Raw genomic sequence first — 72,089 nt, 5'->3', positions numbered from 1 at the left:
AAGAAGATTGCTCCATTGTCCTCTTTTTCATGACTGGCTTCAGACTTGCACAGGGGCCATCAAAATCTTAGCCCTGACTCTTTATGAACTCCATTCTCGAGGGTGCTGAGCTAACTATGGTCTTACCTTCCTTTTCATAGGCCAGCTTGTTGAAAGTGGAATCTATATTCCTCTTCATTTTCCTTATCATAATGTCAGGCTTCTATCTACTATAATTTGATTTATTGTTTTCACCAGTTAAGAAACTACTTTTTCAAGGTCATCACTGACTAATCACAATAAACACTTTTAAGTCTTTACCTTACAAGAACTCTCTTCAGTTTATGTCATTATTCATCAATTCCTCTGTGGCCAAGACTTCCAGCTGCTTCCCTGGATCCATTTCCCCCTTCTTCCTTAGCAAATCAAGTAGAACCCCATTTTAAGCTGGACTCATGGTTGCCCAGAATACGATGTGCATTGTCCAGTCTCCTTTAAAGTCAGATGTGGCCATGTGGCTAAATTCTGCCAATGCACTGGAAGTAGAAATTGTACAAAATGTAGAGTCACTATTTTAAAAGGGAGTGGTGCTCCCTTCTTCAATATGTCCTCCTTCACACTGGGCTGAATTTTGGACAACCCACTTGGCCTATCAAGATGCTGTAGACTAGAGAAAGAGCTGCATGATAATGGAGCCCCTGTACCAGCATCTGCTGCCTAACTCCACATCTAGTCGATGTCAGAAAGAATTGTCACCTGCAGCTAAATCTAATCCTAACCAACACATGCTCTTTCTCGAAACTCCCCTCCCTTCTCTCTGTTTATTTTCTGTGATTTCTGCTCCTTACTGGTCTTTCCTATTATTCTTGAATTTCAGCTCAGACTTTTCTTTGATCATCCCCCTTACTTGTCTCCAGGGTTCCATCCTTAGGCTTGTGCTTTTATTCTCAATATTCTATATGCAAAGCCTCATAAATATCCACACCTTGATAGCCAAATAGTATTTTTGACTCAGAAATACAAGTCTCCAGTCTTTCTATCTTCTCTTGGCTACTGACCTAGCGCTTGACCGCTGAACACTTGACCTTCTGAAGGTTCTCTTCATTAGTTGTGTGTCTCCATTAGTGAAGCCACTCTCTAGACTATTGCCTCAGAAAGAAGACTGAATTTCCCTGGACCTCCTTCTCCTGCTCTACTGTAGTGGTCTTTGACAGGGTATTCGTCTCTTAAACTCTCCTCCACCTTACTGCTGAACTACTTTTTCTGTTTTAAAGATTTTACTTATTTATTCATGAGAGACATGAGAGAGAGAGAGAGAGAGGCAGAGACATAGGCAGAGGGAGACACAGGCTCCCTGAGAGGAGCCTGATGTGGGATTCGATCCCAGGACTCCAGGATCAGGCCCTGGGCCAAAGGCAGATGCTCAACCACTGAGCCACCAGGCATCCCCTGAACTAGTTTTTCTAACCTGATTGTGTTACTTTACCAAATCATAAATCGTTTAGACTATCCATTATTTAAGGCATTTAGTTCATTCACCGTAATGTTTCATAAGAGAAACTTCAGGGACTTGCCTCTCACCTCAGACCTATTTTTGGCAACTTCTTCTTCAGGTTCTCCTCCAACAATACCAAACTATTCACAGCTCCCAAATGAGCCACGCTGTCCTTTTCTTCTATCCTTTGTAGGTGCTGCATGTTTCAAAAATGCACCTCTTCTATAGGGCATGCCTCTCTTCTCCTGTTATGTAACAAATTCCCATTTATCCTTTAAGACACGCCTCAAATAGTCTTTCCTCTAGGAAGCTTTCCCTGACATCTTCAGGAATATGTACATTGACACTTCCCTTCAAAGCTTCTAGTAACTCCCTAAATACACACAACCTGAATTGTATCTGATATGATTCAAATTACATTACTTACACATCTCTGTCTCTTTCTGGAATATGAGCTTATCTTTTTATGCTTGGCATTTTGTCTTCTCCCTGGTATACTATAGGTACGTACTGCAGTGTTGAAATGGCTTATTAATTTTCAAAAAAATATATAGGAAAATCAATGCTCTAACCACATGAATCTAAAGCCTGATTATAAGCTCACTGATAACGGAAGTTGCAAAGTGAGGTTGCTACTGGGTGCACAATGATTCTCCAAGTGGCCCTGACTGTACTGCTTTCCCTTTTATTCTTCTCCTTATTCTTGGCATTGGCTATGCTGTTAATCCAAGGCTAGAGAGATGCTAAATCTAGCTGGGTCCATAGAATAGTCCTTTCTTAGAAATTTGAAAATAAAGCGAGGTATGTAAAAACTGAAAGTTCTCAGAGCTGAGTCATCTAATGTGAGTGTCCTGGAGAGAGGGTTCATGAACAACCAATCCTGATGATTTCCCTGCATCTGCTCCAATGTCTGTCATCTTCAAGGTCGATGATTCCTGCCCTTCCTTTGATTTTGAGGGCGACACTTTTTAACACACCCTCTCCTGTTTCATTTGGATTAGGCGGTCAGTTTCTTTTGCTTGCGAATAAAAGAATCTTAACCAGAGCACCCATTAGAAAAGTACTGAAGGACTGCGAACTATTGGTAGATTCCCTGTTCTGTGGGTTAATGACTAGGTTCTCATAAACCCACACGGTGAAGCTCGTTGACTCTACAGATTCGATAGCCCTCTAAGGGATTAGATTGAGCAGAAGCAAAGGTAGGCAAACACACAACAGTCTTTCCTACAAACCCTAACAACTCAATTAAAATATTTTCTTCCCTCTTTTCCAGGTGTCCTATTTTGATGTTTTTTATAAAAAGAATATATTTTTCCCCTTCAAGAAACTGAATTTCCACTTCAAACTTAAAATGCCACATCAAGTTAGTGAAGGATTTTGGCTTAAATTGTTCCTAGAGATTAGGTCTACTTTCCCTCAATGCCAATTAAAATGACACGGTCTGACATAATGTAGTATCTGACGTTTCCATAGCAGCTTGGGCTAAGCAGCTTTACTTGTTAATTAGCCTGACAGTGCCCTGTGAAATACCTTCTACCCAAAGATGATATGGCCCCTTGGTAAACATAACCTCATATGACAGGAAACCAGAAAAGCAAAAGTCACCCAGATGAAACAGAAAGGGGAAATGTGCTCAGCCAAAGTGTTAAATCCAAGCTGAGAATTGGCTGTGCCCTGGGAAGAAAATATCCTCTCTTGTTTCGTTATCACACACTCAGTGGAATACTTAATAATCAGAAGGAATTAAAGGCTGATTTTGTCATGCAGTTTGGCAACTGGCATCTCCACTACCCGCTGTCTTTGTGAACCGACGCAGACATGATTTAATACTGAGTTAGAGGACATTTCAGTCTGCTGATTGGGTCCCACCACTTCCTGTCAACAAGAATGTTAATATAAAGACTCTTCATGTACCCAGCAGTTATTTAACAAAGTAATCTTAGCTCTCAGGAAATAGAAAATAATCCATCAAACCAAAGGGTTTACTGAGAATTCCAAGCTGCATCACAATGCCAAGTATTAAAGTTTACACTGAGCTCTATTTACTCTTCTTTTAGACCTAATTGGAACCGATATAAAGGTTTAGTTTTATTGCTCCCAGGTAGGTGAGCAGCAAATCAGATTCAAGGAAAGAAACCAGAGAAAAATGATAAAAAATAATTCTATTACACTGGCACGGAGAGGAGGGAAAAGGAAGTTCTAGGAAAGGTGATCCCCAAACTACAAAACATGTATTTGCTGGGAATCATTTCACAGAAAGGCAGGGGTGCCTGGGTGGCTCAGTTGGTAGAGCATGTGACTCTGGATCTCGGCCCAGGGTTCAAGCCTACGTTGGGTATGGAGCTCACTTAGAAAAACAGTAACAACAAAGGAGGCCAAATGAGTTTATTTATAGTTTAGCAGCCTCTGAGGCAACACTGTGTTATTTTGCTGTTTTATATTCTGAAATAATAATGAAAGATATTTACTAACAGATTTTTTTCTTAAGATTTTATTTATTTATTTATAAGAGACACACAGAGAGAGGCAGAGAGACAGGCAGAGGGAGAAGCAGGCTCCTGGGATCCTGGGATCACGACCTGAGCCAAAGGCAGATGATCAACTACTGGGCCACCCAGGTGTCCCTCTAACAGTAGTTTTTTAGAATGGAAGTATAAATTTAACTTTTAAAAAAATTTTAGCTATTTAATTACTTTTTAAATATAAATGTCATTCTTGAACACATGTTAATACTGTGCACTGAAAATAAGACACACCTATATACAGCCCCCAAAGGGAGGGCTGTGGAGAGGGTGCTGGGGTTTATGTGGGCTCCGGTAGGGGGACTTGCTTATAAGTGTCAGGCAGAGGGCTCAGGACACAGGGAGGTGACCTACGGCGTGGGGCACGTTCAGGGGGCTGACTGTCTGTGGGCATCTTCACCCCTCCTGGTGCAGGGAGGTACCCCCTGTCCCTAAGGACTAGGCAAGGGGGCAAGACTCCACGTGTCCAGGTTCCCCGGGATCTCTCTTTAACTCAGGCTTTGTGGGTCCACCGATGCTTTCTAAAAAGGCAGATTATCAAAATATAAGTTATGAAAACGAACAAAAAAATGGAGGTTGAGGTAGTAAAAGCAAGTAACTTGAACCATCTAGAAGAGTTTATATCCAGCGGGCAGACTTCTAGTTAAAAAGGTAGGGGCCTATTTGCCCAACTTTCCATTAGGATTGATTGTAGGACCGAGTTGAGGTTGTGGGGGGCAGAGGATATTAAAAAAAGAAAAGTGATATAAAAAAAAAAAAGAGAGAGAGAGAGAGAGATTGAAGTGATGAGCCCCGACACAAAGTAGGAGACATGAGGAGGGGCAGCAGGGTAGCAGCAGATGGGTCTGATGAATGGGAGGAATGGGAAAGCAAAGGAGCAGGAACTGGGAGGCAGGCCCATGAGCTGCTCTAGGAGTCTGGAGAGGGGATGCCTTGGGTTGGAAGCAGAAGAAGGTACTTACTGAACCAAAGGGACCATCCGGTGTTGTGCAAGTTGATATGGGAGGCAGGGGTCCTCTTTTATTTTAATTAATTAATATTTAGCCAACTGTAATCTGAGAATAAAGTAAAATGATTTTAGTCATATGTCTATATCTATCAACATCAAGCAAATGTTGACTTTATCTAAAAAGCATGTATGAGGGGGTGCCTGGGAGGCTCAGTGGGTTAAGCAGCTGCCCTTGGTTCATGTCATGATTCTAGGGTTCTGGGATCGAGCTCTGCATTGGGGTCCTGGCTCCATGGGGAGTCTGTTTCTTCCTCCGCCCCTCTCTCCACTCATGCTCTCTCTCTCTCTCTCTCTCAAATAAAGAAAGAAAGAAATAAACTCTTTAAAAATAATTAAAAGCACGTATAATTTATTTTAAGCAAACACTGTATTGTGAACTAATAGGAACACAAAGAGATGATCTTCACTTCCCAGGTGTTTTCAGTCCAGTGACTGGGATAGGCAAGTGCCCAAGTCAATCTAGTGCAAGTCTGTCTAAGGAAGTATGAGTAGAGCAATTATTGAGCTCCTGCTTTGTGCCTGGCTGTGTACTAAGCATTAAATAAATTATTTTATCTAAGTCTTATAGCAATCCTAAAAGAAGATATAATTATTTCACTTTCACAGATGGGGAAACTGAGTCTTAGAAGTTCAGTTAACTTGCCGACAGCCACAATGTTCTGGAAGTTAGGGAAGATAGATCCAAATTCCTCTGACTCATACACTCCTCAAGGCTTTTCTCTAATTGCTCTAAGCAATTAATTTTTTAGAGTCAAAGAGTGTTTGTTTGATGTCTGACAAGATTTGAAATATTAATTTTTGAGGCCTTCATCTCCTGAGTTCCGCCTAGCAGAGTAAAGGCAATCTGTTTTGAGGGGTGGATCATTATTCTGAAGGATGACTATGGAAAATGAAGCTCTCCTCTGAAACCATTTTACACTTTGATTTTTTTTTTAACTCCCCATTCCCCCATACTATCAAAGCAAATAATAGTGTTTGAGGTAGACTTGTCTCAAAATATTACTCCCCAACTGTGAAGTAAGTTCTGGAGAAAGGACTTATGACAGAAGGTTTGAAAAACAGCAAAGTCATGACCAGGATATCCAAATGTCTTTGATTGCTTTCCTGCACCGAGGTCTATGCTTCACATCTTCCTAAATTTAAGTAAATTAAAGTATTAAGACTATTGAACTGGTTAACTAGGGGAGTGGTACTTTGAAGCTTTTTTCTCTTGGAATGGATGCAATTGAGAAACATTCAGCAGATTAGACTTATTGTTTAAGTGCCTAGGAAGAGCAGATGTCATTGAAGAAATACAATGTTCGTCCAGAGTGAGTGCATTTTTAGCACTCTTCATCTCAAAAAAGAGTTGTAGAACTATAGAGGTTTCCTACGACTCCATGCATTTATATGGCTTTTAGTCTGTGTTTGGGCAATGGTATACTTCATCTTCACCTACACTCGAAGGAGTCTAGTGTGGAATAACTCTCCACTCCCTGTCAAGGGTTCCACATTTAAGTAAAGAAAATTGTTTGTTTCGAACAGATATCTAACTGCTGCCTGCTATCAAGAGACCATACTAAGAGTATGTAATGAATGTGAAACCTCCAAAACAATTATTTCAGAAAATCTCTGCTATCCCTCTTAGTTGAAAGTCGAGTGGCCTCTCTAAGTGCCTTTCTGGTCTTGGTACGATGAATGGGGTGTGGCTCGGTGCCTGCTAGACAGGCAGACACTGGTTTCAGCAACATTGGAGACTTTGCAATTAACCTTATGTGCCATTTGCAGTTGTTTGAAATAGTTTCTCTCTCCTTTTCTAAATACCATTTTACCTTTTACTTAATATACTGATTTTCATCACCAGCACGTAATATTCCGTACTTCTGCTTTTACCTACATGAACCCTTTGAAGGAGAGAGGTAACATAATTAGTTGAATAGACAAACAGTGCCATGCAGAGTAAATCCCACTTGATAATTCAGTTGAATTTTTTTTTCTTTTGATACGCTTCAGAACAGGGGACCTAACCAATTCTTTATACATTCTCAGAGTCCTATAAATTTCGGGGTAGATGTTAAGTGTTTGAGCAGGGAGGCAGATTGGATTGGGAATCATTACCCGAGTTTATCCTGGTGTTCAGAGAACACCATGAAACCATTTTAGTGAATTTCCCTGTCCTTTGGGTTTGTCCTTTGTAAACACCTGTGTTTGTAGACCACGGGAAGTAGGCTCCATTTAGTTAAGGAGTTCTTGGCCAAAGTATGTTCCTGTGATCAAATTGGCTTGGCTTCTGACTGTGAGCGCTCCTGCCAGATGTGAGCGCAGGCAGGAGTGGCAATTTGGCTGCTCCACTGTCTCAGCAAATGCTGTGCTTGATGCAGATCCCACGTCACGGTTTCCCTTTTGCTGCAAGGGTCAGATGTGGGTACTGATTCAATACTTGCCTCACATATGGGTTTACTCATTCATTCATTCATTGCAGATCCGTGGGGTGCGCCTCGTGTGGGCTGAGTATTGCAGTATGCTCCAGATGCATGTGCAGGGGCCCCAGGGTCTCTACCTTTCAGCGTGTTTCTGTATCTCCACGGAGTGAGACTGTGGCAATCTCTCAGTCTAGTTGTTTTGCTTTTCCTGTCTTCCTGGGTACTGGAAATATCTGTGCCCAAAGGCAATTTATGGGTCCCCTAGCCTAGTTATGTTTTGGTCTTTCCCTCTGTTAGATTTATTAAACAAGGAGGCCGTTAGACTGAGGTGGTTCCAGGATCTAAGTAAGCAAAGCAAAACCTAGGCCCGTAAGTGACTCAAGGTTAAGAAATCAAAACCTAAGGACAAGTCACAAATGGATAAAGAAGATGTGGTCTATGTATACAATGGAATATTCCTCAGCCATTAGGAACGACAAATACCCACCATTTGCTTCGAGGTGGATGGACCTGGAGGGTATTATGCTGAGTGAAATAAGTCAATAGGAGAAGGACAAACATTATATGGTCTCATTCATTTGGGGAATATAAAAATTATTGAGACGGAATAAAGGGGAAAGGAGAAAAAATGAGTGGGAAATCTCAGAAAGGGAGACAGAACATGAGAGACTCCTAACTCTGGGAAACGAACTAGGGGTGGTGGAAGGGGAGGTGGGCGGGGGGTGGGGGTGACTGGGTGACGGGCACTGAGGGGGGCACTTGACGGGATGAGCACTGGGTGTTATTCTATATGTTGGCAAATTGAACACCAATAAAAAATAAATTTATTTTTAAAAAAACCAAATAGCCGATAGACTTTTCCAAATAAGGCAAATGCTTAAGCTATAGTCAACGAGTGATTTCCTCACCTTGCCTCAGCATTGCCTCTGTAAGCCTTTCTCCTCATTCCCTTCGCTGGAGCCCTTCTACCTACTTCCCGTGCGGAACTGCCCAATTGGATAGATTTTTGATCAAATAAAGTCTTAAAATTTGTAATATGGTTCTTTTAATAGTTCTGTGATTTGACTTATAGAATTTTACAGGTAGAGGAATTTGCTCATTCATTTATTAAACAAATATATATTAAATGCTGCCCTATGCCAGTCTCTATGCCAAATACTAAGTATACAGCAGTGATTAAAAAGATAAATTTCCTAGTCTCATAGAACATAGTTGGATGAGGAAGACCGACATTACAAGACAAACATATAAATACATTTATGGGCACGCCTGGGTGGCTCAGTGGTTGAGCGTCTGCCTTTGGCTCCGGTTGTGATCCCAGGGTCTCAGGATTGAGTCCTGCTTCTCCCTCTGCCTATGTCTGTCTCTTTCTCTGTGTCTCTCACGCATAAACAAAATATTTTAAAAAATAAATTTATGGTTACAAATTGTGAGGTGAAAAAAGGCGGGAGGGGAAGAATTATGAGGTGAAGAGACGAATGTGAGATATCTCCTTAAGACTGGAGGACCTCTTGTGCATTATTATTGCATTATTATGCATTATTATTGTACTCTGGTGGTTTGCACAATTCCGGAGTTATGAAAGGTGCCCATCAGAGTCGGGCAACATGGTGACATTAAAACCTGAAGGGGGGACCCCTGGGTGGCCCAGCGGTTTGGCACCTACCTTCGGCCCAGGGCGTGATCCTGGAGTCCCAGGATAAATGATGGATGAGGGAGATTGAGGTGTCATTATATAACTTAATTATTAACATTTTAAGTTTAAAACTTTAATAAATCAAAGCTTTGATAACTAGCATTCCAAATAATTTTATGCATTTGGTCCTCAGCATTGAACAATGGCAAAATTATTTCCAACTGGAAGTCTTAAATTACACTGAGTGTGTTAAGGCCTGGTACATATTAAAGGATTAAATAAAGCACAGTGGATCTTCAGGCACATATTAAATGATTAACTAAAGTAGATAGTGTTTCTCCTATTTTACTAATTTATAAAAGTGAATACTCAGGTACATATTAAACAATTAAAGTAGGTGGTGTTTCTACCATTCTAATAGTTTATAAAAGTAAAGTTTTTAATTAGCAATAATCGCACCTCAGATAAACCTCATTGGCTACGATTAATTGTGCAAATCTTAGTTTATAAAAGTAAATTAACAATAATTTTCATAATTCTTCCTGATTTCTCAAATACTGGTAGAATAATAAATATTACAATTGCAAAAGTTTACATGAAACGCTTTGACTGGTAAGAAATGAAAACGGGGATCCCTGGGTGGCGCAGCGGTTTGGCGCCTGCCTTTGGCCCAGGGCGCGATCCTGGAGACCCGGGATAGAATCCCACGTCAGGCTCCCGGTGCATGGAGCCTGCTTCTCCCTCTGCCTGTGTCTCTGCCTCTCTCTCTCTCTCTCTCTGTGTGACTATCATTAAAAAAATAATAATAAAAAAATAAAAATAAAAACGTATTTCTTAGATGGCTATATTGAATAAGGAAACAAAAGAATATTCAGCCTAATATACTAACTTGGACAGATCAAGAAATGACCATTAAAGTAGAGAAACTTACTGTAAAAAAATCAGTGGATCGTATGTACATATATGTCAATTCTATTTTTTTATATATTTATTTTTTATTGGTGTTCAATTTGCCAACATATAGAATAACACCCAGTGCTCATCTCATCAAGTGCCCCAAATATGTTAATTCTTTATGGTAGTTTGAATTTGTGTTGTAAGACAAAGACTCAGCCGCAGAGAACGTGGGGAATGCTAATCTCTCGGGAACACAGATATCAAATTTGCTGACCAGGGGTTCTCAGATCCATAAAGGGTATCATAAAAATATAAAAATGGACTCTGCTAGTCTTGCTTTTATCTTGTTGGGGGAACCATAGGATACTCATCTGTTACCTTACTTGGTTTCTTTCAACATCATTATGTACGCATAAAATGATAGCATTTGTTTGGCATCTGGCAGCAAGCAGGAAAGACTGCTGAGGGTCAGCGGAGACTGGAGACCATGGGTACCCCAAGGCTACCGGATCAGCATCTTTACCCCATCACCCATGCGAGACACAGCTGTGTGCTTTGACATACTGGTGGATGTATGGTCTAAAAAATATAGGTGACTTGTAAGTCCCTGTTGTTACTACTTCTCTTAGTGACTGTTCAAAAATCTCTTTTCTTAAATTCTTGCTTTGGGTTTACGTGGGGTATAGTATCAGAGGTCTCTAAAACAGTCTAACAGGGATGTTAGTCCTTCACAAGCCTGAAAAGAAAGACCCTCAGTTTGCATCAGCTTTATACAATAAGCAGCCTCTTTTATAATGTCTATTTAATAAAAAGGGAGCTTTTCCTTTTTACCTGCAACCGCATTCATAGGATGCCAGAGGCAGGGGGTCACTTCCTATTAACCACTTGCTGATTTTGAGATAAGCCTCCATAAGCTGTATGCAGAGCGCTTAAGTAGCTCTTAGGGTATGTCCTTTGGATTCTCAACAAAAGATGTCAAATTGCCTAACCTTGGTCTCCAAGAAGTAAAACCCTGTTGTTTCCATAGTACCTAGGAGTTATAATTTGAAATCAGCATGTATTTTCTTGTTCTGAGCCTATTCTTTCCTAATTAATTTAGTGCTTATAATGGTTATATCCTCCTGGGAAGATATGCAGGGAAAACCTAAAAGGACTAAGGGAGGAAAAAGGTGAAAGCACTAATTTGACTTAGAAAGAATACGCTCCTCATTCAACATTCATGACATTTACTTTTACTTATTTTTCTTCGGGTAAGTTATGTCTCAGAGGAGTCTATTCTCGTGGCTTCGACAGAGAGCTAATTTTGAAAGAAGTCATTTTCTCTGAATTAAGTGCTGACGTTTGCTTTATTTTTACAGGCATCCCTTTTCTCCTTGTTGCTGCCCTCCCATATTTTACAATTACTCCAGTCTTAAGTCAATTTATGCTTTCCATGTGGCTCAGGAGGGGGTTAGCCCATGCCCAGCTGTTTTTGATTTAAATACAACCCATCTCTCTCCGAAGTCTTGCCTGAAAATGGCCTCATCAGTGCAGGATAGCACAGGCTACTTCCTGAACATAAAGATATATATTTCCTTCCAGGAAATACACCGATTTAAATTTCCACCTGCACTTTCCGGATTTATAATATTTACCAAGGAGGTTATGCATCTGTCCTGCCCACTCGTTACTATTCCACTTGACTTACTTTTATTTGGCTTTAAGCAATAAAAGGTGACCAAGAAGATAGAAATGATTCATTTCTAGGTGCCATGAAGAAATGTGAGAGTACAGTTTTCTTCTATTTCACCAAAGATGAAGGCTTAAAAGTAATTTTTCCCATTTGATCATTCAATCCTGAAGATAAAACTTCAGGAAATATCAGCTGGTCAGAATTTATTTATTTATTTATTTATTTATTTATTTATTTATTTATTTATTTATTTTTAAAGATTTATTTATTCATGAGAGACACAGAGAGAGAGAGAGGCAGAGACACAGGCAGGAGATGCAGGCTCCATGCAGGGAGCCCGATGCGGGACTCGATCCTAGGACTCCAGGATCAGGCTCTGGGCTGAAAGCGGCGCTAAACCACTGAGCCACCCAGGCTGCCCAGAATTTATTTCTTTAAGATTTTTTTTTTTTTTAGAGCAGTTTTAGGTTTACAATAAAATTGAGAGGGAGGCACAGAGATTTCTAACTTACTCCCTGCTCCCACTCATGCATAGATGGCCTCCCCCATTACCAACATCACTCATCAGAGTGGTACATTTTTTTTTCCTTTTTAACCTAGTGTGAACCTATACTAACACATCATAATCCCCCAACATCCATAGTTTACCTTAAAATTCATTCTTGGTGTTGTATATGACCGGTGTGTAGACAAATGCATAATGGCATATATCTGTTACTATAACATATAGAGTATTTCCACTGCCCTGAAAATCCTGTTTTGCCTCTTCATCTCCTCCCTCTCTCCTCTCCACCCCTGGTAACCACTAATTTTTTCTTGTCTCCATATTTTTGTTTTTTTCAAAATGTAATATAGTTGAAATCAGACAATATGTAGACTTTCAGATGCATTAAGGGTTTCTTTGTGTCTTTTCTTTTTTTAAGCTTTTATTTATTTATTCGTGAAAGACACTGAGAGAGAGAGAGAGAGGCAGAGACATAGGCAGAGGGAGAAGCGGGCTCCCTGAGATGAGCCCAATGCAGGACTCGATTCCAGGACCTCGGGATCATGACCTGAGCCAAAGGCAGATGCTCAACCACTGAACCACCCAGGCATTCCCCTCTGTGTCTTTTCATGGCTTGATAGCTCATTTACTTTCAGAGCTAAATTATATTCCGTTGTTTGGGTCTACCACTGTTTATCCATTTATCTACTAAAGGGCATTCAGTTTCTTCCAAATTTTGGCAATTATGGATAAAGCTGACATAAGGATTTATGTGCAGGCTTTTGTGTGAACGTAAGTTTCAACTCCTTTTGAAACTTACAAACAGGTGTGATTGCCAGATTATATGGTAAGAGTATGTTTAGCTTTTTAGGAAATCACTAAACTGTCTTCCAAAGTAGCTGTACTATTTTACATTCCTACCAGCAATGAATGAGAGTTCCTGTTGCTTCACACCCTTGCCAGCTTTGGGAGTTGCCCATGTTCTGGACTTTGGCCCTTCTAATAGGTGTGTAATAGTATCTTATTGCTGTTTTAATTTTTATTTCCCTACGACATATGACATGGAACATTTTTTCATGTTTCTTTGCCACCTACATATCTTTATTGTTGAACTGGTCTGTAAAAAGTCTTTGGCTCATGCATTAATCAGGTTGTTTGCTTTCTTATTGTTGAGTTTTAAGAGTTTTTTCTAAATATATTTTGGATAGCAATATTTTACCAGATGTCTCTTTTGCAACTATTTTCTCCTAGTCTATAGCTTGTCTTGCAATTCTCTTGATATTGTCTTTTGCACAGCAGAGTATTTTATTTTATTTTATTTTAAAAAGATTTTATTTATTATTCATGAAAGACACACAGAGAGAGAGAGGAGAGACACAGGCAGAGGGAGAAGCAGGCTCCGTGCAGGGAGCCCGACGTGGGACTCGATCCCAGGTCTCCAGGATCACACCCTGGGCTAAAGGCAACACTAAACCGCTGGGCCACCGGGGCTGTCCCCAGCAGAATATTTCAATTTTAACAAAGTCTAGCTTATCAATTATTTCTTTCCTGGATTGTGTTTTTGGTGTTATATCAAAAAAGTCATCACCATACCCAAGGTCATAAAGGTTTTCTCCTCTCTTAGCTTCTAGAAGCTTTATAGTTTCATGTTTTATATTTAGGTTATTACATAGGTCATATATTTAAATCATAATCCATTTGGGTTATTTTTGTGAAAGGTATAAGGTCTATGTCTAGTGTCTTTTTTTTTTTTTTTTTTTGCATATGGATGCCTAGTTGTTCTAGCACCATTTGTTGAAGGAACCATCTTTGGTCTATTGTATTGCTTTTACTTCTTTGTCAAAGATTAGTTGACTGTATTTATGGATCAGAATTTATTTTTAACCAATCTGCAGAGTTTTCATCCACTCTTCTTGCAAAAAATAGTAACATTGGTTAATGCATCAGATGAATATGGACATCATTTCAAAAAGTAGAGTTGGATGCTTTGGAGCATAATTTCAATTTAGTATGACAGCAAACTGATTGTGACCTCTGTCCCTCTGTCATCTCCATGATTGACATGACTGACCTTGCTGGCCAGATGAGGAGCCCTTTCTACCAAAGCTCATGGGCCTCCATCCTGAAAATGCTTGCTCAGCCAAACAGGATGCCCTTTCAAGAGATGGAAGGGTATACAAGTACTTCTATTTTATTTTATTTTTTAATTTTTTAAAAAGATTTTTTTTATTTATTTATGGGAGACAGAGAGAGAGAGAGAGAGAGAGGCAGAGATGCAGGCAGAGGGAGAAGCAGGCTCCATGCAAGGAGCCTGACATGGGACTCGATTCCAGGTCTCCAAGAACACACCCTGGGATGAAGGTGGCGCTAAACCGCTGAGCCACCTGGGCTGCCCCCTTCTATTTTATTTCTTAAATCAAATCCTTTCTCATCCATGACTTTCTAACCTGTTGTATTCTTTTATTCCTTGGCCTGTGCAATGGAGTTTTTTAACCTGGAGTCTTTGGACTTCTAGGTTGCACATGAATGGACTTTAGAGGATCCATAGTCTTTTCAAAAACTATGTAAAATTTGGGATGAATATGCAGATGTCTATTATTCTCAGGGAAAGTATCCATAGTGCTCATCATATTCTTAAAGGGTTATGTGAACTCGAATGATTAAAGCCACTGTTAGCATCTCATGTTAAATTCTATGACTCAGATAATCCTGATATTTCACAGTTATATCTAGCACAAGGGACAATTAATCTGCAAAACAGTAATTCTCTAAAATATGATTTACGTCTATGTATTTGCATTGTGGATATTGCATAACTTTCCTCTGATCTTTCTACTGAAAAGCCTTTGAGGCTTTGAAAATTTTATTCGATATCAATCACTGTCACCACACCAACAAGATGAAGCTTGTGTACAACCACGTGGTCTAGACACTGATAGCTGAGAGTCATGATTATCTACTCTTCCATGTCTCCATAAATCTTAAGAAAAATATTATTGAATTAAAAAATCTAATCATAAAGATTATTAAAATCTTAGCTATACACTTCCTTTTAATTTTCACTTATGTGTGGAATCTAAAAAAAGTAAAAAATTTAACTCCTAGAAATAGTGAGTAGAAAAATGGTTGCCAGAGGCTGGGGGATGGGGAAATATGGAAGAGTTAGTAAAAGAGGACAAGCTTTCAGTTATAGATGAATAAGGTTTGAGGATCTAATGTATAACATGGTGACTATAGTTGATGACATTATAGTATAACTGAAATTTACCAAGACAGTAGAACTTAAATATTCTCACAGGGGGTGGGGGTGGGGGGCTGGAAGACTACTACCTGAAGTGATGGATGTATAACTAACTTGATGAGGGGAATTCTTTCACAATGTATATGTGTATCAAATCATCACACTGTATACTTTAAATTCTTTCAATTTTGGGGTGCCTGGGTGGCTCAGGTGTCTCGGGATTGAGCCTTATATTGGGCTCCACGCTCAGCTGGGAATTTGCTTGAAGATTCTCTCCCTCTGCCCCACCCCCTACTTGCGTGGGACCACACTCTCTCTCTTTCAAAAAAAAAAAAAAAAGAAATAAAATCAATCTTGAAAAATAAAAAAAAGAAAAAATACAGTATTTTCATCACATGTGATCGATGCTAGCCTCATACAATCCTGGGTTTTTGTGGACCTAGGTGAGGAAAAAATAAAGTAGACAATATTGGGCCTGTGGAGAAGCATGGGAAAGCAAAAGTAAAACATTTTAATTAGATCTGATTGTTAATACAACCAAACAAGAATAGGAAAAGTACCATACAGTTAGTTAGAATTAATGTCTAAAGTCTGGTAAAGAGGAAGACATAAATGTGGAAACAAAATTTAAGGCTACTGGAAAAAAAAAAAAACCACTTTGTTGGTTTACTATATTTCTGGTGGGTCTGCAGCTTGTGAAGGTGTAGTGTGAATTATTTTTGTGTAACCCAGATAATTGTAACACAATTCTTTTTATTTTCCTCAGAACCTCTTCTTCATATTGAAGATTTTCTACATTTGAGGCCCCACAATGAGTTATAAAATTGGAATGTAGCTGTTAATTTTAGTTCGATGTCTTTGTGAAATGCATTCTGCTATCCATACGATATTTCTCATTTCTTGTTCCTTCAGCTTTGTGTATGCGTAAAACACACCATAGTGGAATTGCCTGTTGAATGCCAGCACATTCATTTGTACCTGAGGAAGGAAAAGAAAAAAAAAAAAAAAAAAACTGACCGTCACTTATTGGGAACATACTACATTTTTGAAATAATATTAAATTGCAGACTGGCTTGCGCTTGTATAGTGATTATTTGTATTTAAATAGGCAATGTCCAAATTTGGTCAAATAAAAGAAAGCGGTGACAACTCATCAAGTTCTAAAGGGAACTTTAGAGTCATTCTACAGATAGACCATAGTAGTTTTAAAAGTAAGTTTATAAAAATATAAAGAAATAAAATAAAGGAGGTTTATAGAATCACAAGACAAACTCCAAATCTTCTCAGCACTGCTAGTGAAAAGATTCCTGGGAAAATCTTGGTGTTTGTATGTGAATGTAAGTGCGGAACTTTGTAGTAATACACAGAGTTGGTTTCTAGCTAGTGGGCACATCTCATTTAGGTAGACTATTCATTCTTGGCCACAACTTTGAAAATTCTAAAAAGTTTGTAGGCTGCCTAACTCTCCTCCAGGGCAATGCCACAGGCCTCTGGAATTTGGAATGAGTGACATTTTGAGCTTTCTTAGGATACTCTACAGCAACTTGACATATGGTTGATTTTTTTTTTTTTTTCTGCAGAAGGTATATCAGTAAAAGAAAATTAAAAAAAATCATTCAACTGGGGTAAAGTCTGAACAATGGAACAATTCTTTTATTCTTTTCCATTTTGAAAAAAGTATGAGAGGTACTGAGTCCCTCATGCAGCCCTGAAAACGTCAAGCTAAATATTCAGGAAGTGGAGGTCCTTGCTTTCAGGAACAGATACTTATTTTTCCTGCCAAGGGCAGCTTTCTTAACAGCCTTCTTTGAAGCAGTTGTGCAATAGTGTGGAATTTTAAAAACATCCCTAATATATGGGAATAACTTGCATTGTTTTTACTCTTTTTGTGACAGGCAGTAGAGAGCTGTTGGAAAATATTTAGAGTAGGACTTACAGGAAGGGGCCCAAACTGCTTTCCGGAGTCAGTCCTACCCTAAAATTTGGATAGATTTCAGGGTTCTCTGTCAATCAATTGAAGGGGAAGGGCCAGTGGTTTTAGAGAAATGAATAGAATATATTAGAAAAATTCTCTAGATTTGAGATACCTTATCTGGTATCCCCATCCACCTCAAAAAAAAAAGCCCTTTTGTTGAATACTTTGGTAGCCCAGGAATTCACTATAAATGGAATAAGTACTCTTCTGCTTTTTAAGGAAAGAGAATAGTCTAGATGCTCCAGATGGATTTCCATACAAATAATTCCTAAGTGTGATAATTGTATTCCTAAATTATAATTGTAGACAAAGGCTTCTTAAGGAAGGGATGGATTAGAGAGTGAGAGAGGCACCTAATAGAGCATACACCTTGAAGATAGTCAATATATGATCATGAGAATGTCCTAGTTCTGATTCTTCAGTTAACTATGGAATAGCTGCATTCTTTCCAGAGCTTCACTATATGTACTATGGGTTTCTGGGTAGGACAATTCAGCAGAAAGCCATCATATGTGAACCCTGGGCCTCCAAGGCAGAGATATTAATACCCATTTGTTTGTCAAATTCTGTGCTTAATCACTGGAACTGATCAACTGTAAAAAGAAGCCCCCCAAAAGAAACCCCAAAGTAAGAAAACATCTAAAACCTAGAGCAAGAGAAAAAAAACATATATAAGCTAATAACATTTCCATGTATATCATACCTCACGCTCATAAAACACATCCTCCAATGTCTTTCCTCCATTGCCATCACCCACAGCCTCAAACAAAGGCTTGTATACCTAAAAAACAGAGACTATTTTTAAACAAATTCTCATTTCTTATAAACATAAAGATATTTTCCTAGCAATACAGAAATGATGTGTCTGTTCTTTAAAAAAACCTGTCCAAAAAGACTGAATGTTTTTTGTAGGCTCTTGGTCTCCTAAAAAAAATACCCAAAAATCCAGATAAAAGAGTACAGATGGATTTCTAGTCTAGTAGCTTATTCAGGCTTACAGGGCAAGAGGCAAAAGCAATTCTACTCTCAATGTACATTGTATGAGCTAATTTCTACATTAGGTTCTTAGGGCTAGTTGGGCACCTTACTGAGGATAAATGGATGCTCATGGCTTAAGCAGCATGGGTTTATGGGCTCTTTGAAATGACAGTTGGTAAAATTCATATGGAATTTCAAGTATGGAAGAGGTGGAAATTGAGAAGCTCAAAATTTAATATTATGCTAAAAATAGCCTCTTGTGATGACATGAGCTACTGCAAAGGTTTATGCAGATTTCTGATTTCTCTTTCCCCGAAGACTTCAGAAACCCATAAGAAAAGGTAAGAGTGTCACTTCAGTTCTGAAAAAGTTACCTGGAAGGCATATGTTACCATAAATCAGGAGGAATGGAATCAGGGGATGAGCTGAGAAGCTGCAGGCTCTTCAGAGAGCATTTGGATGTGGAATAAGGGAAGGACACAGTAGCCCTCCTTCCATTCCTTATTTCTGGCCACTGATTAAAGGGAATGGTAGAAACCAATATGTTCATATTCTCTCTTGTATTTCAAGTAGACATTCTGTACCTAAGCCGGTTTACCCAATGCGCACTTGAAAAGACTGCTGGGCCAGGCTATTTTATATAACTTTGCCATGAGCTCACATATCCAGAACACTGCACCAGTTCCTTGGGGAACTTGCTTTATCAAGCACTTCAAAAGACGTGCTCAGATGACTGTCCCTTGGAGATTTAAACAAGTACTTGCTTGGCAGGAACCTCCAAAAAAAAAAAAAAAAAAGAAAGAGAGAGAGAGAGAGACAGTTCTAGAATGACATTGCTTTCTACCTTACAAACCTAACTGTTTTAGAGAAGACATGTAAATTTGATGTGTGAACTTCTAAAGTCCATGTGATGAAGTAACGTGAGATGTTCAGGGCCCCTGGTCTAGTCACGTACTCCATAATGGTCTGCTACTCTTCTCATCTGATCGAAGTCTTCTGCTTGAGCCAACAGGCGCAATCCTTCAGGATAGAGCTTGCCACAGGTCGGGTAGAGGGTCTCCCGGTCATCCTTGCTCAGTTCAGTGCCAAAGGAGTTGAGAGTGATGATAAAAGCCCGTCTGTCAGCCTCAAACTGAATTGGCAAGACATAAAATCAGTGAAATCTAACCATGTACTAAATGCTATGAACAGAACATTTATAAGTAGACGAATTCATTTCCAGAGCGATTTGCTTTCCTTTCCGGATTTATGTCTAATTATAATACAAACATGTGTTATTAATGTTCCCTTAGCCTCTTCTTATAATGGAGTAACTTTGTTTGCCAGAGAAGGATCACACAGTGATAATGGCCCATGACTCTTGAAACCCCACTAAACTTCAGTTCCCAGGCACTCTGGGAACTCATGTGACTCTGTCACGTAGGTCCCTAGAGTCTCAAATGTCTCTTCCATAAAAATGGGAATAATACCTACTTGTCGGGGTCTGTTCAGGGATAGGACGAGATAATGTAAGCGGAAGTGCCTGTCAGGGTGTTCAGAATACAGAGTGCATGTCATAGATGTTAAACATCTCTTTCTGGTTATTGATGTTGGTCTGATTTCTTCTACATAATGAGATTTCATACTACTTGCCATTTGTTTGTACTTTGATGGTTGGGGTTTTCTTCTTGAAAGTCCCAGATTGGATATCAATAAATCTAACCCTGTAGCTCAGGATTATATGGCTCAGGACAAATTATCTTGCTTTGAGGACTGTTTCCTCACTTGTAAGATCATAGAGCTTGATCTCATGATCTTTCAAGTGGGTCACATATACTCACGTCCTGTCTTTGTGCTGAGTACCACTAGGCACTGGAGCAAACAGCTCCACGCCAGACCTATTTCCTCTAACCACTCAGTTTTTCTGGAAATTTCTTACTATTCCTTTGGTCTCCATATATATTCTGTCTCTTGGTTCTTCTCCTATCTTTTCTGCTCATTCCTTCTCAGTCTGTCCTTCATGGGATCCTCTCTGCCTTTCGTAGGAGTTTGTCACAGTGTCCTTGAGCTGAGAAACTCTTCTCTATATACCTGATACACCCTGCACTTACATTATTTTCAAATCTGGAAATTTTTTTTTTCCTACACTGTAAAATCTGAGGGAAATCGTGCCATTCTTGTTTTTATTTTTTAATATCTAGTACCTGACATGTAGGAAGATACATAACTGTTTTCTGAATCCAACAGAATGGCCTGTGATTCTACTATTGGAGAATGTTTTTCAATATTCTCTAATATTCTCTACAACGTTGCTACTCAAGGTGTGTTTCAAAGGTCAGTAGCTTTGATGTAACCCAGAAGCTTATTAGAAATGCAGAGTCTCCCGGTGCCTGGGTGGTTCAGTTCATTAAGTGTCCTACTCTTGGTTTCGCCTCAGGTCATGAAAAAAAAAGAAATGCAGAGTTTCAGGCCATAGCCCCGCCCTACTAAACCAGGGCTTGCATTTTAACAGGATTCCAAGATTATTTGTACACACACAATAGCTAAAATAAACTGCTCTGCGATATCCTTTGAGCAGCTTACTTTTGACTAATTAACAAATCCAGACTTGCCACAGATTTTACTGGAACTCTTGTTAGAACAGGTGTTTCCTATCAGGAGGGTGAGAGTTAGTTCCTTCTGATCCTTTTGATTGATCTCATGGAAAGTATGGGTGACCCAGAAGTCCGGAGTGGCCTCATTTGGAAACAAAGGCAGCTGCCTCTGGCTACTGAACGTAACCAGTACTGTCAGGAATTTTAGACTTTCCAGGGACAGAAGAAATGCAAGAGGGAGATTTCCTGGTGATCAGAAACCTTGAAATGAAAATTAGAGTGGGGGAGCAATAATAGAGTTAATTGTCCCACATGCCCTTTTATGTGTTTTCTAGCTCTAAAATGTTTTATTTTTTTCACTGCCCCCACTCCGCCCAGTTTTATTGAGAAATAATTGACATACATTGCTCTATAAGATGTTAGGATTTTCAGGAGAGAAGCAGGGTGGAATCAGCAGCATCACAGATATACCGGGCAGCAGAGGCCGTTCTGGAGGAGGATGATGCATGAAGTTATAAAGCATGATATTTTGGAGGAATGGTCAAGGCTCAAGACTAGGAAAATATATGAAGAAGTAGGCTGGACAGGTAGCTGTGAAGAGCACAGGACAGGCTTCACAGGCCATGCCAGGAGAGGACTTTGATGCAATCAGGGATCTGAACATCCCCACACAACAGGTTATCTGAACACTCCAACTTCTTGTTCTTGTAAATACTTCTTCCTTTTGCCTACGTGTGTACTTCATTCCAGAACTCTCCATGTTGATATCTTACCTGCATTGGAGGCTCCATTAAATGCCTTTTTTTTTTTTTTTACAAGTAGCCCCTCTATTTCTTCCCTAGTTGAATATGATTTCCTTTGATTCCCTACTATACCTTAATTTCCCTTTTATTATAATCGTGTGTCTTAGTACTTTTTTCTAGTCTAGATGTTCTTTGTGTATGAGTATGTCTATTTATTTATTTATTTATTTATTTATTTATTTATGAAAGACACAATGAGAGAGAGAGAGAGAGAGAGGCAGAGACATAGGCTAAGGGAGAAGCAGGCTCCCTGCAAGGAGCCCAATGTGGGACTCGATCCCGGATCCAGGGATCACGTCCTGGGTCAAAGGCAGACGCTCGACTTCTGAGCCACCCAGGCATCCCGAGTATGTCTATTCTTAGTGAAAACAGTTATACGGGGAGCTTGGGTGGCTCAGTCTCAAGTGTCTGCCTTCGGCTCAGGTCATGATCCAGGGTCCTGGGATCAAGCCTGGAGTTCGGCTCCCTAGCCTGCTTCTCCCTCTCCCTCTGCCACTCCCCTGCTTGTGCTCATGGTCTTGCTCTCTCTCTCTGTCAAATAAATAAAATCTTAATTAAAAAAAAAAGAACTATAATCTTGAAATTGTGTAAAGGGCTATATTTTGTTTGACCCCCAGGCAGACAGTTTGACATAACAACTGATTATGGAAGATAGTGAATGGGGTGGTATTAGATTTCACTTAAGCTCCCTCTATCATTTATAGAGGGTTGGCATCCTGTGTGGCACAGATGATGCCAAATGTCCCATGTCCTTTCCCTCTTCCTTACACTCATTCATTTTAAAACCATAACTTATTTTTGGGTGTTGTTGCAAAAGGTAATAGTGTACTGTTGACTTACTCAAAATCATTATCAGTTGCACATGATAGAATTGGGCTGATTAGGTCACACATTCTTGCTGGTTCATTATTAGAGGAAAGGAATACCTTGTGGGGGCAGTGTGTGGAGGGGTCAATGGCAGTGCAAGAGAGTGGAGTGAACTGGAATAGAGTCCAGGCTTGCTAGTCAGGAAGATAAAACAACTGTATTCTGTGCTTGTTTTCACTGTTTTTTTTTTTTAAATTTTTATTTATTTATGATAGTCACAGAGAGAGAGAGACAGAGAGACAGAGACACAGGCAGAGGGAGAAGCAGGCTCCATGCACTGGGAGCCCGACGTGGGATTCGATCCCGGGTCTCCAGGATCGCGCCCTGGGCCAAAGGCAGGCGCCAAACCGCTGCGCCACCCAGGGATCCCTGTTTTCACTGTTTGATTAAACATATAGATTGTCAGAGGAGCAAAGACAAAACAAATAATACAAGGCATAAAAGCAAACAGTACGCTGCAGTGAACATAAGTCAATTTCTTTTTATTTCCTTATAAAGTCCCAATCTTGTAATTACGTCAAATTTTTGCATGCAAGGCCAGGTCAATGCTCTCTTTTACCATATTAAGTCTTTTGAAGTCAATTGAGATTAAATAAGAACATATATGGAAGAACTTTATGACTGCAAGTGCTCTGTTGCACAAATAAAATGGGGGGTAATTACATGGTCTGATATATTTACATAAACTTGACAAATCTCTTCTGATCATATCATTAGAATCATTATAATTGCATGCTATGTGTAACTAATACCTCTATATAATGTATAAAGATAATGAAATGGACTTTTATCTTTAACACAGCTTGAATAAAATCTAATCTAATGTGGTAATATCATGGGCATAGGAAAGGGATAATGGGAACACTGGATATATAGCAGTTTGAGCAAACCCTTAGAGTGATAAGGATTCTTTTAATACTATGCTGTCCTTTCTCATTACTGAAGATTACAGATATAATTCTTACCTATTTCTGATTTTTATAGCACACACAATATGATCTTGCTTATAAATTAGAATTTACTTTTTAAAAAAATCTTATTTTTTTGAGAGAGCACAAGCAGGAGCAGCAGCAGAAGGAAAGGGAGGAGAAGGCTCCCTGCTGAGCAAGGAGCCCAAGGCGGGGCTCCATCCCAGGACCCCGGGATCATAACCTGAGCACAAGGTAGACACTTACCCGATTGAGACACCCAGGTGCCCTGAATTAGAACTTGCTTTTGCGAACGGCGAATTTAATGTAGAAGTAATATTGTGGATAAACATTGAGGATCTGGAGCTAGGCTATGTGGGTTCAAATTCTGACATAACCCCTTCTTAGCTGTGTGTCATCAGGTAAGTTACTAGACTCCTTTGTGCCCCAGTTGCCTGTTCTGAAAAATAGATACTAATCTCCCATGTTGTTGTGCTGGTTTTTTATTTTCACTGTGCTGTTTTGAAGTCCAAGTGAATTTAAGTGTATAAGCACTTAGGATAGTATCTGGCACATAATAAATGTTAACTATTAATAGTGTCATTGTAGATCTTTTGTAAGGTTATGAGCTTTGCCATAGCTCTTATTTCACATATTTTGTGGGTATAAAGCACACAAGCCATTTCTAAACCACAGGAATTATGCCAGTAGAAATCACACTTTCGAGCCATAGATAATGTGGCTTCTCATAGTGTGGCTAGTAGTTAAAAATTTATGAGAAGGAAGGAGAGGGCTTCATAGGGCCAGCAGGTTACTTATGTTATGTGATCAGAATGAAAGAGACCAGCTCACTTTCTGACGTTTACTATACCATAAAAAATGTTATTTATTTATCAATGCCCACTTCCTGTGTAATAAAGCAAAAATGGTTTTTTTTAGAGTTTTCCAGTGATAAATTTTTACTTCAAGGACTGCTTTTGCTTGAAGAGTTAACAAAGGATAGCAAAGTATCTTTAATTGTACAATTTTAATGATCAGATGTTTTGAGGGGAACTAATTTTATCATATGCAGTTTCAGAACATTAAAATATGTGCATATAAAAAAAGGCTAGGAAAGAATGAAAATAAAATAAAATAAATAAAATAAAATAAAATATATGCATATGAAGTTATCCAGGTTTTTTGTTTTCCTTTTTGCCAAAAGGGCAGTTCTTTTCAGGCTTTTCTTGAAATCAGAAGTCATTGAATTATTTAATCTACCTACCAATGAAGTCACCGTGACAGTCTAATGTTTAAAGATATTCTTTAGACAAAACTTCGTATCACAGGACAAAGCAAAGGGCTTTTCTGTCTAGAATGGTATCTGCCCCTGCCCCCTTTTTAAATTCAAGTTGAAGCCAGCAAAAGAGATCTATATGAAACACAATACAAACTATGCCCAGGATGTCCCTAGGTTCTTCTGAACTCTGGCCTAATCTCTGAGATCGACATGTGCAAGCAAGAGGATCTCTGAGCACAGATGAAATCTGTGATGATAAAGAGGAATTAAAAAGATTACAGCATCATTTAGACAGGTAGAAAGCAGTAGTGGCATTTGATATATAACTAAGTAAGCATGCCAACTGTGAATCATCTCACCCAAAGTCTTCCTACCCAGAGATGGAATGCTCAAGGACTGTTTTGTTTTAGTGTCCTTTATTTTGGGATTATATTAGGAACAAGGCCCATAGTGGACTTTGGTTCCATGTTGTGAGAATTCCCAACTTGCCCCATGTTCCTTGTTGGATGGAAGTTGGGTTATTATTACAAGTACTCATAGTCTACCAATTGCTCATCGTATACCAAATTTTTAACTAATTATACTGTACTTTGTTCATATTATATCAAAATGAATCATGACCAAAATTTTATTTATTTATTTATACATTTATTTTTAAAGATTTTATTTATTTATTCACGAGAGACAGAGAGACAGAGAGACAGAGAAACAGAGAGAGTGGCAGAGACACAGGCAGAGGGAACCCAACATGGGACCCGATCCCTGGTCCCCAGGATCAGGCCCTGGGCTGAAGGCTGCGCTAAACCACTGAGCCACCCAGGCCACCCAGCATTGTTCTTTTCGAATTCCAAAATAACTCTTTTATGTAGGAAACTTGGAAAATATCACTCTTAACTGAAGGCATCAAATGATATGTATGATTAAATATGTTTTGGTTATTTTTAGATAAAGGAGCTTTTCTCCTGCTATCTTTCTCTCTCAAACAAATAAATATTTTATTTAGACAGGTAGAAAGCAGTAGTGGCATAAAATATAAATAATTATATTATTTATAATAAATATAAAAATATATATAAGTAATATAATATAATAATATAATATAAAATAAATTTTATTATAATAAATAATATAAAATAAATATTTTATTTATTTGTGTGAGAGAGACACAGAGCATGAGCAGGGAAGAAGGGGAGAAGGAAATGGAGAAGCAGGCTCCCTGCTAAGCAAGGAGCCTGACTCAGAGCTTGATTCCAGGACCGCAGGATCATGACCTGAGACAAAGGCAGACACTTAAACCACTGAACCACCCAGGCACCCAGCTCCTAGATAAAGGAGCTTCTAACTTAAAGAAATAAAAGTAAGATTATATAAATGAGAAGTATGTAAGCACGTTATTTGACATAAAGAAATCGAAAGACTTTCTTACCTCAAGAATGGGACACATGATTTCTGCAGTGACATCACCATGATTCTTACAAAATTTATAGAATGCCTCGAGGTAAGACTTAAAAAGAAGAAAGATCATAAAACAATAAAATGAAGATATTTTCCTTTGGAAATTTCTAGATCAGCTCTTCATGGCTTATTAAATACTTTAATGGTGGTTGAATTACTTGTCCCGTAGGGCAATATTTTATTAAAAATTTGATACAAACTTTTGCATTGAAGCATGTTGCACAGGTTTAAAAAAGAACAAAATTGTACTTATCATACCTTATGATTCCTTAACAAGCAAGTGCTTTTTGCAAGCACTCTTTGCATGGTTCTTGTGTTTATTTCACATGATTAATTTTTGATATTCTAATAAAAGTGCCAAACTCTTTCATGAACTCAACAAATAATTCTAGATTTGTTCCTGTGCTGACATTTAATTTCTCTTGGTGCCCCGGAGACATGTTTGGGATGGCTTTGAATGCAGAGGACATACTGGGAAGGCAGAGCTTGGGCTGAACAATTGGAATGATTGTGTTTGAATGTCAACTCAGTTACTTACTAGCTAAGTGACTTCTCATCTGAGAAATGAGGATAGCACATAGTTTTGCTGGCTGGATTAAGTGAACTAATGCCTATAATTTGCTTAGAAAGGTGCCTTCTGTTAGCTATACCTCAAGGATGCCTCCTCTAAGTCCATACATCTCTTTATAAAAAGGAAAATTGCCTGCAACACAGTGCTCTTGGAAGGACCATACTTTTAGCATAAATATTTATATATACACATATGGCATGACACTATATTCTCCATATATACAGTATACAGTATGTATTCCTTCAGTTACTCAGTGAGAGTATCAAAGATGCTATGGTTGTATGAGTGAAAATGGGCAGATTTTGCTCAGCCCCCAGGACACAGAGCTACTCAAATGGTGGTGGCATAGTACAGATAGCTGGCCAGGTTATGCAAGATGAAATTTAAGGACAGGGATAGATACTACGTAACACAAGGATCATTATGTATACTGGTTGGTTTTTATTTTTAAATTTTTTTTAAGTTCTTGTTTTTAAGTAATCTCTATACCCAACACAGTTCTCGAAATTACAACCCCGAGATCAAGAGTTCCATGCTCTACTGACTGAACCAGCCAGGCAGTGTTTTAAAAATGGATATGGTTCACCTTATTCATCTGTCCACCCACCATCCATCTATCCAGTTGCAACCTTTTTTGTCCCAGGCACACCAAGGCAAGGAGCTAGAAATGCAGAGAAGAATGAGAAGTGTAACTTCCTCTTAAGGATCTTGCTGCTTCAGGGGAAGCGGACACATATGTATTGAACTAGAAGACTAGGACTGTAAAAGCTGTATTCCAAGTATGCCAACCTTCATAATTGTAGGAGTTGGCTAATGGGCAAAGTAACTTTTTTTTTAATTTTTATTTTTTAAAAGATTTTACTTATTTATTCATGAGAGACACAGAGATAGAGAGGCAGAGACATAGGCAGAGGGAGAAGCAGACTCCCTGAGAGGAGCTTGACGTAGGACTTGATCCTAGGACCCCAGGATCATGACCTGAACCAAAGGCTCAACCACTGAGCCCCCCAGGTTTCCCCAAAGTAACTTTTAACAAAGGACTCTGGTTAGGATGTATTATGTAATAAAGAAAAAAAACATAATGGTTTGGGAAATACTTACTTTGTACAATTTATTGCGCAGTAATTCAATATTCAGTTCATCAAGGGTATTTTCAGACATACAGTCTTGAAAGAATGGAGCTGAAAGCAGAAATTATCACATAAAATAAATAAATGAAAAGCATGATTATAAACTGTAGAAAAGATTTCCTGAACACGTCGCCCTGTGCTCACTCCTGACTAGAGCATTAGAGTGGCAATCCACAGACTGGATAATGACAGAAAGAGTGATTATTTATTGAGCATTTACTGTGTGCAAGCTGTTCACTAAACATTGCTTATATTTCAACTTACTTGATCCTCACAACACCTTGGAACTGTTCACTTTATGGCTTCCTTTTTGAAGACCCTCTACCCCTCATCTAATTGTAGTATTTGTCATTTGCAACCCTACTACGTGCTAAGCATTGAGTTGTACTCAAACTGTGTCTTATTTAGTTTTCAAAGCTCTGTTATACTAAGATGCCATTATTTTTCAAATGAGGAAACTGAGGGGAACTGCACTGGCTCAAGTCACCAGGCTGAGCCTGGAATCAAACATCCATGATTATAAACTTACCCTCTTCCTACCATGCTCCCTTAGCATCACACATTTAATGATGACACAATTTGTTTTTTCTTTTTAAAATTTCTGCTTTCAACGGCAACTATTTTGACATATGATCAACTGCGAATTGCTATGAATTGCTACTACCCAGGTTTCCTGACAATAACGTGGATAAAACTATTCCATTAGCATTTTGAATGCTAGAACTATTATCGGTGCTAAATTATTATGGAATTAGCATTTATTTCATCATTGCTCCAGGTCATTTGACAGGCACCCCTGAGTGTCTCAGAAAAATGGCATTCCTACACTTCCTAAACCAAAATGCTGTCCATATGCAGCCTTATTTAGATAGAAGTTTAAAACAAAAGGATAAGAAATTAATCATATAAAACTGAGCTAGAAAATTAATTTTTTGAAAAATTACAAGTTCTATCATTTATTTACTATGATCTGTACAATGTACCAAGGTTTGGAGGTTGAGAGATGAGCTCCAGCTCCTACCTGGCTACAAATGGTTCTTATGTGACTCTGGGAAGTTTACTTTCATTTGTTGTCATCTGAAAAATGAGGGAGCTGGACTAGATTTCTTAATGTGTCTTCTGCACCTAGGAAGCTGTATAGTATGATGTTGTATCCATGGGGAAAACTATGAATTAAATGTACATTTTCTGATGACTATGATAACAAGCACAGGGAGCTATATGATTGCTTATGCTTTCATACCTAATGGTGTTTCAACCAGAACAGCATTAAAGAGATCAGAAGGTGTCTCCGCAATGTTGACAGCTTCCATTTCTGTGAAACGGCCCAATGGGTGGCACTTGACCAGAATTTCTTTCACCGATTTTTTTTGCAAGGCACCATTCATCAGTAGAATCACATTGTCTATCATGTAACTGCACCTGATTTAGAAGAAGTCTCAATCATTAGGAAATCAACTGTATGAGAATAAGAAGCATACCACAAGTGAAAAAAAGTATGTATAGTTCAGGCACATACACTCTTTCATTAAGGAAATATATGAGTCTTCTTTTAAACTCTGGGATTTGAGAGATGTGAATGGAGTAAAATGTCTCTCTGGGGACATCATAGTTTGAAAATCAATGTTGTAATAACTAGGCTGTAACCTTGGCTGGTGGGATAGGCAGAAGATGACCCCTACATTGTAACTGTCAAATGCCGTAAGGTGAGGATGAGTATGAAGTTGTGTGGTTTCTCAGAATGGACTATGGACTTCAAAAGTTGAGAAACACAGAGCTGGAGCATTTCATGCAATCTTCAAAACTGACTTTTTAAACCTATAATAAAGCTCATCATTGATTCAACATTTAAAATATTTTAAAATAAATATTTATTAAATTTAATATTAAAATATTTACTATTTAATTTATTAAAAAATTAAAATATTCTGTATTCTTTTCCTGCTATGAGCCCAAGTAGTGGACTTCCTAGCAGTTCCCCCCCTCCCCAGGTCCCCAAGAGTCCATAGGACCATATTATATGTGATTATGTTGCACCCAGGATAGTCCAAGCAATGAGGCTGAAAAGTAAAAGAAACAATCCCTTACTTCACAGAGAATGTAGTTTGAGGGAGAAACTGGACAAAGAATCCATTACAACATAATGTAATGAAGCACTGATGCTAGGCAAATTATAAGATGGTGTGGGGATTCTGAGCTGGGCACCAAAGCAAAGATTGGACTTCCTAGGGGAGTGATATTCAGGCTGAAACTTGAAGAATGAGTAGTAGCTGTTCAGGCAAAGTGGTGGGAAATTGAGGGAAAGAAGGCTTCAAGGCAGAAAGAAGAGTATGCAAAAAGCCCCAGACAAGAGAATACAAGGAATTTTCTGCCAGAGACTGGGCCATGGAGGTGGGGCCCAGGCTAAGCATGCAAGGTTCTGATGGGCAAAATGAGTAATTTGGGCCTGGAGGGTGATGGAAGATATTAGATGCCTTTAAACAGAAAGGCGTGTTACAATCTATGTAGAATAATGATTAAAACAGAAGGAGTAAACAGTGAGGTGCTCTACAGAAGTTTTTTTTTTTTTTTTAAAGATTTTATTTATTCATGAGAGACACAGAGAGAGAGGCAGAGACACAGGCAGAGGGAGAAGCAGGCTCCCTGTGGGGAGCCTGATGTGGGATGTGATCCCAGGACCAGGACCACAACCTGAGCCAAAGGCAAGCGCTCAACCACTGAGTCACCCAGGTGCCTCTACAGAAGTTATTATTATTATTTAATGAGGATAACAACTCTGTGATGACAATAAATACTGCTTTTATCTCCAGCGGGGCACACAATAACACAGCTAACAAATGAGAGAGCTGAGAAACTCAAGCAGTCTGCCTCTGGAATCTTTCTCTTCGCCTTTATACTATGATGTGTTTAGCTGTCAAGGATGATACATAGGTTTCTAGGTTTAACAGATTGTGAAACCCAAATTTATTGAGATGAGAGCATTGGAAAAAGAGCGGGTTGTCATGGGAGCAGATGCTTGAGACAGGATGAGTTTTGATGCCTGGGAAATATCTAAGAAGAGATGTTAAGTAGGCTTCAGAAGTCTGAGTCCAGAGGACAGCCAGGACCAGACATCTAGGGGGTCTAAAGGGGAAAGTTAATGGTGGAAGCAGAAGTCTTGGGGAATGGTTGGGATCACATTCTAGAGTGCACATAGAGAGTTCTGCCCTGAGAACCCTGGGTTAACCTCACAATTTGAGGACCTTGATGGAACCTGAGAAGGAATGACAAGATAATAGGAAGAAAACCAGGGGAGATAATTGTAGAAGTTCTAGGAAGAAGCGGTCAGAGCATCAAAGGCCACAAGAAAGTCAAGGTAGACAATGAAGTGTCCATAGGATGCAGTAACTAACAGGCCATCTGACAACAGTGAAAACACTTCCAGTGGAGTTTAGTGGAGGAGAAAGGGGAGACGGTGGCAGAAACATGATCTCATGTTTAAAGTGAGAGGGAAATAAGGAAGTTTAAAAAGAAAAACAGAGTTCAAGCTACAAGCTGACCTTAAAAGAAAGGGAAGACAGTTCTATGGAGACCCAGGGGCCAAGGAGCTTTGGACTTCAGTTTTTTTTTTTTTTCAAATGGGAGAGAAGAGAACATGCTCCAGAGCTGAGAGGAAAGAGGGAGCCAGGAAGGTGAGGTTTTGGATCAAGGAGAGCGAAGAGGCAGCCAACTGAAGAGCTGAGGTCCTTCAGGTCTGACTGTGATGGGACTAACTGCTCCACAATTCAGGCTTGAAAAATAACTGGATAAAAATTAGCCCAGCCAGTTAGAAGCCATTATCACTAGAGCCTGGCTGCATGGGTCACAGACTTCGTTTGCAAGAGAACATATCCAGCAGGAAGAGAGTCTCCTTCATTGTGGAGCTTCTACAATTTACTTCAATAAAAATTCTATCTGAAGAAGTTGAGAAGCAGGCAATTATCCCCTTTTAAAAGGCACATGACTCTAAAGTTTCTTCACCTCCCAAACAGCAGTACCAAATTTAGACATTATAGAATTTTAGACTCCTTTTTATCTCTTGAAAATGATATTAAAATGGAAGTGCTTATTTAACTGTCCCTTTATGGCTCAAAAGCTATTACCTGAGAGGGGAATTGCTAGCACTTAATAATCCTTAGCAGGCTCCAGACATTTAATTGTTCCCCACAGCACCTCGGCAATGTAAAAGCATATGAGCTGCCAACACTCCCAACTCGCAGAAGACTGTTAAGACTAAACGTTGACGGGCAACCAATGTCAATGCTGTGAGGAGTTAGCCCACATGGAACACTCAAGCCTATGTCTCTGCAGTGTGTGCATGTGGGTGTGCACATGTGTACATGTGTACGTGTATGTATTGAGTTAAAAATTCTTTTTAGGGGTGCCTGGCTGGCTTAGTCGGTGTGGCAGGAGACTGATCTTGGGGTCATAAGTACGAGCCCATGTTAAGGGTAGAGTTTACTAAAAAAGAAAAGAAAAATTAAACCTTTTTTTTTTTTTTTTTTTTTTTTTTACTATTAGTCTAGACTCTAAATTGTAAAGAGCAAGGACTATAACAACTGGATTCTGTTTTATTTCAACCCACTGTTTAAATGGCCTTGTTTCTACAATGGAGCAGTAACACCAGTTCTCATAGTGTTGTTCAGGAAATGAAGTGAAAACCCAGGACAGCCCATGGCAGGAGGCCGAAGGGAGGGGTCTTTTTCCTGCCCCCTTCCGCATCCCCATCACACATATGCACTAGGTATATAATTATCATTGACTATCTTGGGTGGCAGGGGAATGATGTGCCCAGAAAACAGGTTACTTTTTCCAGGCTATAATCTTTATAGATCCTCAGGGCCACACATATAGTAGTTAGGAATAAAATCACTGCTGATATTGCTTGAGTAATTTTTGAGCTTAAAGACACTGGGGTATTCATCTAGTTCAAAGTCCTTATGTTTTAGATAATTGCATTCACATGTAGTGACAGAGCCAGGATGAGTTGGGTTAATTTTTCTCTTACTAGTGGCCTAGACAAACATTTTCATTTAATAGCCCCTTCTAAACATTTTATTCTATAACTCTAATATTGGCACCTGTGAAAATCACTTCAGTCACCTAGAATTGTGAGTGAATAACTCAATTAAAAAATTAGGTTGTAAAAATTATAGTTTTTAAAATGCTAGCCCTCTTTGAGGTTTTTTCTGTCAGGTATTACGTGCGTGTTCTTATTCAAGCCTCATGATTCAAGGCTCTAAGGACCATTATTATCATCACTTTATTTAAATACCTTGTCCGAGGTCACCCTGCTAGAAAGAGGCAGAGTTGGCACCCCAAAGCCAGAAGTCTTGCTCCGATTAGATTCAGAAAAAAAACAAAAACAAAACAGCTCAAGGCAGATGATATTTTAATATTTCCTTTTGGTCTTAGTGCTATTCTTTCCCTTTTTGTTCCCAAACTTATTTAAGGATCTTGAAGCTAACTAAAACACATTTCTTGTATGCTAACTATCAAATTCTAAGCTGATACAACAGTTGCAGAGGTCAATTAGAGCCCTCACTGGTGAGTTAGAGGCATGATTCTTCAGCTCTAGTCAAAATCTCTCTGCCCAGCCTCAGATCCACTCTTTTACTTCCTTTTTGTGGCTATCACTGCCTGGTTTTCTCATACAACTCAGGCCCATGATCTGAAAGCCTCAATGTCTCCAGTATTTCTCCTTCTTCTGTAATCTCTATCTCTATCAGCAACATCACCACTTTCATTCCTAAAATCCTGTCATTCCTAAAAATCTGTCAATGGCTTCCTTTGGCCTCTGGAATAAAGCACATATTTCTCACCGTTGTATACAAAGCTTTTGATTACCTGGCTTCTGGTTACTTCTCCAGCTATGGATGTGAATAATATCATTTTTTAAAAAAGTATGCATTTTAGACAAGTGAATAGAACAGACCCCCTAAAAGCTCTTAAAAGGCAGGAAGAGACTTTGCAAGTTCGACTGAGGTAGGGCCAGGATGGAAAAAGGAGCACAAAGAGAAAGTGTCATCACAGAATGCATGGGACGAAGACATCGACAACTAAATACCATAGCAAGTTGTGAAAGGGCAGAAAATATATCCGTTGGACCTAGCAATTAGAGTGGGGGGGTACAATGGGGTAGGAAACTTTTTTAAAAAAGAAGTTTAGCATCAAGGTGTGGAAAAGGGTAGAGAATATCACCATCTTTATACAGTCGTTGTGTAAACTGACTCAAATCATACATTTTGTCAATTGTTAAATTGTCACAGTAGAAGGACATCAAGCTTTGAAACAGAGAAACCTAATTCTTTTTTTTTTAATTATTTTATTTATTTATTCATGAGAGACACAGAGAGAGAGAGGCAGAGACACAGGCAGAGGGAGAAGCAGGCTCCCCGCAGGGAGCCCGATGTGGGACTCGATCCAAGGACCCTGGGGTCACGACCTGAGCCAAAGGGAGACGCTCAACCGCTGAGCCACCCAGGCGTCCTGAGAAACCTAATTCTAAACCCAACTGTGTTACCTAAAAACCAGTTTAACAAGAGCTTCATTTTCTGTGGCTTAACATGGAAATATTTCTTCAACTTTGAATGTTTGGCATTTGGATTAGTAACACATATGAGAGCACTAGTAGAAGGCCTCAGATAAAGAAGGCGTGTGCAATCGTACACTCTTAGAAAAAGACAATAAACCAGACTTTGGAAGAAGGGGAACAGGAAATTATAAGCTACATAATCTTTGATATAAAAAAATGTACAGTGTTTAAATTCTTGTATTTTCCAAGATTTCTACACCTCTCTAGTTTTACACCAAGTTCTAGCCAATAGAACCTTTTCTAAATTTACCCATTGCTCTTAGAAGCTAAGAGGCTATCAACTCTTTTGTGGTCTAGAGACAAGGAATTGAATGGTAGTCATGTGGAAGACCGGATCATCCACAAGACCATAAATTATGTTACTTGCTAGGATATTAAATATTAAATCTGACTTATACTTATTTTAGAAAACCTGTTACCATCCTGTTCCGTACATGAACTTTGTGTGGCCATTACTTCATGATGTTTCCTTTAAGATAGCTGGACTTCAAATAGTTTAATGTTTATCTCTTTGGGAATGTAATCCTTAATCTCAAACTATGTCTGTTAACTAGTTGTCATAAATGATAACTTTTTTTTATATATTAAAAGGCCTGAGTCCCTTTGTTTGATGGAGGCTCTTCAAGACTCAGCCTGAACTTCCCCATTGGGTGCGTCTGTATGTCTGGATAGTAGATAACTTGGTGAACTTGGCGATTACAACAGATTCATTATCTGAAAACATTATGACTTGGATTTGGCTTTATCACAAGAGCCATATCCTGAGATCAGGACTTGATTGCTATGGGTTCCTATAGCAAGAGGCAACCAAGAGGCTGGGTCAGCATCCTTTCATCTGCTACACATAATATATAGCATTCTTGATACCAACAATTCTGTTTTAGGTGACCAGAACTGTGATAGGTTTGCTAGGCCACACTTGTACAGAAGGAAAATACAGGGACAGGGACATGAAATACATAATCAATACAAAAACAATACGTAATTGTTCATGGAAAGGATTGGGCTATGCGTGAAATAGACTTGGTGTATTGGTGTATGCTAAGTTATTTCATTCCTCATGAAAGGAGCTGATCCACCCTTGACAGGCCCAACAGTATTTATTGTGACATGAACAATACAGCCATGTTGGAAGTGTTTTCCAAAGTATTAATTTTCAAATGAAAATTTTCCCTGATCACATTGGCAAACATTTCTGTTACTACAGATTTATTTAATCCAATGCTAACTCCATTATCCTCACATGGGCAGTTCTGCTATTTAGTCTGACTTGCTAAATAGACTGTTGAGATTTAGAATATCCCCTATAAACATCTGCTGCCTCTTGAAATTTGGCTTTTTTGGGTAGCATTTCTTACTTCCCTAAAGTTTCCCTTTTTTAAATAGAAGAAGTGAAAATTAAAATAATTTTTAAAAGCAATTAATTTTGCTGTCATGCTCATTTTTCCTTCTCACAAAATAAAATACTGAAAGAAGTCAGCATTGCCTATAATAGCATGTTTTAGAACAAGAAAGCTGATCACTATGCATTTCCCAAAACTTTGGTAGCTCTGGAATCTTTAGAAAACTCTTTTCTCAATATTGTACTTCTCTACAATATTGATTTAACCCATCTATTTGGATTTAAAAATTCCTCAAACTTGTTTATCCTTTTCCAGTGTCTTTGTTTCTATTACTCTCTAGATGTATAAAACCTTCCTTCCCCACCAATTGCTAGAAATGGAATCCTTCCCATCTTTTAATGGTCATATTCAAATATCACATTTTTCATTAAGCTTTTAAAATATCTCCAGCTAGAAGTGATATCTTTTTTTTGTCTAAGTTTTGCATTTATATTTATCCTGGGGTGAAATTAATTATCAATGTATACTGGCAGTATTGATGGTGAACATGAATAGTTAGCTCATTCATTCACCAATATTTATTGCATATTTGAGGAAATAAGACCTGGACTCAAATATTAATTCTGCCTTTATTCAACTGTGTGCTTTTAGGTAAGTCATTTTGCATATTCATTTCAAACGTAGTTATTTACAGATAATTCCTACCAATCTTTATTATTTTTTGTGGCCTTCTAGAAGCCTAACCATACGTGTACAGAATAGGAACACAATGATGATGTTTTTCAATCAATGAATAAATTTTTCTTTATGTTCATTCAAGTACATTGACTCTGATACTGGTAAATAGAAGTGAAGGAGATAACTGGCTACCTCGTGTCTTAGCCTGAGGTCCCTTTCTAGAGGTCATAGCTGCCTATTCCTTGCTTTTTCTGTACTTTTCCATTGAGGAGAATTAGAACATAAGGGAGAGTACTCAACTGTCACCTCCTCTTTAGCCATACATGTAAATATTATGATAATTCCTAGGAAAACATCAGTGGAGTGGTTCTTCTTTCCAGTTACGTGGGTTTAAACAAGCTGTGTCTAGTAGAGCCTGTTCATTTGGTGAAGAACAGTTAACAGGCAGATCTCATCTTTATTAGATTCAAGACACCAGTAACAATAGATATTGGAGAATCTCATATCTTCTGATGAGGAAAGAAAAAAAAAAGTGAGAGACTAGGAAAGTAACAAAACTTTCAGATATTGTTGGAATATGAGAGAGCAGTCTGCTAATATCTATCAAAATCTAAGACTGGCATATCTATTGACAATTTCACTTCTGGGAAACCATGCAAAAGAATTTCTGGCATGAGGAAGCAAAGATATATGTACAATGATGTTTGTTGCAGCATTACTTGGGATAGCAAGGAAATGAAATAACCTAGATGGACAAAGGGGAAATGGTTAAATAAATGATGGTAGACACGACACAATGGGATATAATATATGTGCTTCAAATAAGATCTTGTGTGCTTATGTAGAAAATTCTGATGAGATTATGTAAAAAAGACAAAGTGCAGACAATACATACATGATCTTGCTGTTCTAAAACAATAAAACCAGCTATGTGTACTTATATTTGTTTACATATAAACATATGCATACATATAAAACTTTTTTCACATAGAAAAAAATTATGCATCAAGCATGAGAGTTGGAGCACCTGGCTGGCTCAGTCAGCAGAGCATGCAAGTCTTGAACTTAGGGTTGAAAGTTGGAGCCCCACCTTGGGTGTAGAGATTATTTAAATTTGTTTCCTTATTTCTAAAATGCCAATAATATTAGTGCCACTCATACGGTTGTCATGAGAATTAAAAACGAATTTAATACATGTATAGTGATTATGTAAATGCTGGCTCGTAATGAGCACTAAATAAAATTTAATTTAAAAAACTCTTAAGAAACACAGGCATAGGCTTTTTTTTCAATTAAAAAATAGAAAATAAACATGATAAAACAAAATACAAGTAAGGCAGTGAATATCTGGACCAGTAGCACGGTGAATTTCAATCTTTCCAGGTTGGGAGACAGTCTCAAATTTCTTTCACTCAACAGTTGTTGGGGAAGGAACAGTGCTTTGGAAAACAGGCTACTGGGCTCAATCATGACCCCTGGTGGTTGATTATCATCCCCACCTGGAATGTGGACGAAGAACCAGGGAAAAAATGTCTACCATGGCCCTGATATATTTCTCTTCGAGAAGAACTGCTGTAGGGACAGCATCCTAAGCTCTTTTACATCCATTGCCTTGACATCCCTAACTGGCAGACACTAATTTGCTGATGTCCCGTGGCATCGGCAACGCAATAGTAGTGCTGGGTAAGCAGCACCATGTTTCTGCACCGGTTGCTTTGCCTCTTCCCAGCCACATCCACTTACAAACAGGGTCTCATCCTTCAAGTCTTTGGCTTTGGCATCACCTCCTTTATGCAATCTTTTCTTGCTTTCACCAGAGGTTATACTAATGCAAAAAAAAAAAAAATAGCAGCATTTTTTGGGAGTATGTGTATGTGGATATGTTCTAAGTGTGGATATATTCATACATTATGTATATATATTCATATATTATATATGTATATCAGCCAGTTTCATGGGCCTGCAATCTATATAGTCACACAGGGTCCAACACAGAGAAGGGCCCCACACTTAGTTTAATTCTCTGCTGTTGCTCTCTTGAAATTACTAAACATTTTTTTTTTTTTTCTAACAAGGGCCCTGTATTTTCATTTGCACTAGTTCTCGCAACATCCTTAGCCGGCCCTGTTTTCAAATTATGCTCACAATTTTATATTGACTATAATTATTACTATTCTAGATGAGGAAACTAAGGCTTTGAATGATTAAGGAACTTTTGTTTTCAAAATCCCACAACTGATGTATTGTAGACTCAGGTTAGAGTCTACAAATGGTTACAAAAATTTCTCACCTGCAGCAGTGTCCCCTGGAGGGCTTATAAAAAGTGCAGATTCACAGACCACATTCCAGGACCTAATTAAACATAAGTTTTAGAGGCATGGTCTTGGGATCTGCACTTTAAGTAACTCTTCCATTGGCTCAGAGAACAAGTTTATGTTCAGTCACTCTCTAATTTTAGAACCTAGCATAGACCTTCTCTCCTAGCAGTCACTTAGTATATGGTATGCTGATTAAGTGAATGTCATCCAGTTCTAGACAGATCAAGTATTGCTATTGCAGGATAGCACCAGGGTTTTTCAACTCTCAAAGTGCTTGAGACTTTTAAATGCTGGAGGCTTTATCAGCTTCTACAACTGAGACATTTTTGCTTCCTACTTGCTTTTGCCTTTGAACATCCACATGGAATCTGGCTATAAAACCTTAAAGATGCTGCAGTCCTTAAGATTTCGGAAGGATTTTTCTGGCCAAAGATTTAGAATCACAAATGCAAAGTGGTGTCCAATGGTCGATTATATAATATTATTGGGAATTTTATTGCTAAAATCGAAATTTAATAAATTAAATACTATGGGGACGTTGAGGTCAGGAAGACACAAAACTCGGCCCTTCTAAAATGTTCATGACTTTCCTGGAAGGCTATATAGTCATTTACAAATGTTAGAAACATTTTTGACCTAGAAAAAATTGCTGATATTATATATGGAAAAGTTAAGATTCAAAATTATATTTAGAGTGATTTTTGTTCTTTTAAAATGTATGAAAATAATGCCAAATGATGATGAGATTAAGGGTAATTTGTATACCTGTCTCTAATTTAGTAGGCTTCCTATTCTTTTTGGTTAGAAACAAAACCAAAATCCTTTATCTTACTGGCAGATTCTTTCTGTAGCTTAGAATTTCTAGAAATCATTGCCTATTTTCTCTCACTGATCATAAGTCAAGATGCTAAATTCTGTTAACACCTAATTCCCAAATGTATCTAACCACTGTCCACTCCTTTCTATCTTGGCTGCTCTTTCCAGTCCAGACTTTAAAAATATCTTCCTCTGGTTTCTGTTTCCAGTTCCACTCCATCAACGCACCTTTCACAGTATCAACAGAATCATCTTTCTAAATATGTAAGATCAGTCCCCTCACTTTTCAAGGCAGTGTAAGAGTTGAAAAGAAAAAACAAATGAACAAACAAAAAAGAGAAAGTAACCCCTGTGGCATGCTATCCAGTGATCTGATGTCACATATGAGCTTCTCTGCTTACCAGCTACAAGGCTCTTAAAATATGCTCCAGGAAATGGGCATAATAAAAAAGTTACCAATTATTGAACAAACACTCTGTACACTATAAGAACAGATACTGTCCCATTGGTTAGAGGAGAAACTAATGCCGCATTACATTGCCGTAGGCAGAGGGCCTGTAAGTGTTCAACCACTCTTCCAAATGATTCCCAGCAGAATATGCTCCACCTTATAAGGTGGTGACTACTTGGTGAGGAGTATAGTCAACAGCACATAGGAAGCATGTCAGCTGGAAACCTTTCTGAAAAGCCTTGCTTTATTGACTTTAAATCATAGAGACAAAGTCGGAGCCCTAAGAATGTGCCTGGGAATTATATTACTAATTTTGTGACTGTAAGTGACGGGGCAACCAATTCATCCAGTTTTAGTAGTAGAAGACCTGAGAAACCCCTCCAGGTAAACCAAGGTGTACAGTCTCCTAATATATAGTGCAGTGACAAGCCTGTGGAAGGTTTATAATGCATCATCAAGATAGTCAAGAACTTTGATTAGCCTTTCTGAACCAATCTTGGAAGATTTCTTCAATGTGTGGTCCTTAACCTACAGTTCTTGGCTACTATTAGTCCAAGTACTTAAAGGCTATGTTTGACCTCGCTCTTGATTTTCCTGTATTCAGAAAATTTACATCCCCTGAGGTGAAATATTTTGAATATTGAAATATTATTTTTAAAAGATGGCTAGCCTCAAAAGGGATGAGAAGTTGAAATGCTGCCAGGAAGTGTTAAGTAGGAGGGAAGAAAAATAAAACAATTCAGTCCTATATTAAATAGTCTCTTCATTAAAATGCTATGGATTCATTCCTTTGTTTCACACAACTGTGTATAATTATAGTATACAAAACCCCCAGATCTTCCTGCTATTAAGCATTTAAAAATATCCATTCCAGATTTTCAAAATAAGTTTCACATATACGGTAATTATATCACACAAATGTGCAATGCTTAGATTGTATTTATTATAACAACTTAAATTTAGACCATCTACTAAGGTTGACTTCACATCTTCATAAGGATGCCTTGGGCAAATTCCTGATAGAATAGTAATCCTATTTGATGGAAGTTTGTGGGTGCTAGACACCTGACTTCACAAAACGTTCCAGAGAGAAATTAGAAAAGTAGTTTTAGAACTGTTTTTCAGGGATCCCTGGGTGGCGCAGCAGTTTGGCGCCTGCCTTTGGCCCAGGGCGCGATCCTGGAGACCCGGGATCGAATCCCACATCGGGCTCCCGGTGTATGGAGCCTGCTTCTCCATCTGCCTGTGTCTCTGCCTCTCTCTATCATAATAAAAAAAAAAAAAAAAAAAAAAGAACTGTTTTTCATATGTATACATCTTGTTAGAGTAACACAACTCTAGGTCCTGCACAGAGTATCTGGATGCTGCCTGGACTGGCAACTCACAGGATATGGTGGGACAAATTATGGACTGACATTTAGAAGACCTTGGTTTTGGTGCAGTTGAGCTATTAGGTCTCTGACGAGGAGGTAATGCTCATGAGAATAATTGTGAAAGCGACTTCCAAGTCATAAAGTTGAGGCACCATGATGAGACATTTTTAATCAGAGGTGCATATCAGAATAACCTGGGTGTCTTCCAAAAGGGTGCCTGCCTCACTCCAAGGCCAATAAGCTCAGAATTTCCTGGAATATGAATCAGGAACATACAAACTTTTTAAATGCCCACAGATGATTCTGAATTACTAGCTTTTTTATAAACTACCAGGGCAGTGCAAGATCTTTAGCTTTCTAGATTGATGGACCTGGAATCAAATCCATTCCAAATCTCTTAATTATAGTGTGACTTTAGAAAATTCATTATTTTATTGACCCTCAGTTTCTCTAATTTAAAAAAAATGGAGATGTAAACATCTTCTTTGCAGGGTTCCTGTGTGGAGATGTAAATAAAACATTCAAGTAAAAGTGAATATCTTTGGGGGTCTAATAAGTAACCTAAGATTGTAAGACAAGACAGATCAGAAGATCATAAAAGACAATAGCGAGTGTTAGAGACCATGGCCACTGAAGAATGCAAGCCTAGACTAAATATATTTTTAAAAATTATTTTAAACGCTGACCTTATTATACAAAATGTATCTGCAGGCATGACATCTAACCAATATTCAAGTGCTATATAAAATATAATATCCTGAGTTGTTTGGAAGTATCTACTCACTCTGTGTAAGGTTCTGCTAAATACAGAATTACATATTGAATCAACAAATATTCAGTGCCCATTACATACTAGCAAGTATAGATAGAGATACTAAAAGAAGTAATTCAAATAATTTATAGCCAAGAGAGTAGATAAATTAAAACATGTCCATGACTAACACCTTTAATAGTACCAATACTACCTAGACCATCTTTTCATTTTCAGCTTTGTGTTAATATTCTATGAAAGGCTTTGTGACCACCTGTATTCTTAGTATATAGTTTTTAAACATTGCTAATGACCAAAAATATTTAGAATTTTAAGTAATTATGTTTTATTTTATTTATTTTTTAAAAGATTTTATTTATTTATTCATGAGAGACACAGAGAGAAAGAGAGGCAGAGACACAGGCAGAGGGAGGGAGAAGCAGGCTCCATGCAGAGAGCCTGACATGGGACTCGATCCCAGGTCTCCAGGATCACACCCGGGGCTGAAGGCAGCACTAAACCACTCAGCCACCCGGGCTGCCCAATGATTTTGTTTTAGAAACAGAGTACATTTTATCTTTTCAGTCTTATGTAGTTAATTTTTTAAAAGTGGAGCCCCACACGGAGTTTGAACTCAAAACACCACGATCAAGACCAGAGCGGAGACCAAGAGTCAGATGCTTACCTGACTGAGCCACCCAGGCAACCCTAGAAACAGAGTACATTTTATTTAACTAGATCAACATGGTTGTTTGCTGTGGAATAAACATGTTTGCTTAATTAATGCTAAGGCTTCCTCCAAGTTTAAGATTCTTTAGTTAAAACACTAACCGTGGAGTCATCGCATAAGAGGAAACATTGACCAAGTGACTCAGAGTCATTCTTAGAGCTAAAGTACTTCCTAATACATTTTGAGCATGTTTCTGTCCCAGGAGACCTGTCTATCAACCCAAAAAGTATGAAATCTGGCAGCCTTTTGACTCCATTAAAATTCAACTGTCCTCTGTCATTACCATGGGTCAGGTTTTCTGAACTCATCTAAAATCTGAGCAAAATATGTATACAAAGCCTACTGCCAACATTTGCCTTATTTTAATTTTAAAGCATGACTCCTCCATCTGTTGATCTGTGACTCAGGCAAGTTACTGCACTTAACTTTAGTTTCCTCGTTCTTAAAATGGTGATGATAAGAACTAAGATTTGTCAGGTTTAAAGGAGACAATGTTTGTAAAGCACTCAGCAGAGTCCTGGCATATAGTAATATTCCATAAATATTGTCTAGTATTTTGATTGTCATTTCTACTTCCACACAGATAGGGCCATCTTGTCTTCCCACTGAGGAATCTTTAATGATGTTTCCATAACTACCTTTGTCAGGGTAATTTTTTGGCAGGAGGCATCGCTGCTTAGAAAGCCTCTCTCCCAGGCAGCCACTGAAGATCTGATATGAACCTGGAGCTGACCCAGTCCAAGCCCAAGCACTTTGTTCCTCACCTCAGCCATACAGGGAGGTAAGAGTCCTATGAGCAAACCTGGCCTCTTCTTTTGTCTCTTTTACATTTTAGGTTTCTGCTTCAGATTTTTATTTAAGAATATATATATTTAAAAAAAAAAGAATATATATATTTTTAAGTTGGCTCCACACCCAACATGGGGCTCTAACTCATAACCCCAAGATCAAGAGTCACATGCTCTACTGACTGAGCCAGTCAGGTGCCCCTTCAGATTTTTATTTTATTTTCTTTTTTTCAGATTTTTATTTTTAAGGAAGGGTCTTGCAGATACTAACACACACATGAAAAATACTCTTCAGTGTGATAAAGCCCAACTTCCTAAGCCTGCCATTGAAGACTGCATTTTCTGGTGGGCACCTACTTTTCTAACCTCCCTTCTCCATTTCTCCCTTCCCCTTTTGGCATGGCCCACTCCCACCAAAACTGACCTGTTATTCATCATGCATGCAGCGTCCTTCCCATCTACATACTTCAACCTCAGATGCTCCACCTTCTCCCTCTCTCCAAATTCTACTATTTTTCCAGGTTCAGCAACAATGTCAGATCTTTGGAAGGCTTCTCAAAGAAACTTCTTCTCAAAGAAAGTGCTTGGGCTTTGGATTGAGTCAGACCCAAACTTTCATCTCTGACTAGCTGTGTATTTGCAAATTCTTTAAGAAATCAGCACCTGGGGTCTTGTCTTTAAATAAAATCCTAACCTATATAGCACTGATGGGAGGTCTGATTGCACAAACAATGTATATCGGCACTAACCACATGTCTCAGGTATACCAACCATTACTTCCTGCCTCAAACCCATGGTCATCTCTTCTACTTGCTTATTTATGGACATGGAATCAGAACAACTGGATAGCTATTGGGGAAAAACAATTTGAGCTGGATCCCTAGTCTCATTCCTTACATTAAAATAAATTCTAGATGAACCAAGGTTTTAAATGTAAAAAACAAAACAAAACAAAAAGAGAAAAGAAAAAAGAAACATCAACAATAACAAATAAATGAAATAAAAGACAGGCAAATTTGCTATAAATTTGGAGTAGAGGGACACCTGGGTGGCTCAGCGATTGGGTGCCTGCCTTTGGCTCAGGTTGTGATCCCGAGATCCGGAATCGAGTCCTGCACGGGGCTCCCTGTGAGGAGCCTGCTTCTCCCTCTGCTTGTGTCTCTGCCTCTCTCTCGCAGTCTGTGTCTCTCATGAATAAATAAATAAATGTTTAAAAAAAATTTGGAGTGGAGGAGGGCTTTCTGCTTAGAATCAGACAATCAGAAGCCAACGAATGAAAGGACTGATGATTATAGCTAATTTAAAAATTCCAATGTTTCTACAGGAAAAGAAAAGCTATAAAAATTAAATTATATCACACTGAGAAAATAATTTTGCCACATATATTAGGAAGAGCTAGCTTTCTTACGTTACCAAGAGCCGTTCCATAGCAACAAAAACTGCTGAATACTCCAATAAAAAAATTGGACAAAGTATTTGGTCAGGTAGCAAACACACATGATTAATAAGTGCAAAATGATGTTCAATTCTGCTAACTCAATTCTGCTAACAAAGAAATAGAAGTCAAAGCAAAAGATACAACTTCTAACTTATTGGATGGGCAAAAACTAAAAAGATAATATCCAATGTTGGTGATGGTGTAAGGACACAGGCTTTCTCATGCACTGTTTTGGGGGGTGCAAATTGGTGATACTTAAGTACAACTTAGCAAAATTTATAAAAATTTTAAAAATTCCTTTGATTCACTATTTCTACTGCTAAAAATTTAGCTTAAAAATAAATTCAAGACCTACACAGTAATAAGCTAGTTGCAAAACTTTTTGCAATGGAAAAAAAATAGTTCTTTGTTAATAGATGCCTGGTGAATCGAGTCATGATATATACCAAACATGGAATTCTAGGCAATTATAAAGAGAATGATGCTGACAAGGATATTTCTAAGAAATATTAGGTGGTGGGGCGCCTGGGTGGCTCAGTGGTTGAGCATCTGCCTTCGGCCCAGGGTGTATTCCCAGGGTCTTGGGATCGAGTTCCGCATCAGGCTCTCTGCATGGAGCCTGCTTCTCCCTCTGCCTGTCTCTCTGCCTCTCTCTGTGTGTGTCTCTCATGATAAATAAATAAATATATATTAAAAAAGAAATATTAGGTGGGGTAAAAAGTGCAGAAGGAATATGATCCATTTGCATAAATTTGAATTATGAATTGAGGTCAGTTGAGTGTGTATCAATAAATATACTCAACTGTAAGTATTTTTCTAGAAAATACATATGAAATGAAGAAGCATTTACTTTTGTAGAAAGGAACTGAGTGGGGAAGAAAGGGGCATGTGGAATAGAGGAATATTTTAATTTTATACCTTTCTAAACCAGTCTAAGGCCTGAATCTAATATTCTCGACTTCGTATATTACATTGAAATGGTATATTCATAATAATCAGCTCATCTATTGTGGACATTTGTTCCCAGCTTCTCTGTTAGAACTGGAGAGGCCCAAAGTATTGAACACTGGATAAAATTTATTAACTGGATTACTAAAGGTACAATTTATTATTGTGTAGAAATTCAAACATTGTTTAGAATGAAAAGCCTTCATAGTGAAAAATTGCAACTACTGGTGATGGAAAGGAATAAAAATAAAACATGTGACTATGATGGGAGCTACTTCTGCTTGTTGCAAAGGGAATCAGGAAAGGGTAGTTGTAGCCTTAACAATAATTTGTGATGTTTCAGCTCCACCCTGACAAGTGATCCAAAAATGTCACATAATATTTACCTTCAGTATCAGCAGCCAGAATGTTTTAAATAAGCATGCTTACAATTTTTCTTGAAATGTAAACTGAAAACAGTGCCTTTAAACAAAAAACAAACAATAAACAACAACAAACTAAACTTTACGCCCAACTTGGGGCTTGAACTCATGACCCTGAGATCAAAAGTTGCGTGCTCTACCGACTGAGCCTTCTAGGCAGCCCTGAAAACATGGCTTTTTGTGGAGGCTACCACCACCTACAAAATTATGTTTATAAATAAATGAAGTCTATCTTCTAACAATGAATATGAGGCTCGGTGAGCTTATCAGTTGCCAAAATTTGAATGTATTCAAATTTACAAACAAGAGAAAAAGGTTTTAAGCCTCATGCCAACCTAATGCCCCCCGACCTATAACTATTACGGGTTGTTTGCACTAATAGGGGATCAATAGGGCTTCCTGCTACCACTTACGTCATGTACGTAAAAAATGTGCTCAGCGGTTCCAGGGAATGATTCCGGAAATATTCAAATTCTCTGCATAGCTTTTTCCTCATCTCCGTGTCAATTTTGGAAACAGTAAGAGGATTTGTTTGATTAGCCAAGAAGTTGCCATAATCAGTGGTCTGGAGATGAATTTTCACATCTGAAATTAAATGAAACCTCAAATCAGATTAAATTTTGAACATGCGTTAAGTAACTTTTACAACATTAATTGAATTTATTGTGACTTTATGATAATTTGCATATTAATTATCTTATTAGACCTTAACATAAAGTCTACGTATGAGTTAGCTTTGAGTGTTACTATCTAAAGCAATAGAAAATCAATGTTAGTACAGATATTCTAGTACAACAAAAAAATTCAATTAGTCAAGTAATCTAGAATTATTTAACACAGGTGAAAACATTAACAACCACCTAGTCCTAAGTTTACCTGAGCCAGTTGTAGTCATTTGGAAAGAGCTGCTCAGAAAACTGTTGAGAAGGAGTCTAAAGCTTCATCTTGGTTTGATGGAAAAAAGAAGTTTCTTAGTAATATTTACCATGGGTATGGGAGGTGGAATGGGCAGTCTTCAACAATATCCTTTTATTATAGATGAAGAAATTGAGTCTCAATGAGGCTAAGTGGTGGGGTTTTATAGTAGTAAGGCTTGAATTAGGAGATGGATCTCCTTACTCTTGAAATTGAACATCATTTCCAGAAGACCATGCCAGGCATCCTGTAAATGGCAATGTTTTTGAATGCCAGGTAATTGCTGAAGCATTAAGTGGGAGAGAAGGAGAGGTTAAGAAATGAAGCCAGAGAAACAAGCAGGGGTTGTCTCAAGAAAGGCTTGGTATGACTTCCTTTATCCCGAGGATAACCGGATTTCATTGTTGGCTATGAACTTATTGCTGTGGTAGCTGATGAGAGAGTGGATTTGCAATTAGGCCTCAAGCGACTCTTATGTATCTGAGATTCAGTGGACAGGCATTCTTTCTTACTATCTGGAGGAGATTATGTGCCGGAAATATTCTTTACCTGACTGCAGAATTTATTTGCTCAATTAGCTATTTAGTTAACTTGGTTTTTAAAAATTATACTTTTTTTTTGGCGGGGGGACACGTCTTACTTGGCTTTTATTTTGGCAGCTTGGATTTTTATACAATTTGACAGGTTGCGTTCTCAACACTGAGGAATATTTGCCAACAGAAGAAATACAAATGTTATTTCTTTCAAAACCATGATATTTTGCTCATGTGGCATATGTTTCTTTTAAGCAAAATAACTTCCAAACCTTTTAGCTGCCAATGATATCCTGAAATTCAACATCTCAAGTATTTCAGATCCCACAGGAATCGTGTAATACTGTTGTCAATGGAGAGGCAAATGAAATAAGAGGAACCTTTTTTTCCCCAGCACCAAAACAATCCAAGGGACGCTTGCAGGGAGATTCTAAGAACATCTCAAAATCTGAAATGTTTGCTCTGAGCTGATGATAGACTGCTAACAATATCAGCAACGCTTATCGTTTTATAGTTTTCAAAATGGGTTCACATAATTTTTTTTCTCCATTTCCCCAACTGCTTATTTAAATAGGTACGTGATAAAAAGGACTTTGTGGTCAAATAAATTTGAAATAAACAGGCTTCTCAGCTGTAGGAATGGAAAGCCTTTAACACATTACTTTGAGTGATTTTTGAAAAGAGTATGGTACAGAACCTCCCGAGCCCACTAGAAAACAATGGAGCCACCCACGGAGCTCGCTTTGGAAAATTAGACTGCTTTTTCATCCAGAGAAGTGACGTTTTTTTTTTTTCTTTTTCATTCAAATGAGGAAATGGAAATGTTTTCCAAACTGGGATCACTACAAACTAAATCAATTTAATAGGTCCCAAATGGCAAAGAATAAAAGTATTGGATTAGGCTTTTATAACAAACATGAGTGTATAACACAGAACAGCATATACATATGTGTGCACACAGGGTCATAGTGTAAAAATGTGTCTTCTGTGGGTTGCAGTCACTGGGTTCAGTGGAGTGATCTACTTGGCTCCTGAGGCAGGATAGTGATCTGGGACGTCATGATCACCTTCCATTAATTTGTTGGTCAGATCAGTTTTTAAAAATGAGAATTTTTTTTTCCCTGTGCAGCTTCCTGTTCGGGGCTCTCTAATAAAGTGAATGTCCAGACTTTCACACTTCATGTAAGTTTTATGCCAAGGAAGCACCTGCAGAGGTACCTGCAGGGGGTGCTATCCTTGAGGCATCCCCTGCCTTTTCCCTACACTCTGCTGGCATTGAACTTAATAAGACGTAATCTGACCTTTCTGAGCCCAGTTTCTTCACCTACAAAATGGATATAGAACCCATGCTTTGGGGTTGTTGAGGGAATTAAACAAGATGATGTAGGTGAAGAGCCAGCATGTGGAAGCTACTACATAATACTACCTTTTTTTTTTTTCTTCTCATGTGTACCCACCCACTTCAGCAATAATTTATTTCTGTTGGCTAAAGACTTTGGTATTTTTTCTCTAAATCAGAATATTCTCAGCTGATGTATTGGCATTGGCCATCAGATCTTATAATTACTCAGATATTAATATATATACCAGTAACTATAAAACCGGAACTTCTCCCTCCATTTTTGCTAATTTACTGCCATCCTTACAGTGATAAAACTTCAAGTCCTTTTTGGTGCTTTCTTAAGCCAAATCCCCTGCCTTGTTCCTTCATGTCTTCTCTGGTTTCCACTCTTCATGCCCTTGGTTTAGAATGGCCACCTGACATCAAGATTACTGCTGTGAGCTCTAAATTGATTTTCCCAAGCTCATTTCTCCTCAGGTACTTACTCCCTGCCTCCAGTTTCATCTTTCCTAAGAATTCTTTTGAGTTAGTAATGACCCTATATGAATCTTGGAGTCATTGACAGTTGTAGGCAGATCAAAAAGGACTTTCCTAATATTTGTACTGTTTTACCACTGACAGAGTGGTTCTAATGGACATCATCTCTTAACCTTAACAAATATTCCTATTTTATAGATGAAGACACTGAGGCTCAGAAAAATAGCATGTTCATGTTTTCTATGCTTATGAGTATTTGACCAACGATCTAAACAGGTCCCTTGACTTCACTCATTTTCCTAAAGCTCCATAATCAGGTCTCCAAGGTCCTTCAAAGTTTTTCCCAGCTGAAATTCCAGCCTTATCTCCATGTATTCTAGTATTGCAGCCAAACTGGTTTACTCCTCATCCATGTTTTTATTAAGTACAGGAATCTGTAGTTCATTAATTTTCCCTGCTGGCCCAGAATGCCCAGCCACCTCAACCCTGCTTGCCCGCATTTCATTGGCATTTTTCTAGCCTTTAGTCCTGAAGATCTGCTTCCCTTTTGAATATATCTGCCATCTACAGGTTCAACTCATTCTTGTATTTTATTTATTTTTTTAAAGATTTTATTTATTTATTAGAGATACACAGAGAGATAGAGAGAGAGAGAGGCAGAGACCCAGGCAGAGGGAGAAGCAGGCCCCATGCAGGGAGCCTGACGTGGGACTCGATCCCCAGTCTCCAGGATCACAACCTAGGCTGAAGGCGGTGCTAAACCACTGAGCCACCCGGGCTGCCCCTCATTCTTGCATTTTAAAACTTGGATTGTTTTTACTTATTTATGAGATCCTCAACTAGAGAACTGTTTAGAGAGTGAATAATATCTTACTGCTTATCATATTCTCTACTATCACCTAATACGATTTTTATCACATAAACTACAAATATTGGTAGATTTATTTTGTGCTAAAAACTTAGGACCACATAGTACTTCATTATACAATTCCATGCATGTTAACCAGGGTTGAAACTCCTCATTTTGGTTCTTATTCACCAAACAAACTGGTGCTCTCTGAAGAACAGAATCAGCTACATAGAACCATATATATATACACAAAACACCACTAATCATAACCATGAGATGGGAAGAATTATTCCAGGAATTCAAAAGTCCAGCAAAACAGGGGAAACTAGTTCTTGTTGTACACACACTGTAGTTGAGGGAGGTACTTATGGTTTCCTAGGAATTCTTATGATTTAAAGTTTACAAAACATTTTCAGAATTTTCTGATGCTCCTGATCACTGGGAGTTAGGCCAGGGAGATATTATCTAAGTATCAGATAAGAAAGCCTCATGCTAAAAGTTAAGCAACCTGGCTTAATATCCTAGAGCCAGAAAGTAGAAATGCTAGGACTTGAACCCAAACATGCAGGCATTTCTAAGGTGAATTTTCAGATTCTTACCATGTGCAAAACACAGCTGTAGGCTAGGGGAACTAGCACAGTAAAGCATATAGCCTCTGCTCCTTTTAAAAAAATGGATATTTCTTTTTAAAATTTCAGGTTCATCGAAGTACAACTGACAAACAAGACTGTAAGGTATTTAAAGTGTACATTTGATATACATATACATTGTAAAAGTATCCCCCCCACCACCTATCTGGTTCCTTGGTGGCCTCACATATTGATAGTTTCTGTCCTTGAGAAACTTATAGTATAGGAGGCGATAGATTCATTTATTCATTTATGAGTTAAGCCCTTAACTGTTACTTCCAGGGGCTAGATAGTCAAGCGAGACAAGTGTCCTCCCAGCATGACGCATCTATGCATGTCAGAGAATCAGGTCCATTTCAAGGTACAATAGAGTACGAAGGTAAGGCCTGTCGACTGTACACCAACAGGCCTGCAGTCAAAAGATTTACAGAGGAAGTAACTCGAGTGGAGACTGTAAAGAGGAATGAGTGTTCTCCAGGCAGACAGGTTAGAGAACGGAATTTGTCACCGAAGGAATAAACTTCACAAAATGTAGAAGAGTTTTGAGAAATTGCTTGCAAGGTAGAGAACAGCAAGACTGCTCCAGCCTTTTGAACCAAGGGTAAAGTTTATCCTGCCTGATGAAAGCCACTGAAGTATTTTTGAACAGGGATGTGATGGCATTAGATATGCATTTTTAATACAAGGTGGAAAAACTAAGTGCTATAATTGGAGGTTCAAATAGCATTTAAGGGAGCATGAAGAAAGCCCTTTGAATGAAGTCCTCCTCCTATATATATTTTTTCATTTAAAAATAGATAGTAGGTATAAATATAGATAGAAAGTGAAAGGTTGCCTGTGCTTGTCATCTACCACCACCCCCGCCCACTCATTCCTAGATGCAGGTAACTACTATTTTTAGTTTTGCTGGAACCTTTTAGTTTCTTTGTATCTAGACCAGCATATAGAAAAAATATTTTTAAATTTATCTGCCCTTTTACTAAAGAGTACTATGCCACACATAGTTCTTCCCCTTAATAGAATTTCCATATCAGTCCTCTTAAAGGGGTGTCATCGTGTTGTTTTTTTTTTTAATAGCTACAGAATATTCTGTTATGTGAATGTTACATAAGTAGTTTAATCAGTTCCCTGCAGATGGACATTTGATTTGCTTCCATCTTTTGCTATTCTAAACAATGCTATATGAGGTCCCAGGCCAAGCATGTATGCATTTGGAATTTTGATAGGTCCTGCCCAACTGCCCACATTAAGAGTTCTTATTTTTTAATATTTTTATTCTTCAGAGTGGGAACCCTTGTAGGGCAGAGACTCTATCTTATTTAGTTTTACTTCCTCGACTCTGGCCAGAAATGATTAATATATTGTTGTTAAAATAATTCCTATTGGAAAGGAAGGAAGGTCATGTCCCCTAAAAGGGACATAATTGTTGGTGAGATATAATTAGATTTCCTCATTCCCTTAAAAGAAAATATATGGCAAGAGAGGACAAAGTGAAGTTTCAATCCACAAGGCCAGTGGACACTTCTCACCATATATTTTAGAAAAGATCAATGACTAAATTCTAGAGCTCTCAAGTATTAGTTTTACCACCTTGTCTTCTTTGAAGAGGAGAGAATATTTACCGCAGTCTTATTTGTAATTTTAAAAATTCTAATGAAAACAGCAATGTTGCCATGAAAAGAAATGAAGAGAACTTAAATGCATGTGATTAAGTGAGAGAAGCCAATCTGAAAGGGCTGCACGCTGTATAATTCTAACTATATCACATTCTGGAAAAGGCAAAACTATGAGACAGCAAAAAGATTGGTGGTCGCCAGAAGTGGGGTTGCGGGCCGGGAATGAACAGGTGCAACAGAGGATTTTTAGGGCAGTGAAAATACTTTGTATGACACCATAATGACGGATACATGTCATTATATATTTGTCCAAGCCCATAATGTATAACACCGAGAGTGAACCATAACATAAACTATGGACTCTGGGTATTAAGATGCATCAGTGTAGGTTCATCAGTTATAACAAGTGTACTGTGGGCTGCAGTGGGGAATGCTGGCGGTGGCGAGGCTGCGTGTGGAGGCAGGAGCTATATGGGAAATCTCTGTACTTTCTCCTCAATTTTGCTGCTAACAACAGCAACAACAAAAATTGCTGCTAACTTAAAAGCTGCTCTAAGAAACAGAGTCTTAATATTTTTTTTAAAAAGTGTTAATTCTTTAAAAGAGTATTTCATGTCCCTTTAGCAGTATTATTTTGCTGCAAAATCACTTTTAAAGACTTTAAAGTTTCCATGTGATACAGCCTCCCAGCACTACCAGTGGGACCAGACCATGTGAACTAGCTTTGCTCCTTTGTTTCTGGGAAAGACTGAGTCACGGAGTGTTCTAGCAACTGATTCAGGTCGCTGTTAGTCAGGGGCAGACCTTGGAACAGATGAGTATTTCTGATCACACTGGCACAATTATATACCCAGTTAAGCAGTTATGAATTCTAGGATTTTTCAAAAAGCTTTTCTAGACAATCTTCATTTTCTCTTCTAAATTTACCTGAAACCTTATGTGTTCTCTCTAAGTAATTCTAAAGCAATTTGTTGGCGTCAGAACCCCTTTGAAGCCCAGAGAACTTGAAAAGACTAAAGGCAAATTTAATATTTGCCAAGTTAGCTTTTCTTTACCTACTCTTCTTCATCCATTGTTGGTACAGTGCACATTTTATGCAAACGGAAACAGAAACCCTGAAGTCCTTACCAGCTGGCCCCCCCCAAAAATGACCTTGATTTCTTTTTTTTTTTTTGACCTTGATTTCTTCTCTTCAACTCCTCCCCCCTTTTTTGGTAAGGAATAACTCCTTTTTTTTTATTTTAAAGATTTTATTTCTTTATTCATGAGAGACACACACACACACACAGAGAAAGAGAGAGGGGCAGAGATACAGGCAGAGGGAGAAGCAGACTCCATGCAGGGAGCCCAATGTGGAACTCGATCCCGGGACCCCAGGATCAATCACGCCCTGGGCCGAAGGCAGACGCTCAACCACTGAGCCACCCAGGCGTCCCTCAACTCCTTTTTTTAAAATTTTATTTTTAAGTGATCTCTATACCCAGTATTGGGCTTGAACTTATAACCCCAAGATCAAAGAGTCACATGCTGTACTGACTGAGCCAGCCAGGCTCCCCTCTTCTCAATTGGTAATCCAGCTCAGAAGATAGTTGAGTTTCTCTCCGTACATGTGCAGATGCAAACAGTGCATTGCTTTTCACAAGTTATCTCCCAGCAGCCTATGAAATAATCGGATAGGGCAGGCCTTATTATTTTCTATATCAAAATGGAACTAGCATCAACACAGACAATCATTTAGCTCCAGTTCATGCTCAGGAGGCACAGACATTTTAGTAGGAAAAGAGATGCAGATACGTCTATACTCCCTGACAAGAGTGTCAGACTAGACACAGTCATTCTAAGCCTCAGTATCCTCAACTGTTAACTGCAGACATGAAGTCCTCATTTAGATTTACTTTCTCAGCAGCCATTATAACCCGCAGTTTATTGACTCACACTTGATATTCCTGGGAGTCTCCAAACAGATTGGTACACAGATTCAAACAGGGGTGTGAAATGACTGGCTGAAAAAATATATTATTAGGAGGAAAGAAGGATAGAAACCTGAGGTACGGGGACAATAAACAATTGGTGTATGTGCCAGGGTTTCTTAACCATGACCCCTGATACTCCATGGAAAATTTTGTATGTTATGCATTTGTGTGTATTTTTCTAAAAAGATTCTTGCTTCAGGTCTTCAAAAGGGTCTGAAAACCTTTTTCCGCTCCCAAATTGAAGCTGAGGGTGGTTTCTCTGGATTCTTTGGTGAGCAGGCTAAACCAGATTTTGTATCACATTTTATGTATTGTTTGTGTTAAATTTGCATTCCTAAACTCGTTTAAAAGCTTGGCTGGTGGCGCTAGGCTGGCTCGGTTGGAGGAGAGCTGGCTCTTGACCTTGGGGTCCTGAGTTCGAGCTCCACATTAGGTGTAGAGATTACTTAAATTTAAAAAAATAAAAGCTTGACTGAAAACTAAATACAAATCATTCTAGTGGCTTCTGTTAAAAAACACTCATTCTTCCCTGCATTCATTCACTTTTTCTTCTTTAAGCACATTCCCTCTCTCTTTTTTTTTTTACATTCTCTCTTTTTTATTCAAGTAGAGTTGACATACATTATATTAGTTTCAGGTTATGACAATGATTCAACAACTGTATACATTATGGAATGCTCACCATGATAAGTATTAGTTACGCTCTATCACTCTACAAAGTTATCGCAATATTTATGTAGATTTTCTGTACATGATTAATATTCTCTAGTCATTAAGCTTCTAATTTAATATGTTGAAATGATTTAGGATTTGGGATTATATTGCAATTATTTGTAGACCACAGAATTATTTATCATCTGAAAGATTTTTTAGCTGTCTCCATTGCTAATGAAAGGAGAGCATCTATCTCCATTTGAACAGCTCCACCTTAATTAACTCTGGCTTTAACAAGTCAAAACCACAAGCAAATGACCCAGGACCTTCAGCCTCAGCAAAGTCACCTTCAGGTTTTTTGTTTTGTTTTTTGCTTTCAACACACTTTCTAGCAGTTTGATCCTTCTTACTTTGTTTCTTCTAGAATAATCTGGAAGTTTTAAAGCACCTTACTATTGACATATATTGATTTTATAAGTACATTTCAAAATGAACTAGTGTAGATATTTTTATAATAAAAATGCTGTATTATAGATGCAAAATGTTTGATAGAGTTTTGAAAAAACCATAGCTTAAAGATCATTTCCAAAGTAAAGGGAGAAATGAGGAGGTTTTAGTCAATGGGTACAAAGTTTTGGAAACACAGATTAATAAGTTCTAGAGATCTACTGTACAGCATAGAGAATGCAGTTGACACACACACACAAATAATAGAGGGCAGGAAGAAACTTTTGGAGGTAGTGGATAGATTTGTGGCATAGATTGTGGTGATGATTTCATGGATGCATACTTACCCCTAATCTCATCAGGTTGTAATACATTAAATATACACAGTTTTATGTATGTCAATCACACCTCAATAAAGTGCTTAAAAAAAGATAATTTCCATTCACATGTGCTTCACATTTTCTAACATATCTCTCAAGTATTACTTCATTTATTTCTCCAAACAAAGCAGGCAAAGCAGGCATCACCACTGCATTCTACAAGTGAGGACTCTGAGGCTCAGAGGTGGTGAGCCTTAGGCCACCTGTCTCCACTTAGCAGAAGTCAAGGTTAGTACTTTTGAATACAGGGCTTGGCCTCACCACCCACCCATCTCTTTTTTCTCAAGCTTCAGTTAGAGATAAACCTCAAATAAATCTTATTATCAATATATACTGAAAAACTACATATAGAATAAAATTCTCTAGACCAAATTTCTTAGCATTTTGAGGGGCAGGGGGAGCATGTGTCGTTGAGCAGTTTGATGAAGTCCTTCTCCAGATATTATTTATAAATATGTAGGATGAAAATACATAGGATTGCAAAGTGAACAAAATGTGTTAACTATAGTGATCAAGATGTTTTAAAATGTGTCACACTCTGTAACGCCTGGGTGGCCCAATTGTTTGAGTGTCCCACTCTTGATTTCAACTCAGGTCATGATCTTAGGGTGGTGAGAGTGAGCCCTACCCAGGGTCAGCTTAAAATTCTCTCCCTTTTGGGACACCTGGGTGGCTCAGTGGTTGAGCGCCTGCCTTTGGCTCAGGTCGTGATCCCGGGGTCCTGGGATCGAGTCCCACATGGGGCTCCCTGCAGCGAGCCTACTTCTCCCTTTTCCTATGTCTCTGCCTCTCTCTCTGCGTCTCTCATGAATAAAAAAATAAAATCTTAAAAAAAAATTATCTCTCTCTGCCCCTCCCCCTTCTAGCATGTGTGCTCTCTCTCTAAAAAAAATTAAAAAATAAAACAGGCGTAACACTGTACTTTATTAAGACATTAAATATCAAGATTAAAGAATAAGTGCAATGCCAAGTTTAATTGTGAAATCATGAAAATATAAATATTTCAAAATATCTGTGAGAATCGTAGAGGGATATGAAAATATTGCATTTCTGTTGGTGACAAAGTACTAACTGACCACTGTGACTTGTTGCCTACATTCACAATAAAAGGAAATGCTAAATTTCACTTAGAGAAAATGGAAAAGAAAGATGTGATTTTTTTCCCCTTCCTCCAAGTGCATGGGCCGCTGAAATCTGGGCCCTGGGAATAAGAACCTGTTTTGGACTCTCAGGCCATAGGAGCACAGTCCCTTCCCCAGGCTTCCAATGGGCAGCATCATTTCCTTTTCCCCCTTTTTAAATGGTGGGAAGAGCAGGGCTTACCTTCCAGGGTCTCGCACTGGACCAGGTTGATGTAGTCCTGCTGGGTCAGGAGGCTGGCCTTGCACCCACGCACCAGGCCTTCCAGGTAGCCATGGTCCACGTTGAAGTACAGCTCGGCTCCCTCAAGCATGGGGAAAGAGATCACTGCCAAGTGGGGCTGACACAGCTCTGGATCCTGGTCGGCTCCTGAAGATTTGCTCTAGTCTGGAAAAAAGTGTGAGCTGTTATGAGGCGCTATCAGGAAGAGATCTATCAGCTGATAGTCAGTACTCAGGGTTTTTATGACTAGTTTCCTCTGGTTTCTGTGGATCTCAACAGCATGCTCAGCCCTGTTTTCACAGCAACAGTGAATCAGCAAGACAAGCCAAGGAAACCTCCACAGGGAGAAGTAGAGTAGGAGGGAGGGAGGGTCAGGGCTCTGCTCTTTCCCTCCCAGAGCAACTGGCCCCCTCCCAGTTTTGCCACTGGAAGGCCTGAGACACCTCTGTGTTTTGGGAACATTCCTCCCTCCATCTGAGTGCCTGAGCTTTCCATTGTGAATTGCATTTGTCCTAAATTTCTTGAGGATTGTTAATATGAAAGAAGGGAGGGCTTTTCTTCTTTTTTTAAAAATTAAGTTTTGTAAATAGATCGGTTGTGAGCCGGCAATTTGAAGAATCCTGAGAAGCAAATTCAGCAATGCAGTTGTTTGTAAAGCAAATGTTTAGGAGCTCTTAACCCTTGCAAAGGCAGATAGTTGTTTACCCCCCAGCCCACCCCTCCCCCTGCCCCCGCCCCTTGTCCCCTGCCCCCAGCCCCAAGTCTGGGAGCAGAGCCCAGAAAGCAATCCTGAAGGCAAATACACAGAGCTGGGATCCTATAATAAGCCACTACCTTTGCAAAATGGGACCGTTTATAAGACACTCTCTATTTTCTTTTTCCCATTTAAACCTCACAGTCAATGGAACATATATCTGGGCAGATAGTATTATCACCCAAATCACAGATAAGAAATCAGATCTCAACATCCATGAGGCACCTCAAAATGCACAGGTGGTAATACAGTACGTACTTAATTAAGCCAGGACTTAATTATTGAGTTTCATGCTCCAAAAAGGAGTGCTTGTTCTTTTCTATACTTAGCTCAAAAACTGTGTCAAATACCTTGAACACTATTTTACATATATCGTAATTCACTTTCATATATATTGTGTTAAATTCTTAGTTGAATTTAAAGTGCCAGAAATTCTCTAGTCTGTCTCCGTATTTTCTTTTCTTTTTTTAAAAAATATTTTATTTATTCATAAGAGACAAGAGAGAGAGAGGCAGAGACACAGGCAGAGGGAGAAGCAGGCTCCATGTAGGGAGCCTGACATGAGACTTGATCCCGGGACTCCAGGATCACACCCTGGTCCAAAGGCAGATGCTCAACCACTGAGCCACCCAGGCGTCCCTCTGTCTCCATATTTTCAAACTGGGATAAGCTACATAAGATTGAATCACAATCACAAATTCTGCTTTAGTTGTTGAAAATCACAGAGTCAGACTTGAGTTAGTACAATGCTCAGCACTTGAGAGCATTTAATAAATAGTAGAAGTCCTTTTGACTACCATCCATCATTATCCAACCCTACCCCCAACATTTCCAGCATCTCCAAGCTCCCTGAGTATGTTTTAGGTTGAATCCTATGAACTTCTAACTCTTGTAGCTCAAAAAAGTGGTTGCCTGTCAGTAATTTTATACAGTTCAGTTTAATACAAACCCACAATTAAATAAATTATAAATCAAACTCATCATCCTCTGATTATTTTATTATATTATTATTTATGCACTTGAGATTAAGTCTACTGTATATATTTGGTAGATAATCTATATAATGGTTTGCTGCTGTGTATTCCTTTTCAAGCAAGGTTTAATGGTATCACTATTGTAGCTTGAAGTTGACCATGGTGAGAGTGATTAGAACATGGAAATAGGCAAATGGTACAAATCAGGGCTTGGTGATTTGTTGGTTGTGAGTAAAGGAGAGGCAAGGTTAGGTAGGGAGAGATAAATAGGGGGCTATGTGATCAAGCTCATGGAAATCCCCAAAATACTGAGGTGTAAGGAAACCAGAGATAAGGGAACAGAACAGGCTAGACCACCTGCCCTGGGTGGTGGGGTGGGGAGGGTGTCTTTTTTATGACAGTCATCTGTGACCAACAAAGAATGCCCAGACCTTAAAGAAGTAAGCCATTAGGGATCCCTGGGTGGCTCAGTGGGTTAGCGCCTGCCTTCAGCCCAGGGCGTGAACCTGGAGTTCCGGGATCGAGTCCCACATCAGGCTCCCTGCATGGAGCCTGCTTCTCCCTCTGCCTGTGTCTCTACCTCTCATGAGTAAATTAATTAATTAATTAATTAAAAAAAAAGAAGTAAGCCATTAAGGACGTTATCATGAGTTCTTAATCAAACCAAGACAACACAAGAATGGTAAGACCACAAGATCTCTAAATAAATAAGACTTGTCAGTGGAGGCCCACGTTGCTAACCCTGTCAGGATCTCTCTCACTCCTGAGAACTTTCTCTGTATTCTTGCTTAATAAACTTCTATCACTTTACTTGCTCTGCTTTGTCCTTGAGATTCATTCTTTGACTCCGTGAGACAAGAACCTCGCTCTCTCACTTCATTTGTTTGTCCAGGCTTGAGAAAATGTTAGTAATGCAAACTAAGCTTTAAAGTATGTGGTACCTCTAGCCATTACATTGTGAATTGTAAAATTTGGAGACATAAGTCTTTCAGTTTTCAAAGATGATTTTCTGATTTAACAAAGATAGCCCTCATGTAATAAGGAACAAGTGTAGTTCGGATACATGTCTTTACTGATTCACTTTCATCCTACTCTTTAATGTAAATAAAAATATCCAGCACCATTCATGTTGGAACTACATTTATTTTGTCAAACCAAAGATTGGCTACAGATACTCGAGTTGAACAAAGATCAAGGAAAGCATTCTGTGAAAATCAATCGATTATATGGAATTTACAACATGCAGCATTATTTCATTGTTATTTGTAGATCGGGTGGTACGCATCCTTTATATTAGTAAAATTTATAATAAACATATACACACATATTTTGGAGGGAGAGCCAATTGTTAAAACATTTATAGTACAACATACAATCCTCATAGTTTTGCCCAGAGCTATCTTTGCATGTCAACATGCTCAAAAAAGACTTTTGTGTATGTGTGTGTGTAAAAAGACTTTTACATTTATATGTAGAGCCAAGTTCCAATGACAGATACCGGGCGCTGTTCGTTGGCTGTAGAGCATGCGACCCTTCATCTCAGGGTTGTGGGTTTGAGCTCCATGTCCGGTATAGAGGTTACTTAAAAAAATATATTTTAAGGACTAAAAAACAATAAAAAAAAATGATATATGTCAACTTCCTTTTCAACTGCAAAATTCATGAATGAGGCAGGCCAAGTACTTCTTCACATTATCCTTCAAACTTGGCACAAACAAAAATGTCTCATTCCTGCTAAAGGTACTTGTCAAAGATGAAATCCAACTTGTGAGAGATGAGAGGGAACCCAGCACAGTGACATGTATCTGGAGTTTCTTTGTAAATCTGTCCCCATGGTGCAAACAAAAGAAAAATGTTTATTTCAGTGTTTAAACTACCAACGATGTTGAGGAGACCAGCTTGGACTGTGGCAGAGTAAGGGTGTAAGTAACTTCATCTCTAAGCACCAGTATTTCCATGTGTAAAATGAGCATAATAATACTTGCCTCATAGTTTATTGTAAAAATTAAGTGAGATAAAATCCTTAGAATGCTTAACCCAAGGGCCCCTGGATGGCTCAGTGGTTGAGCGTGTCTGCCTTTGGCTCAGGTCATGATCCCAGCGTCCCAGGATCGAGTTCTGCATCAGGCAGGTTCCCTGCATGGAGCCTGCTTCTCCCTCTGCCTGTGTTTCTGCCTCTCTCTCTCTCTGTCTCCCATGAATAAATTTTTAAAATCTTAAGGAAAAAAAAAAAAGAATGCTTAACACATTTAGGCATGTGTACTAAGTAGGTAATAAAAGAAACTCCTGCAATGGCTTCTCCTCTTCCTCCTGTTACTACCAACCACTGTTATCTTAACCCTGTACCACTAGATCCTCAGTCCAGAAACAGTTTTTTACTCACCTTTCTGTCTCTCAACTGCTAAGTAGCATAGCTTGAGGGGGGCTGTTTGCTGGAAGAAGCAGCACTGGACTTCTAGAATGACCTAACTTGCTCGTATAGTCGTTAGCTCTGCCTTTCTCTAGGAAACCCTGTATTTGGTAAGTGTATTATTTGAGGAATGAGGTTATCTTGGGGGGGGGGGGATGTTTACAGCATGATACATACATGTATATGCTTATCTATAAGATATATAAGATTTATTGTGACTTTCTCTCAATTTTAAGAGCTCTCTCAATCTTAAGAACTTTCTTTGCTTTTCTTTTTGAAGATTTTATTTATTTGAGAGAGAGAGAGAGAAAGAGAGAGCACAAGTGGGGGAGCAGCTGGCAGAGGGAGAGGAAGAAGCAGGCTCCCTGCCAAGCAGGGAGCCCAATGTGAAGCTCAATCCCAGAACTCTGGGGTCTCCACCTGACCCAAAGGCAGATGCTTAACCGACTGAACTACTCAGGTGCTCCATCAATTTTAGGAGCTTTTAAGTGTCATTAGCTTCAGAGCATTTAGAGGATCAACTTATTTTTCCAAGAAATAGAGATACCCCTTGGAGAGGTACAGTGTCTGTTGCCCTGAAAACAAAAACTTTCTTTCTAGATATAGTAGGTTTTTTAAAGGACAGTGAATAAGCAAAGGACATCCAGGTTGCTTCCCATGAATAGTCTTTTGGATTGTTGTGGTGCAACTGACTAAAGCAGGCCAAGGCCTTGCTAAGCTCTGAGGTAGTTCTCCAAGTGGACAGCCACACCCACTCCTGAGTGGTCCCTGGGAAGGCCTTGAGCGGTAGAGCGTTGGGTAGGATGCACCTTGGGGTGGAGAAAGGATGCCATCCTCAATGATCAAGTCAAAGGCCAAGTCAAAGTCTTTTCCTAAAGCTGTAGTACTGGTGGGTTGGTTTAAATTTTAAAACACTAGGTGTTCCATAAGAAGAATTATAACTACCATGTAAGCATCACCCAGCTTCAGTAATAATCCACTCACAGCCAATTTTGATTTAGCTATTCCAGGTATCAGCAAGCTTTTTCTGTATAGGGCAAGATAGGAAGTATTTTAGGCCATTGTGGGCCATACTGTCTGTTGTAACTACTCAACTATGCCATTGTTGCAGAAAAGCAGCCAAAGACTACACATAAATAAACAAGCATGACTGTGATCTAATAAACTTCATTTACAAAAACAGGTGGTGGGCCAGATTCGGCTTCTGGTCCATAGTTAGCCACCACCTGATTTACAACCTTGTCCACTCACCCCTCTCCCTGAATTATTTTCAAGTAAACCCAATATATCATATTTTTTTGATGCACAGATTTCAGTATCTCTAAAAGATAAAGACCCTTTTACAATATAATTATAATTCTATTATAATACTAAGGTTATTTATTAACATTAAATATCCAATGTTCAAATTTTCTCAACATTCTTTTTTGTTTTTTTTTTAAATTTGATTTGTTTGAATGAAGAGACATTACACTTGGTTTATATGTCTCTTAACTTTCTTCTAGGTATACTTCCCCTCCCATTAGTGCTATTTTTTGTTTAAGAAGCTGGGTCACATGTTCTATAGACTTTTCCACAGTTTGGAATTTGGTGATTGCACCTGAGGTGTTATTTAACTTGATGCTCTGTCTCCTGTAATTCCTATAAATTGGTAGTTAGATCTGGAAGCTAGGTCTTTTTTATGTTAGATTGTTTTGTAAGAACACTTCACAGTGGTATTGAATATTTCCATCAGCATGCATGTAACATCTGTCTCTCTCCCTCTTTCTGAAAAATTTTTCTTATTTTTAAGTAATCTCTATGTCCAACATGGAGCTTGAATCTATGATCCTTGAGATTAAGAGCTGCATGCTCTACCAGCTGAGCTAGCCAGGCCCCTCATATTTCACTTTTTAAAAATGTCATCCGCTATTTGTGATTATTACCTAGATCCATTATTTCATTTGAAGTAACAAAATGGGTTTTTTTGTTTTGTTTTGTTTTTTTAGTTTATCATTCTGTCTTCATTGATTAGCTGGACTAGTATAAAAAAGAAACTTTTAGTATCAACTACTGGTTACCCTTAGCATTCTTTTTTTCTTAAGATTTTATTTATTTGAGAGAGAGAGAGAGAAAGAAAGAGAGCATGAGTGGGGAGAGGAACAGAGGGAGAGAATCTCAAGCAGACTCCCTGCTGAGTGCAGAGCCTGATGCAGGGCTTGATCTCACGACCCTGAGATTATGACCTGAGCCGAAATCAAGAGTTGGGTTGCTTAGCAGACTGAGTCACCCAGGTACCCCTAATGTATAGTTCTTATATAGGAAAGTAGGATGAAATCTTAATTAACTACTACTTACCACTTTTCCAAATAATGAGTTTGTCACCTAGCCTCCTCCAAAAGTAACTGGTGTTTTATTTTAATAAAAAATAGTATTTTAATTTTTATGTATTTTTAAGATTTTATTTATTTGTTTGACAAAGAGAGACAGAGAGAGAGAGAGAGATAATGAGCAGAGGGAGAAGCAGGCAGAGAGAGACAGAGAAGCTGGCTCCCCGCTGAGCAGGGAGCCTGACCCGGGGCTCCATCCCAGGATGTTGGGATCATGACCTGAGCCAAAGGCAGATGCTTAAACAACTGAGCCACCCAGGCACCCCCAAAAGAGTATTTTTAATTTATTAATTTATGGATTTAAACATAGCATGTTCTTTTGCTATAACCCTGGTAGTCTTTGATAGCTTCCTTGCCTTCTGTAATGACAGGATGTTCCATGCTCATTTTGTACAATTTTTGCCCAGACTTGGAATCAGCCATTCCTCCCAAAGTTCTGGTTTAACACTGCAGTCCTTCCTGTGTGTTCAGAAAAAGGCAAACTCTCTGCAGTGTGGTGGGCAGTGCAGCAGGTGGTGTGATGGCCCCACGCTGCTCACTGGAAGCGAAGGTCAGAAACCAGGGGTGGCCGATTTCTAAGAGCAGATGTGCTCAGTAGAGGCAGTGCTCTTGCAGATGTGTTTGCCATTACCTTTCGTTAACATTCTCCTGCAGTACTTCAGCTTTTCTAATTAGACTTGTCAAAACAAAACAAACCCCCCATGTCAGCCCAAGAAAAACATTATCCTGGAAAAAAAAAATGAGTTTGAAAGCCACATGAACTGAACTCCTGTGTATGTTCTTCAAGAATCTCAATTTGATTAAAGTGAATTACGGTGAGAAAGAACAGAAAGCCTGTGACTGAATTCAGCACAGGAATGCTACAGGCAAACCAAGATTGCTCCCCTGACGTTGATTCAGAACAGCTATCGTGTTACCCGGCAAGAACACACTTCTGGTTTAACTTACCTCATATAAACAGGAGAATTTGCAAACTGTCATCAGGATCGTTGACTTTTCTGGGCTACTTCAGTGAGAAGGATTTTTTATGTTTGGGATTAGAAGTGGAACCATCTACATTTTGTTGAGTTTGGATAATTCAAAGTTGTAAGGGTATTTTAATATTTTCTTCTTCCTTTTTTTTTTTAAAAAAAGATTTTATGTATTTATTCATGAGAGACACAGAGAGAGAGGCAGAGACATAGGCAGGGGGAGAAGCAGGCTCCATGCAGGGAGCCCAATGTGGGACTCCATCCTGGGACCCCGGGATCACGCCCTGAGCCAAAGGCAGACGCTCAACCGCTGAGCCACCCAGGTGCCCCTATTTTCTTCTTCCTGAAGAGGAAACTAAAAGTATTTCAGGTGTTGGCTGGCTATGAAGTCTCTTCTGTCAGTGATTTGCAATGTGCTATCTGCTCTAATGATTCACCTTTTGTACTTTAACAAAATAATATTTTTGCTTCCATATATTAATTAAACCTATACCTAATACAGTACATGTCTTCCTTCATAATACCTCACTGTTCCTCAGTGACCCTATTTCATTTCTTATTGCAAAATTTGCTCTATGGCAAAAATTGTTAATCTGATTAGAAAAGAACAAAAATTAATCATCACTCATAGTATCCAGATACAATATTTACACAAGTGTAACTATGCAAAGTTAAAAAGCTCACAATCTTGGAATGGCTATTTGCTTCCAAAGCTTAAGGACACTAGCTAGTACTTTAATCCAAATTCCATATTCTGAGTAATAACCTGAGAAAGATGATCACTTCCTCTTACATTTTGTTCTTTTTTGTTTTCTTTTATGCTCATCAAAGCAATGCGTACTTCTTGTAAAACTTCACCCATTACAGAAATATATAAGATGAAATTTCCTCTAATACTACCCTGAAGAGATAACCCCTGATAATAGTTTGGGTGAACACTGGAAAAGGTTACTTAAGCTCTAAACTATTTGCCGCTATGGTGTCAGAATTAATTTTCCAAGGAGAGGATCATTTTGCTTTGCAACCACAAGAGGTCACCATAACATTATAGTAAGCCTCTTTTCATTTGCTTTACCTTACCTGTTAATTTTTTTCATTTGAAAAATGTCACATCAAAATTTAGACAAGTGACTTCCAGTTACTTATGTTAAAAGATATCTTTTAGACATCCCACTAATTTCAAGAAGTCCAACCATGACCTATCTCTTACTCCATTCTCCAAGCCCTCGTTGGTCTTCACAAATGCAAGCCTTTCTTTCCTTCTTTCTAGACTTTTTTTTTTTTTTTTAACTTTTTCAGCAGTTATTTCACAAACTGGATTGATTTGCCCTTTATATTCACAGCAGCTTATCTTGTCTTCAGCATCCCTGAAAGATGTTCTGGGGGACGCAGGGGAAGAAAATCTCTGTGGACAAACAGGTTTCAGAAATGCAATAGATAAGTATATCCCACCCTGGCCAAAGTGCATATTAACATAAAAATTCTCTGAGATGTCTTTTGGTGATTAAAGTTGTTTTACTTTAAAACAGCATTTTTCAAACAATTGGTTGGACCGTAGCTCACTTTCTTTGGGGAATTCATGCCTTTAACAACCTGAAGTAGCATTCTTCGGAACATTTGGGAAATTCTGATTTATAACATGAAATATTTTTAAATGTTTTAAAATTCATTTTGTACTATTATATGAACAATCTATCTGTAACTTGAAGAAATTTTATATATATATATATATATATGAATTCACATGTATTTTAAAATGTAACAACCTTACAATGTTTTCTTCTCTCCTGTAAATATTTGCCATTTTAAAATTTTTTCTATCTTGATAGCAAAGATCCCAGGACCTGTCTTGCTACAGCGGTAAGCTTATGGTAATTACATGAATGATGGAAAATTCACCACTAGATATAATAAATGGTATTATTATGCCAAGAATATATTTCTATGAGAAAGTATGAACTAAGGAAACTAAATTATTATAGGAAGAAAGGTCATTATTTTACATGATTATAAGGCTAGAAAAATGTCACAGAAGAAAGATTTATAGTCAGAAAAAATTTTAACTGATAAACCTTACAATCAGAATAGGATGGGACCTTGGATGTCATTTGATATAATGTCACACCAACTCCAGAAATAAGGAGGAACTCATGGCTTTTTGAAGCTAATCATTAAATTATCAGATATTTCCAAATATTAAAATATCTATTTCTTAGAAAAGAAAAACATGCTCCCATAGAACTCCAATCCACTAGTCTATTTCAGCAGGATAGGTTCCTTTTTTAAATATTTGGTTCACCAAATTCTCTTAAAAATTATTACAAAATGGCTCTTAAAAATATTTGAAATTATTTTTTTTTTCTGGAAAAGAAACCTCTTGATGTAAGAGTGCTTCAAATGCCACATGGAATAGAATTATAAAACATATAGGGAAGTGACCGAGAACGTGGGAACATAAGAAACAATCCTTCTCATCTTAAAGAAAGGGAAGCTCAGCTTCTAAAGAGTTAACAATAAAAAAAAAAAAAAAAACAGACATGAGAAATCAGTAATGGCAGAACTGGATTTAAAACAAAGCTATTCTGAATTCAGGTTTATGATTCATTCCATTACTTTAAAAGTGATTTATAAAACTGTTCGTAATTTTACACAAATAGGAGTTTATTATTCAGTTGACCTTAGAGCTATAGTCTGCAATGGAGTTATTTGGGGAGGGGGGGGACACCCTATTTCTCTATTTACACCACTAGATGGCAGGTTACTAAATGACACGCGAAAAGCACAGGACCTCCTATAGGTCTAGAGAGGTAAACAGGGTCAATGAAGAGTGGTGACTTGCAAAGTCACCAAAGAAAGGAAGTGAGAGGATTTAGGTGAATGGGATTTGCTTGCTGAGAGTGAGGTCATCGTTTCCCCCACTTTACTTGGAAAGCAGTGAGAGCCAGTTCCAATGAGTCTTGCACCCCAGGACACAATTTACTTTGGGAATCTCACATCTGTGTGGTGAGTGGAAAGTGAGGAGGTGTTTAATCAAAAGTACTGAGGCTGATTTGCACGGTGCATTTCAACATCAGAATGTTTCCACTGTAGATGGCCTTTTGGAGTACAATGCAAGAGGCAGAAACAATAAAGGAAAAGCGCTGAAAGATTTTTACACAAATATTTTTTTTTTTTTTTTACACAAATATTTAAAATACCTTTGTGATGGCACGCTTAGCTGGCTCAGTCAGTAGGGCAGGAGACTCTTCATCTCAGGCTTAGTGCTTACCTGAAAAAAAAAAACAAACAAAAAAACAAAACAGCAATCCTGTGTGATGAAGGGGATGATGGAAGCACATTTCAGTGTCCTCCACGCAATGGAACCAAATATTCAATAATAAAGGAATGCTTAATTATGTGATAGAGTACATACATGATAGCATGCTGGTCAGCCATTTAAAATCATCTTTTAGATAAATACATGTTTTTTTGATATAGGAAAATAAGGATAGTGACAAGCAGAAAAAATGTTGCATTGCATTATATACACCATGATATTTTTAATAAATAATAAGATACAAACATGGAAATGAATGACATTTATATACATCTATAAGTTAAAGCTGTTTTCTCTCTCTCTCTCTCTCTCTCTCTCCTCTCCATCCCCCTCCTCCTGTGGTTGCTACCTTATACCCTTATTTCCCTGAAGGTAAGGCATTTGGGGGGGAGGAGTCTATGAATTAACTTTTTGTTATGAGTTATAGCACAGAATATCACTATGAATCTTTTTTTTTTTTTTTGGCTGTGAATCTTTGGTTTACGTTTTAATGACTTTTTAATTTGAATGCCTAAAATAGTATTTTCAAACTGTGGTTTGTAGACCATTTGCATTGGGTGCTTGTTATAAATGCAGATTCTTGGGCTCTTTCTCAGGCTCGATGAATCTGAAATTTGGGGAATGGTATTCTGGACTTTGCATTTTAAACTAGCTCCCTAGGTTATTTTTATGCATATTTAAGTTTGAAAATAAACGGGAATGGCTGGGATCAAGGGTGAGAAAAATGAGAGCAAAAATATTTGAACTAGTGAATGATTTTAAGCTTATTAGACTTCTTGTCTGAACTATTTTTCTGACAAATGGTTATATACTCAACATCTTAAAAAGCACATATGTACAGGGACAAACCAATGATGTAATTTTAATAACCTGAGATCTTCCCACCCGTCCCCCCCCTCCCCAGAAATTGACCACGTTAAAGCACCAGCATGATTTGGAAATTGAAGTGAATAAACCGAGAAAGAACGTCTTGAAAAACAAAACAGCGTTTCAGAAATAAATGCTGGAGGAATAAATGGAGGAATAAAATCTGGATCTAAACATTCTCTGCTATTCCTGAAGCCAAACAGCACCTGACACATTTGGACACCAGAAGAGTTGATAATAGAGTGAAGAAAATTAGTCTTGAAAGCTTTCACAGCTGGCTTCAGCTTGACCACAGGCTTGTCTTGGGCAGAAGGGCTTTGTCTTGCATTCTGGGCCTAATGTTTGGAAGGAAACTGTGACTTCCAATTTCAATCCACAGCAGGTTTCCCCAAAATGTTGGCGTGAAAACACTGGTCACAGACTAACAGTTGGAGAGAAAAGTTTTGCCAAGAATGCAGTGGACGGTGTTCTAGGAAGAGAAAGCTCTTTCCCTGGAGAGAATTGTAGGTAAATGAACAATATCTTGTAAGTGTGGAAATGCCTTGGAGCCACAAGTCAATCACGATCCAGGTTCTTTTCCCTGTTAACTTCTTTTAAAGAGTTTTGTTTGGCTTAAATAGTACAGCAAGGAAACCCAGGGCATGTTTCAGTAAATAGTAACAAAGCGTTGATTTATTTAAATTAGAAATCAGTCCCTAAGCCCCTGGTGTTTGAAATATTTATGAAAACTTTGCAAAAGTTCTTTGAGTATGAGTTTTGATTTATGTTTGTTAAAACGCTCATCTGAAAATGGCTCGTCTAGTGAATTCAAATACTGCTTTCGTTTCATAATGATTGCATTGACACTTGGCATCTGAGGCAGGCATGAGAACTGCACCTTGAGAAGTTCTTACTTCTGGGAACTTGACTGAGGTCCAGCCTCTGAGCTTTGAAATCCACTGCTGCATTTGCACAGAGGCCACTTGCTCCCCCAAGATCGGTGTGAGGGAAATACTAACACCTGTTCCTGAGAGATGGGGAGGGGGGGTCTCTTCTCAGCTGACTTTGGCTCAAGGACTTCCCAATGACTTTCTGCATGGCACTTGAGGACTCAACCTTTTTTGATGGCTCTTTTAGTTTTTTTTTTGGCTCCCTCCCTGTTTCCTTTTGCACAATCATTTCACCGAATAAAATTCTTGCACGTTTATTCCTATTTTGACATCTGCTTCTCCCAGAGTCTGGAATAACATGGTCATCTCTTTGGTGGTTTCTTTCTCAGAATTGCATTCTGATTGGAGGTTAAAGTGGTTGGATTTGAAGTGTAGGAGTAGAGATGCATTGGTGGTTGTTGTTGTTTTTCATAAATAATTTGGAGCTAGGAAAAAAAAAGAAGGGGATCCCTGGGTGGCTCAGCGGTTTGGCGCCCGCCTTTGGCCCAGGGTGTGATCCTGGAGACCTGGGATCAAGTCCCACATCGGGCTCCCTGCATGGAGCCTGCTTCTCCCTCTGCCTGTGTCTCTGCTTCTCTCTGTGTGTTCCTCATGAATAAATAAATAAAATCTTTTAAAAAAAGAAAAAAAAGAATATGGAACTAGGATCTAGACTGCAGTGATGAAAAGTTACAATATGTCCTACTCTGCCGAGATGCTGCTGGGAGTCGTTTATCCCCTTTGTATTTCCATTCTCCTCTTAAATATCTTCAATCCTCTTTGAAATTTTCATTCCTCTATCTCCTAGAAACTGCACATTTTCCTTGCAAGGGATTTTATTTGAAATCACGTGAGTTTGTAGTTATCTCAACTTAATTTTTTTTTAATTGTTTCTGTAGTTATCTCAGACCTTTGAAAAGTGTATAAGATGAAGTCCCTAGAGAACTGCAACAGAAGTAAATAACAGGGGCATCTAGGTGGCTCGGTTGGTTAAGTGTCTCACTTTGACTAAGGTCATGATCTCAGGAGTCCTGGGATGGAGCCCCCCCCAATTCAGTGGGGAGAGTGCTTCTCCCTCTTCTTCTGCCCCACCCCCCTCTTATGCTCCCTCTCAAATAAATAAAAGAATTACCTTTTAAAAAGATGAATATAAAAGGCTTACCATGGCAAAATCAAAGAATTTGATTACAAAGATATGGATATAAATATATATTTTTTTTTAATTTTTAAAAAAGATTTTATTTATTTATTCATGACACACACACACACACACACACACACACACACACACACACACACAAAGGCAGGCAGAGGGAGAAGCAGGCTCCATGCAGGGAGCCTGATGAGGGCTTGGTCCTGGAGTCCCACATCAAGTCCCCTTGATCCCGGGACTCCAGGAACAAGCCCTGGGCCAAAGGCAGGAGCTAAACCACTGAGCCACCCAGGGATCCCTATAAATATATTTTAAAATGTATAAACATACAGATGTACCTAAATTCATATTGATTCAGACTGATAATAGATTTAATTGGCTGCAGACTGAATCAACAAGTATTTATAGAGATCTTCCCTTTTTTTCTAACAGTTGGATGGGCACAGTGGTCTGGGTCCTCAAGAGACTTACTGTCTAGTTATGATGAGACTTGATCACATGAAAGAAGAAGGCGTAGAAGCCCAGGCTTAAAAGAGGTTTGAATATTCATCAAGTGCAATCACTTTGAATATTTTCTTCCCCCGCAAGGCCAGGTGCTTGCAAGACTATTTAACTCCACATAGAGAGAGAGCCTACCATTTCAT

At 38.5% G+C, this 72,089-nt stretch overlaps 1 protein-coding gene and 1 non-coding gene across 2 annotated transcripts; both read right to left on the bottom strand.

The window, feature by feature from the left end:
• Positions 1-9,408: 9,408 nt before the first annotated feature.
• Positions 9,409-9,543, bottom strand: LOC112650857 (U4 spliceosomal RNA). The gene has a single exon (XR_003130503.1). It is a non-coding gene; the product is annotated as a U4 spliceosomal RNA (small nuclear RNA).
• A 6,282-nt stretch (positions 9,544-15,825) lies between these two features.
• Positions 15,826-58,046, bottom strand: ATP6V0D2 (ATPase H+ transporting V0 subunit d2). The gene is made up of 8 exons (XM_025433651.3): positions 57,685-58,046; positions 46,959-47,130; positions 29,120-29,298; positions 27,848-27,927; positions 26,147-26,224; positions 19,246-19,422; positions 18,016-18,093; positions 15,826-16,315 (listed from the first exon to the last, which is right to left on the bottom strand). The coding sequence occupies exons 1-8, from the start codon at positions 57,812-57,814 to the stop codon at positions 16,154-16,156; spliced, it is 1,056 nt and encodes a 351-aa protein (XP_025289436.1). The 5' UTR covers positions 57,815-58,046; the 3' UTR covers positions 15,826-16,153.
• Between the last annotated feature and the right edge of the window lie 14,043 nt (positions 58,047-72,089).

Source organism: Canis lupus, chromosome 29 (assembly GCF_003254725.2).
Source record: "Canis lupus dingo isolate Sandy chromosome 29, ASM325472v2, whole genome shotgun sequence".
Lineage (NCBI taxonomy): Eukaryota > Metazoa > Chordata > Mammalia > Carnivora > Canidae > Canis > Canis lupus.
The sequence above is the reverse complement of the archived record's forward strand: the minus strand, read 5'-3'. Positions and strand labels throughout refer to the sequence as shown.

Bases quoted from the DNA above. Each gene is read 5' to 3' on its own strand.
- ATP6V0D2 (XM_025433651.3), bottom strand. From the start codon at position 57,814: ATGCTTGAGGGAGCCGAGCTGTACTTCAACGTGGACCATGGCTACCTG. The intron at 29,299-46,958 runs GTAAGTGGTAGC...CTTCTAAATCAG, and splicing joins ACATTTTTTACGTACATGAC to GTGCAGTTACATGATAGACA. The intron at 26,225-27,847 runs GTAAGTATTTCC...CTTCTTTTTAAG, and splicing joins TGCGCAATAAATTGTACAAA to TCTTACCTCGAGGCATTCTA.